Source organism: Atractosteus spatula, chromosome 2 (genome assembly GCF_055471065.1).
Source record: "Atractosteus spatula isolate fAtrSpa1 chromosome 2, fAtrSpa1.hap1, whole genome shotgun sequence".
Lineage (NCBI taxonomy): Eukaryota > Metazoa > Chordata > Actinopteri > Semionotiformes > Lepisosteidae > Atractosteus > Atractosteus spatula.
Genome location: NC_142707.1, coordinates 36,108,298 through 36,180,386, shown reverse-complemented (window position 1 = coordinate 36,180,386; position 72,089 = coordinate 36,108,298). Strand labels below are relative to the sequence as shown.

Sequence of the window (72,089 nt, the reverse complement as noted above, 5' to 3'; positions counted from 1 at the left end):
TTAATGCGACGGCATTTGCTGGAAATGGAAAGAGCTGGAGTCTGATTGAGAACAATCCGGGGTCGTTCGCAAGAGATTGGATTATGGTTGTGAGCGGTCGTGACAGTGCCCCTTAAGTCTTCTATTTCCTAGGCTAGGGGATAATGCGGGTACACAGCATACTAGATTCTTCATAATACCAGATAATCTGAAATGGTGAAAATATTCTGTTATTAATATCCAAGATTCAAATATCAAATTTTGTTTTGTTGTGGTCTCCTTTTGAATTGGGCCTGTGTAAAATATGTGTCCACTTCCTGCACAGATTTGTTTCTATTACATCCCTGCGGCAGGACCGCTCTGCTCAATATTCTAGCACTGTACAGGTTGGTGTGTAGCTTAAGGAGCCCAGTGTTCTTCGGTCTGGCAGTGAGAGATACTATGAAGTCACGTGTTGCTGCATCTTGTCACATTCCACTGAATTTGCATGGGGTTTTGAATATTTGACAGCTCTCTGCTTTAGTGCTCTGAGGTATGTCATGTCATTGTCCTGTATTTGAACTTCACGAGGAATGCGGGCAACCGAAGATAGTGTGAAAGTAGAATTGTTTATTGAATTTGTGGAAACTTGGTTTAACACAGCCACTGAATGGGGAAGATAAGACTCCAATGCCCAGTGAAAAGACAACCGAGAGCTAGCTGTAAAGGTGGAGATGGGGTGGAGGAGAGATGCAACACGAGCGATGAAGTGGAGAGAGTAACAAGTGGTACAGTATATATGGGAAACTGATGTACAGTACAGTAATTACATCAGGATTAGTTGCTGGTTGAGGCAGCTGAGCTTAATTAGTCTGGTGCCTTCATCCCTCCCAAATTTAAGAACTCCATCAATAACCACAACTGAGTCCTTGTTTTAGAAATAACCGCCATCTTAACACTTTTTTCCCTAAACGTAATTTTCCGTTCCTACTGTAGCTGTCACTACAGGAAGGTGAGCATGTGGTTTCACATGATCACAGGTTGTCTGTCACAATTGGGCATCCCTCACAATTGTTCTCGTCATTGTTAAGCTCAGGCACGAAACAGTAAGCTAGTGGAAATGTAGAATATATGTGCCATAAATGCAGTACATCATGGTCAGAAGGGATCAAATAACACATTTTCATTAGAACCTACTACTGTAGGTTCCTCAAGCTGACCTCAAGCAGAAAGGGCTAAATACTTTACACAACAACATGTCTTCAAACCAGGTTGATGTTGTCCCTTCTGTTTATAGTTGAGGGCAGCACTTGACAGGGATGTGGGTTTTCACTTTCCTTGTTTATTCTGTTGCTAAAACCATTGGCTCAGACTCTTACACAGCTGGTCGGCTTTGGTTCATGTACTGGGGTCCAAATGGTACATATTGCTCTATACTGATGACAATCTCTGGCTTGTTTCAGATATTCAGAAAACCCAGCTGTCCCACATTTAGGAAAAGAGAAAATGCTTGGAGTCCTGATCAAAATCATACCAAATCTGACTAGATAGATTCACTACATGGTGGAATCTCTATCATAAATTTGAACATACTGAATACCTTTCAGTAATTTCTGCTTACCATGATCCGATCTCAACTCTCAACATAACACACAGAAAAAAAACTCAAAACAGGAATATTTTGGAGGGGGAAAGCGATCACCAATACTTAATACTTCAAACATTACAATTAGGCTTTCATTTGAGGTTGTTTAAAATTTTGTTTGGATTCCGGTGTGCAAGATTCATGACGCCCAGTTGAGAATGTGACTCCGTGGCCCTTTATTCTCTGCTAAAAGGAGGACTTTCCTTTCACTCAGGACAATCAGTGCAAAAGTCAGCTGTTTTCTCAAGCATATATTGAAATATCATATGCTTTCACTGATTTCTAATAATAACATTTTATTAATTACTTCGCAACCCTTTACCTCTCCATAGTGGACAACAACAATTAACCATACTCTCTTATCCATACTGTCATTATGATGGCAATGGTGTGCCAGGTTTCAGGCCTAAGAGAAACTTGCTCATTCTTTGGTCCTGTGAGGTGCTATGGGATTGTATTATACCCTCTGACCCAGTGGTAAGTTAAATTTATTTTAGAGCCACTGCAAGATGCCTGGTATCTTCTCTGTACTTTTTTCTCAGGGATAAATATGCTTCTCTCCCAGTCAGATTTTATATAATATACAGATCTTGACAAATTGGATGGCAATCCTGATTGGGATGCAGTCTGGGACAACATCTTTGCTTTATATCCCACAACTCTTTGCATGGAGTGTGACAGACATTCCCAAAGATAACCAAGGGAGTTGAGCTTGGGAGAATATATTTGGCCTAAATAAGCTTTGAAAAATAGCTTTCTATTTATACAGTAGTTTTATTCTGCATGTAAAAATAAATAAAACAGATTACTTGAAGCAGTTGGAACCTCAGCAGCTTTTTTGTCTTGAATTTGGGTCATTTTCAAGCATTGTAAGTCACATCTTATCTTTTACTGGTACCTGCTGCCAGGCAAAAGTTGTGATGGACATAAGTAACACATAAAATATAATTAAATTTCAATAAAGTGGAAGATTAATCATTATACTGTAAACCATAGAAATTCAGGGCAATGGATTTACATGGATTAAAAATTGGTTAAAGGGTAAAAATGAGAAAATACTCACATGGGGGAACCCTTATACTGAAGTAATGTGATTAGTGACAGGAAACTGTATTATGTCCATTTTTTAGAAAGCAATGATCTAAACACTGGTATAGTGTCTAGTCTCAAATTAGATTTGCAGCTGATACACATACAGTACAACGAGAGTGGTTGCCTGTACTGCAGAAACACAGAAAACATACAGAAGCAGAAATGAAAATGTAAAATGACTTGAGCACAATGCAGGACTGAGAGTATATTTCACAAATATTCGAAGTATTATTGACAGGTAACAGGACGGTAAATTGGGTGAGCATTAAATTAAACAGGAAACCTCTGAAAATAATGCAGGTGTTTGTGGTGATTTGTCTTTGTCCTTATTTGGGCAAAATGGGGACACAATAAGACAGGCCAGCAGGCCAACACAACCTTAGAATAAAATCCCTGAATTACTCAAAAACAAGAGTCAATTTAACATGCAATACAAATGTTGTTGGTGTTACAATACAAGTTAAGAACAGAATATTGTTGCCTTGGAAAGAAAGACCAGAATGAGTCATGAAGTCCAAAACTACAAACGATAACCTTTATCGTAAAACAACATTAATTATAATATTGTTACAAATGGAGGGTTACGAAAATGGTGAATATCAGGAATTTATCAAGTGGTATAGTCAATAACTAAAATAAATTATCATCACCCCCAACATGTAAATAATTTCTCCAGAATATTCCTGAATGGTTGATATACAGTAATTATAGACACATTAATTCTTTGTTCTCTGGCATAGCTTTGGTGAAAAGGATAATAATTCAGATACACTTGGTTAAACAAATATTTATTAATAATGACAACACAAACTCTCACTGGTCATTTGAGATCCCCAGGCATTTCACGAGAAGAGTAGGAAGTTATCCTGGTGTTCGGGTTAAATTTCCCCCCTCAGCCTTTACCGTGGCCTCCAAATTGTCCCCATGTATGATTGGCTTGCACTTGCCTTGCGATTGGACTGGCGCCCCATCCAGGGTGTACCCTGCCTTGTGCTCGTTTGCTTGCCAGGTAGGCTCTGGCTTCACCGTGACCCTCACCAGCAAAAGTGGAAGTGAAAATGGATGGATGGATGGAGAGACAACACAAACACTACACTACACCATACATAAACATGCAACACACAGGTTTCTGTATTTACAAGTTCACAGACAAAGCATTCCAGAGGCCTAAAATCCTAATTACCTAGAAAATTCCAGACTGCTACCAAGTATTCGACTCTTAAACAATACCTTCTGAGGCCAAAATAAGATAAGCTGCCTTCTAAATGAAATGCAATACAACCTGCAGTTAAATATCTCTCTCTGCAAACCCAGATGCCAAAAAATAAATGGGTCCTATCTCCCTATTCTAAAAATACACCTCCAAGCAGGAAAGGCTATGTTTAACCAAGGTATCTTTTATTTAGAAAAAACAAGTTCCCTCAAATACAAAATAGCAAGCTCTCCTTAGCAAGGTTTAAATCCTTAGCTCCAATCGGGTTTTGTCTGGATGATCATGAAGTAGGGGCTCTCGCCTGCTGCAAGCTTGAAGTTCCAACTCCTCTTGATTCCTCTCTTGTGCTCTGACCTTCTTTCTCTTCTTTTCCTCTTCTTTTCTGTGGTCTTGATGTGATCTTATGCGGTATGTTTTTGGACTGTTCATTGACATTTAATCATTTTCCCACAACTTAATTAACTAGGTATACCAAGGTACTTAAGGATTTGCTTTCGATCACAGGATCTGAACCCCCTACATCTCAGGAAACATCCCCTCTGCTTTGAAGCTGGAAATGTTTACACTCTCAGGTGTTACACACTTAAACTCCTAGAGACACTGGAAGATTTTCATAATGGATTATTATTTCCATATCTAAGCACACTTGATTAGCAAAATATCCTACAAGGTCAGTAGCCATTACTAGCTATATTTTTTAAAACATTTTTTTTTGCAGGAGTCTTTCCATTTTTCTTTCTCCTGCCTTTTTTACTCTTTCTTGTCTATTTTGTATATGTATACTGGAAGAGCTTGTTTAGTAACAAGTCACAAAGTGCTGCTTTATAAAAGAAATTTGGTTTATTGGATGGGCTTCAGCTTGCTGCAGCTCTTAAGCAACTTCCCGACAATGTAGGGACTGATGGGTGATCGGTTTTATTTAATCTGATACCCTCTTGGATTAAATGATGTACTGGAAACTAAGCAAGCCTTGGTCCTATTAGTAGTTAGATCAAAGGGTTCAGATTGGCAACATGCACCATTGGTAACAGAAATCATTAATGAACTATTTATTTTCTTTCATCATTTTTCTCTTTCAGGTTTCAGTAGCTCAAGTTTGCCTTCCTTATCAGGTGACCTTCAGATGTGTGGAGAAAATGATTTGTGCAATAATATTGCCATGACAAGCATGTACTTGATGAGAAACAAAGGAGAAAGCCAGATACATTCCAGTGGCTCACAATGCATTCAAAATGAAGGTGAGTGAGCTGGTTTTAATTGTAAGCCCAGTGAAAAGTTAATAATCACTTAGACTTATTTGCATTTGACTCTACCATGTTACTGAAGTAGTAATAACTGCTGTATCTGACCACAGTTCATGCTGAGCTCTGTAAATATAAGGGATTTGCCGTTCCAAATTAAAGGCAGACAACCTTTTTGTTAAATGTTTGTCTCTTTTATGAACCTTTTAATAAAATCTTTTAAAATAATACAGAAGTTATTGTATTATCTAAGGCTTGTCTGACAGTTACCAAATCTAATCATGTCAAGGTCAGGTGGTCATTCTTAAGTTGGGGTGGAGTGGTGGCTAAGGATCTGCGCCTGTGGCTAGAAGGTTGCTGGTTCTAATCCTGCAGCTGGCAGAGGAACCCTACTCCTTTGGGCTCCTGAGCAAGGCCCTTAACCCCAACTGCTCCAGGGGTGCTGTACAATGGCAGACCCTGTGCTGTGACCCCAGGCTCTCTCCCTGTCTGTGTGTCTCATGGAGAGCAAGCTGGGGTATGCAAAAAGATCATTCCTAATGCAAGAAATTGTAAAGGGTTAATAAAGTGATGTTATTATTATTATAACCAATGAAGCACTAAAATATATAAGCTCTTAGCTCTTTAAGGTTTGGATTCACCTTACATTAAGACATTATATCACATAAAAGGTGAGGACATCTTCTAGTTCTTTTCACCTAGAGCAAGCAGCATTCCGCTCCAGTTTATTCTACATACCACAAATTCAGCCCTAGTGAATCACTTGGGTTTTCATCTATCTCTTTTGTCAATTCAATTAATTGAGCTATTATAAAACATAATTAGTCTAAGGTAAAGAAAATGAAAAAAATAATAATTCTGGAAAATTTTAATTAGCAGGAATATGTAGCCAGGTCTTGGTGTGCATTCATTATAGCTCATGAGGTGTTTTCAAAATTGGCTTTAGTTACATAATGCCCACAAATCATGCATGACAAGCCAGTTTAATTTAGAAAAATATACTTGTAATTAATAGAGAACACCACATGTCCATACCTAATGGGCAAAGTAATGAATCATGACACAGTACTTACTCCCCGCTGGGAACCTTTCCATGTAGGACGTGCACGGAGTCATGTTACTATAGAAATGGGCTCACTAACTTGGGAACTTAAAGCATTTGAACAGCTGAATGCCTTCTTGGGTACCAAGCATCCCTTTTCTTTTAAACATCTTCTTAGAAACTATCAGAGCTGCTGCTGCTAAACCAGACATTTTCTGTGTGTCTTTAACTTTTTCCAAATGAAGCATGAATGCTGTTCACATATTTTTCATAATAAGCAAGAGATTAATTTTATCCTTATTTCAGATGTTAACTTAAGCCCACATCCTTGACTACATGAGTAAAGACAAAGTATTAGATAACTGGAATCTGTGTTTATAGGCAAAAAAAATCATACAGATGTAACATTTTAAGCAAATAAATTCCACTTTCTCAGTTAAAGTAGACAGACGACTAATTCATTTTGTGCTCTGTAACAGAAATGTACACAAAGAAGAGTGTGTTTTTTAAACATAAAACTTCAATTTTTCATTTGATTTTCAGCCATTTTATAAATGTCATTGTATTTTTTACTGTCTGAGAAGATTAAAAGATCTAATACAGTGAACAAATTAGGAACAAGACCTCTATGTATATTATATTGCTCAGCGATCTCCGTAAAATGGTTTGCTCTCTGTTCATATAAGGCACCAGAAAATGACAAATATTTCAAGCTTTAAACATTATAATATTTTTAAAGGGATTATCTTTAATAGTCAACTTAATATTGAAGCAAAATTTAACAATTTAGTTTAGTTTGATCAAATTTCAGTTTTGTCAGATTTGTCTAAATTCTAAAACATTTTAAGGAATCCACCTTGCTTGATCTGCAGTCTATGACTAATAAAACAAATAAAAAAATATATTTTTATACTCTTATGAATATTGTTTAAAATGTATTTAATATTTACACCATACTACCAAATCCATATGGATCTATTATGTTGCTTTACTGGAAAATACAGTAGGTTGAATATTCATGCTGCACGTTCCTGTCTAATTACTTATTAGGTTTCATATTCACAGGTGGTGAATAGGGTCTTGCATTAAGACACAAGCTTCTGATGTTAATGATCTATTCAATCAGTTTTGGAAGAGTTTTAAAGAATATGTTTTTAGAGGTTTTAATATAAGAAAAAAAGTCATGGAGACTTCATGAAATGGAGGAGAACAGAATTTTGAGGCAAAAAAGTGGAGGGGGATACAAATGAAAAAAAAAACATAAGAAGGGCAGAAAAGTTAAGAATGAAAAAGAAAAAAAGAGTGCCCTTTTGCTTGCAAGCAACAATAAATGTACTGCAAATGTCCTTAGATTTTATCATAGTACATATTTTGCTGTTTAGAAAACTAGTAGTCAGAGAATTTAGTTTCTTGTTCTCTCTAATGCAATAATTTCTTCTTCACAATAGATATTTTTCCTAAGGTATGTCAGTATTTTTACTAGTAGTCATACTGCATGTAGCTAGTCTAGTTTTGTAAGGTAAGCTGCACAGGGGAGATGGAATTGGCTCAAACTCATGACACTGAAGTTCAAATGCTGTCTATTCAACAATGGTATTTGTGTATGTTACTGAGTCATTTAGGTCTTGGAGGTGGAACAGAGATTGTGTATGCTGCCTCAGTCTATTACTGTCTATGAAAGTAATATAAATTATTTGGAAAGAAAATAAAGGGACAATTCACTTCTTACCTTGCTGAAGTGCCTGGCAAATAAGATTAATATATCAAGCTATGTTGGTTAGAAATCCTTCCTGACATTCTTGTTTAGGATATTAATTATAAATTAATTAAGTTCTAGCAGGATATACATTCTTCCAGAGTTTTAGCTGAATTTATCGTTATCTGATTTGTTTGCTGTGACAGACCTCACTCTTAAGCATGCCGGCCCCAGTTTTATGATCACTTAAAAACTGGGTGAAGTAAAGTGCAGGAGGTTTAATTTGCAGAATCTTTAAAGACTCTACCTACCTTATTAGCCACTAATGCCATGAAAGCCCCTTATATACCTAATCCTTGTTAATTACAAAGTGAGAATGTGAAATTTAACCTTCCACAAATAATATAACTAATTACGTAAGTAACACCCAATGAGTTTATTTATAAATAACAGGGGCATTTTGATGGCATCTAGTGGAAAGCTCTTTGTTATTGCAGAAAGCTTAAAAGACAGGCCACACAATTTTCATTCCCATGCAGCACACTAAAACAAAACATGAAGCACAGTGTCTAACATTGCTGCCTCGCAGTATTGGGGCCCCTAGTTCAATTGCCAACCTGTGGTGCTACAGTATCTGTGTTTTGTATATTCTTGTCATGTTCACACGGGATTCATCTGGGTGCTCCAGTTCAAAGACATGCTGGTAGTGTCACGGATGTCAGAAGGGCAGGCCGTGGAATAACAAGGAGAGCAATAAAGACCCTGTGCGTAGCGAAAAAGGGGCAACACGGGGGTTAGCCCAGGCTTAGGGGGTCAGACAATGTCAGAAAGAAACCTATGCCCTCAGGCTACAGACGTGGGGTGACCTGGTGCTAGGCGGGTCTCAGGACATACTGTATGTACCCTCAATGCTGAGCGAGGAGCAGAGCAGACACAGGAAGTAAATAGGCTACACAACAAGATACACCAGAAAGACATGAATAATCACAGGGAACTAGGAACAGGACAGAAGTAGAGCACCCTCTAGGTATACTGGGCGTGACAGGTAGATTACTTGGTTTTCTGTGAAAATTGGCCCTGGTGTGAGTTTGTGCATGTTTGTGTCTGTGTTTGCATGTGCCCTGCAATGGACTTGTGTACAATCCAGGGTGTACCCCATTGCTTTCTGGGATAGATTCTTGCTCTGGCTTCCCAGTAACCCTGTATTGGTTACAGTGGTTAGAAAATGGATGGATAGATATCAAATAGAAAGCAGCTCTCAAGAGCTGGATTAAAACACCCAAGTTAAAGGGCATGGGTTGAGAGTAAATTGAAAAGTAAAGCCGTTACTGTTTTCTGAGTGGAACATAGTTTTCCCTTTCCATCACTGCATTATTTCTTTATTCTTGACTACTCTAATGTGGTTACTGTATCTTCATGTGGTACATTTGATATTCTATATATTTTTAATCTTTTATAAAGAAAAAGGCATTGGTACAGGGATAAGTTGGATATTTTATATTGCATTTACTGAAGAATTGTTTTTGTTCTCCAGGCCTGGAGCTCCTGCAAACCAGACCAGTAAGCATGAATAATAATGAATATTCTAGGTAAACAAACAGTATGGTCAGATTTCCATTCTGATTTCCAAGAGGCTTGTCAAAAGCTTTGGCCCTGTAGATGTAACCCATGTCTGGAATCAAACTAAATTTGTCTGGAATCTCAATTTCGTCTTGTTAAACACTTAAATACTTAATATTATTAAAACAGATACATCTGTGAATAGCATTATTTAAAGTTGGCTCATGTTGCAATGTAAGGGGTGGTGCAGTGAAATGTGGTCTTTAAATGGGCAGAAATATGGTAAACAGGTACAGAGACACAGCAGTGGTAAGATTGGGTGAAGCTTTAATAAGTATTATATAACAAAACAGATCAAAGCTTTGCTCTTTTTTGAGGTCTGATTAATTTATTTTTCCCTCTCTATCAAAATGGGCAGTTACGTTTACTATGTTTAATTTCTACAGAACATTTTACGTATTGTTCATATCACTTAATGAATGGATGGGATTATTATTTAACCCCTCACGCACGCATGTCTCAACAACATAATCAAAGCTAATAATACCATTCCAGGGCTGTGGAAATTGTTGTGTAGTTTTTTTTTCCTAGTGCGATTTGTACCTTGGATGTATAGCATCAATTTACTTTTGCCTACGGGGCTGCGAACCTACTAAATCCAACAGCTAAACAGTATTTACCCTCACCCTGTATTAATATTGTAGCGAATTCAGGTTCTTGGGCTTTTGCCCTCACCACTCCCGCCTCAGTTCGTCTCTTACCACATGGGCTCAAACCTGGGTCTTTGGCGTCACTCAGCAGGGGTCACTCAGCCGGCAAGGCTGAGCTAAAGTAGGCCTTCTTCAGCACGGGCGGCCAACATCCCTGTTATGCGCAGGGGAATAGAGGGCGGTGCCGTCACCACACTGCAACCGGCTCGCATGACCTGTATGTTGACCGTATTCATTACGACATCACGGTAAGATGTGTGGTTTCTGTGTGGTCTCACTACCAAAATATAGTAGATGGCATCAACAAACTGATGACTGAACATCTTAAGAGATCTAACACAGTAAATAGATGTTATAAAAACTGAACTTACAAAACACATGAGCTCTTCCCCACAAAGGAATATGATGGGCATTGGTATTTTTAGGTACTGTTGCTTAATAGGAAATAGCTATTTTATGTGCCAGGGAGTAAAGGGAAACAATAATGGGAAACTTTAACTCTTGTTGAAAGATATTATTTTTTACTGCTATAGACAAGGTTTAAGGCCTAATGAGAATAGGAAGGCAGTGAAACGTAAAAATGCATTGTTTTTTTATAGATGAGTACTGTATGTTATATTCTTATTCCTGTTATTTAGTTTTCACTTGATGTTGGCTTTTTGTGTCTCTTGATGTCTAAAATGTGCTCTGTGTAGTGGTATGTTATAATTTCACAACAGATTATTTGCTATAGAAAGTGGTAAATGTATTTAAAACGTTTTTGAAAGCTTCTCAAAGAGAATTTTCTCCTTTTTTGTTATTGCCAATTCTTTACAGACCTTGTTGTGACTAGGGACAGCTCGGCTAGGGTTAGAGACATTTGCACTTCTCAGCTTGATTGCATTACTCAGCAGGTTAGGAATAAAGCGTATTGTTAAACTATTTTATGTAACTGTCCTTGGGCCAGGAGTCAAGAAAACATTGAGGAAGACACAAGTGATAAAATGAGTAATATTAAATTATTTAGGCTAACAAACTTCACTGTGAATCATTAAGAATGCCAAATTAAAGAATACATATTTAACATTGAAAGGGCATTCTTTGTGAGGTCATTAATCTCATAGGATGGACCATAGTATGAATACAGGAACATATACAGAGAAAAGCAGACAAGAAGGGAGATAGGAAGACAGAATAGGAAGCAGAGAAAGAACATCATCATCCATTATCTTCCTCTTCCTCTGAAGCCTGTGTCCTGAGATTTAGACCCATATTCTGTGCAGGAAATCTGAATTCTGAAACACCAGGCTCCGAGCTCTATTATAGTATGTGACGCAGTGTGTCAGTGGATCAGCTCATCTTTAGCTAAAAATGCATAGTTTAATCACATTGGTGGTTAAGTGACTGAATTGCAGAATTGTTTCATTTCCTGTGGTCAGAGAGCTAAGAGTAAAACCCTGTTCTGTCTGGCAGTCCTCTGGAATTATGGCACCAAGTGTCCACCCTAGAAATAGACCTTTTGAAATAGACCTTCTTATAAATTACTGTAGTCAAAGAGACTTTATGTAATGGGAAATTATATTGTTTTTATTGCTATAATCAATACGCTTTATTTTTCTATAGACAGGCATAATTAGAGTTAGACGTTTCATTTGAACCTCAATAAACATACAGTGCTGTGATAAAACTACAAGTAATAGGTTTATTCCATGCTGAAAAAAAGAAGAAAGAGAACACAACGTTTCGGCCGTGGAGCCTTCTTCAGGTGTGAGAGAGACAGGGCAGTAGGCAAAGGTAAAGTAGCGGGAGAACAAAGGTTGGGAGGGAGGAGGAGTGAGAGGCGGGAGCAGGGGACAGAAAGAGAGGCCAATCAAGAGGTGTGAAGTCAGAATGGGTGCAGAGAGGTGTGAAATGAAACTTCCAATGAATGGAGAAAATTTAAAAGAACAGTAGTCTGTCGTTAAGGGAAGGGAGAAGGTGTGATCCTAGCTGCAGAATAATTTTAGTTTCGGTGGTCTTTCTGATGTATGAGTTTGGAAAACCGTCTTTGAGAACACAGACGGAGAGATTAGAGTGGTCGTGGCCGTCAGAGGTGAAATGAGAAACAATGGGCTTGGAGAGATCTTTAATCTTTACAGCCCTGACGTGTTCTCTGAAACGGTCTCCGAGTCTCCTTCCTGTTTCTCCAATGTAGATGGCTGGGCATTTACTGCAAGAGATACAGTAAATAAGGTTGCTGGAGGTACAAGATGCTGTCTGGGTGATCCGGAATTGTCCTGAGGGGCCTTGAATGACTGTGGTGGTGGCTGTGTATTTGCAGGTGATACAGCGAGCTCTGTTGCAAGGGAAAGTGCCTGGTGTGGATGGTTGTTGAGGGCGGTCAAGGGAGCTGTGAACAAGGAGGTTACGCAGATTAGGTGGTCGGCGATATGAGATGATAGGGCGATCAGAAAAGAGGGCCCCAATGGAAGGATCATCCTGTAGGATGGAAAAGTTGTGGTTAATGGTCCTGGGGATAGGAAGTGTGTTAGGGTGGTAAGGAAGCACCAGAGGAATGCGGTTGTTACGGCGGGAGTTCCTGATCGGGTTGATGGTCCGGGGGGTGTTTTTGGCTCGGGCAAGGGCCCTGTCAATCACACTGCTGGGGTATCCTCTGTTGATGAAAAATGAGTACATTTCGAGGGCTTGGTTCTCGAAGTCGATGTCGTCGCTGCATAATCGTCGTAACCTAAGGAACTGTGAAAAAGGAAGAGAGTTTTTAGTGTGGTTGGGGTGAAATGAGCTGTACAGGAGGTAGCTGTGTGAATCCGTGGGTTTGTAATAAACTGAAGTGGACAGTCGGGGGTAGTTGATAGACAAGTGGATGTCTAGAAACGGAAGAGTAGTGGAAGATATGTTAATCGTATATTTGAGGGACGGGTGGAAGTTGGTGAAATGGTGCAGGAAGAACTCAAGCTGATCGTTGGAGCATGTGGCGGCACCGACGCAGTCATCAATATATCGTTTGTAGAGGTCAGGGACATAGCCAGTGTAGGAAGCGAAGAAGCGTTCTTCTACCCAGCCGACAAAAATGTTGGCATAGCTGGGTCCCATTCTGGTGCCCATGGCAACTCCACTGACCTGTTGGTAAAAAAGATTATTGAAAGAGAATGCGTTCAGTGTGAGGACCAATTCTGCAAGGCGTACCAGGGTGTGGGTGGGTGGATCAAGCACTGTGCGTTTGTCCAGCATGTGCTTGAGTGCTGTAAGGCCGTCATTATGGGGAATGACGGTGTACAGAGATGTGATGTCCATGGTAAAAATGTAGCATTCGGTACCCTGAAATTGGAAATCATTAAAAAGTTGGAGCACGTGGTTGGTGTCTTTGATGTATGAGGGAAGATCTTCAACCAGCGGTCTCATGAGGCTGTCGAGAAAGGCTGAGATGTAAGTAGTTGGACAGTTACATGCTGATACGATCGGGCGTCCAGGGGTGTCCGGTTTGTGGATTTTGGGGAGGAGGTAAAATTGAGATACCTGTGGATGTTCCATGATGAGCCGGTTTGCCTCCTGGGGGAGCTCATTACTGCTGATAAGAAGAGAAATGGTGGATACCACTTCCTTTTGGTAGTCAGTGGTAGGGTCCTGTTGGAGAGGGAGGTAGGCAGAAGTGTCAGTTAGTTGTCTAGAGGCTTCAGAGATGTATAGATCCTTACGCCACACCACAACAGCGCCTCCTTTGTCCGCTGGTTTGATGACGATATCATCCCTGTTGCGGAGAGACTGGAGCGCCTGATTTTCTCCTTGGGTGAGGTTAGACCTATGTTTACTGGGTATAGAGAGTGCCTTGGGAGCTTGATTAGTGCATTGGTTGATGAAATAATCAACTGGTGGAAAACGGCCAGAGGAGGGAGTCCAACAGCTCTGTTTGGGATTAATGTTGTTAATGACATCAATAACCGGGTTGTTATCAGCTGCCTGTGAAGAGGAATTGTCGGCAAAATGTGCTCTGAGACGGATCCTGCGGTAAACTACCGGTAAACTGCGGTAAACTACCGCCTATAGCTGCTGCGACCCACTATGCCTTCCTCCAAATCTTTTTCTAGATCTCTTCGTCATACCTTCTCTTCCTCCCTGGGCCACTTGCCCTCTTCTCTCACTAAACCAGCATTCCGTCTCTTCACAGCTATCTGTTCCAAGACCAGGCTTTCTAACCACCTTCTATTCCTTTACAGATGTCGTCGACATAATATCATCCCTAAAGGATTTCGCCTTAAATTTAATACCTTTTCTTTTGACTCTGATACCACCCAGAGTAACACTCAGAGACTTCTAAAACAATTTTCTAGGAAACTAATGCTCTCTACCATTTTCTCCCTCAAAAAACAGATTATCCTTTCCGACAACAACATCAAAGAGGCTAAGGAATTTCTACGGCTTACAGCTCCACATCATCTTCCCTTCATAACTAACCTCATTAGATCTCTCAACTCTAAACTCTACCAGTTTCTCACTACAGAGAAGGACAAAAAACTCAGTCATCTTCTACAGAAGAAAACCATCAACACCCCGAACACCCTCACCAACCCTAACCTTGTTGTCACCATACCTTCTGACCTTTCCCTTTCACAGGATGAGCGATCCCTCTTCAGCAAAGGGCTCAGTTTTGTACCAGTTCCCAGGAAGCTGGACATCCCCCAGACCAATGTCGACCTTAACCGCTTTTACCGCAGGATCCGTCTCAGAGCACATTTTGCCGACAATTCCTCTTCACAGGCAGCTGATAACAACCCGGTTATTGATGTCATTAACAACATTAATCCCAAACAGAGCTGTTGGACTCCCTCCTCTGGCCGTTTTCCACCAGTTGATTATTTCATCAACCAATGCACTAATCAAGCTCCCAAGGCACTCTCTATACCCAGTAAACATAGGTCTAACCTCACCCAAGGAGAAAATCAGGCGCTCCAGTCTCTCCGCAACAGGGATGATATCGTCATCAAACCAGCGGACAAAGGAGGCGCTGTTGTGGTGTGGCGTAAGGATCTATACATCTCTGAAGCCTCTAGACAACTAACTGACACTTCTGCCTACCTCCCTCTCCAACAGGACCCTACCACTGACTACCAAAAGGAAGTGGTATCCACCATTTCTCTTCTTATCAGCAGTAATGAGCTCCCCCAGGAGGCAAACCGGCTCATCATGGAACATCCACAGGTATCTCAATTTTACCTCCTCCCCAAAATCCACAAACCGGACACCCCTGGACGCCCGATCGTATCAGCATGTAACTGTCCAACTACTTACATCTCAGCCTTTCTCGACAGCCTCATGAGACCGCTGGTTGAAGATCTTCCCTCATACATCAAAGACACCAACCACGCGCTCCAACTTTTTAATGATTTCCAATTTCAGGGTACCGAATGCTACATTTTTACCATGGACATCACATCTCTGTACACCGTCATTCCCCATAATGACGGCCTTACAGCACTCAAGCACATGCTGGACAAACGCACAGTGCTTGATCCACCCACCCACACCCTGGTACGCCTTGCAGAATTGGTCCTCACACTGAACGCATTCTCTTTCAATAATCTTTTTTACCAACAGGTCAGTGGAGTTGCCATGGGCACCAGAATGGGACCCAGCTATGCCAACATTTTTGTCGGCTGGGTAGAAGAACGCTTCTTCGCTTCCTACACTGGCTATGTCCCTGACCTCTACAAACGATATATTGATGACTGCGTCGGTGCCGCCACATGCTCCAACGATCAGCTTGAGTTCTTCCTGCACCATTTCACCAACTTCCACCCGTCCCTCAAATATACGATTAACATATCTTCCACTACTCTTCCGTTTCTAGACATCCACTTGTCTATCAACTACCCCCGACTGTCCACTTCAGTTTATTACAAACCCACGGATTCACACAGCTACCTCCTGTACAGCTCATTTCACCCCAACCACACTAAAAACTCTCTTCCTTTTTCACAGTTCCTTAGGTTACGACGATTATGCAGCGACGACATCGACTTCGAGAACCAAGCCCTCGAAATGTACTCATTTTTCATCAACAGAGGATACCCCAGCAGTGTGATTGACAGGGCCCTTGCCCGAGCCAAAAACACCCCCCGGACCATCAACCCGATCAGGAACTCCCGCCGTAACAACCGCATTCCTCTGGTGCTTCCTTACCACCCTAACACACTTCCTATCCCCAGGACCATTAACCACAACTTTTCCATCCTACAGGATGATCCTTCCATTGGGGCCCTCTTTTCTGATCGCCCTATCATCTCATATCGCCGACCACCTAATCTGCGTAACCTCCTTGTTCACAGCTCCCTTGACCGCCCTCAACAACCATCCACACCAGGCACTTTCCCTTGCAACAGAGCTCGCTGTATCACCTGCAAATACACAGCCACCACCACAGTCATTCAAGGCCCCTCAGGACAATTCCGGATCACCCAGACAGCATCTTGTACCTCCAGCAACCTTATTTACTGTATCTCTTGCAGTAAATGCCCAGCCATCTACATTGGAGAAACAGGAAGGAGACTCGGAGACCGTTTCAGAGAACACGTCAGGGCTGTAAAGATTAAAGATCTCTCCAAGCCCATTGTTTCTCATTTCACCTCTGACGGCCACGACCACTCTAATCTCTCCGTCTGTGTTCTCAAAGACGGTTTTCCAAACTCATACATCAGAAAGACCACCGAAACTAAAATTATTCTGCAGCTAGGATCACACCTTCTCCCTTCCCTTAACGACAGACTACTGTTCTTTTAAATTTTCTCCATTCATTGGAAGTTTCATTTCACACCTCTCTGCACCCATTCTGACTTCACACCTCTTGATTGGCCTCTCTTTCTGTCCCCTGCTCCCGCCTCTCACTCCTCCTCCCTCCCAACCTTTGTTCTCCCGCTACTTTACCTTTGCCTACTGCCCTGTCTCTCTCACACCTGAAGAAGGCTCCACGGCCGAAACGTTGTGTTCTCTTTCTTCTTTTTTTCAGCATGGAATAAACCTATTACTTGTTCCTTTGCAGCCTACGCATGCTGACGCAGCTACCCACCTGTGATAAAACTAGTTGTTTCAATGTATTCTCAGGATATTTCAGGTAATCAATGCTGGGTTAAGTGTGACTTTAAAAACAAACAAATACACAATCGAGTGAACAGACACGGTGGTGTACATTGAGGAGCGGTTTTTGATAGATTAAGGGGGGTTAGCAAACGAATGCAAAAGATGGTTGTCTACTGATGGGAGCCAGATGCCAAAGCACTTGGCACAAGAGACAAAGCCTCTATTTTCACAGAGAAGCTCCTCATGTCTCTTTACTAACCTATACTAATACCACACTAGTATTATTTGTTTTACTAGCACAATACTGGTAATAGTATTTCTATATCTCATTTCCTGGCTATTTCTTGTTTGACCATTGTGATATACTGTATGTTTGTGTGTAAAAGAATCACCTGTTCTATCTTTCAAAGCAGTTAAAATAAGAGAACCACACGTTACAAGACTCCTAAATTAACAAGCTTTTGCAAAAAGCAGAAACAGAAATTAAAGATCTGGCTATATTTTTACTCATACAAAGCTCCTTTGTTCCGAACAATGTAACATTTTTATTTGGCAAGTAACATGTCTCTGCTGTCAGTCTCAATTTCCTCACAATTTTGCAAACAAATTTTGAACTAAACATTCTGTCTGCATAGAAATAAAATTGATGTTTTATTTCACTCTTTCATATTTTCCTGTATTAGTCTGATATGTCAGAGATATGTGAAACGAATGTTACCATTATCAACAAAATGAGTTAAATGAAAGCATTCAACTCATAAGAAGGGTAGCTGCAACAACTGACATATCCACAAAAACGTACAATATGTTTTACAGTGCCGTATAAATGTTATTCATGTGGTTGAAAAGTATAATAAGAGCCATATGAGTCAGCTGTCTTTAATGGCGGCTCTCAAGAGCATCAGTTCACCATTTAAATAAAAGGAATGAAATGACAGATTCCTGAAGATATGGGAAACTGTGAATTAATTTAATTACATGCGTTAGAATACAGATGAAATTAAAGTAATAGACCAACTCGATGTTGAAGTCAGTGTTTAATACCTATGGAATCTGAAACCTGAGTTTATTGCTCCCGTCCTCACCATTTCAAGGTAGGCTGCATGCCCTCAGGCAATTCCACTAGCATTAGTGCTTGATTCTGCAGTCTCCACACTCAATTTTTTACTTTGCTGCGCTCCTTTCTTTTTTTTTTGTTTTATTTACCCAAAGTTCGACATTAATTAATCTGCAGTTTGAGGCTGCTTTTATTAATGTTTTATTCTGTTGCTTTTGAAAATCTGTGTGTCCCCAAGATCATAATAATGAATACCCAGAAGGTAATATTAGCAAAAACCACAGACACAACAGCCTTGAAACAATAGCTTCTTTAATGGCTGTCTACAATGGCCTAAATGTAAGGTTGATGAACCAGTTTTAGTTATGGGTCAAGTTCTAGAAATCCTAACGATAATACAACCATGATTTCAGCTGGGAAAAAAAAACTAAGGTGATGTATCACTTCAAATCTCTGCCAATGGGTTTTAGCCATTCACAGTCATTGGATATGTGCGTAATGTTTTTTATTAAGGGCAGTAAAACCACAGGGCTGGTTTTAAGAGGTCTACAGATAGAATCAGCCACAGAAAAACACTCAGATCTAGTTTGTATTTTGTACAAACCAGTCCAGTAATGATGAGTAACAGACACAGACATACAGTACATAACAGATGGGAAAAGACAGGCAGGGGTCAAGGCCAGTCCCGTTGAGCCCTTTAGTGTAACTCACAATCCAAGTGTGTTTCTACAATACTTTGTAAATCATGAGGGTAGCATTTTTTTCCCTAGAAGACTGTACATGAAACAAACAATTACTATTGTTTATTTTAACAAAGAACACAAAAACCAATAAAAGTAAATAAGAACAACAGAACATCAACATCCTATTATACTTTAATTTGTGCCATAATATTCCCACTACCAGTGGTATTGTCCTTTTTATCCCTTTGAAACATCAGTTTCATTATAAATGTTACAATGTAATGTAAATATTACATTACTATAGCCTGTAACATTTTAACACTGATCTAGAGGTGGGGTGGCATGGTGACACTGTGGTCAGCATTGCTGCCTTACAACACTGGGGCCCTGGGTTCAATTCTGGACCTGTATATTCTCCCAGTGTTTGGAAGAAATTCCAGTGGTTTTCTTCCATGTGCTCTACTTTCCTCCCACAGTCCAATGGTATAGTAATAGGTTAATAGACTTCAGAAAAAATTGCTTCTGGTCCGACACTGTGTGTTTGTGCCCTATGATAGGCTGCTGTCCCATCCAGGGTGTATTCTAGTGTGTGTCTGTTGCTTGCTGACAGAGGCTCCCCCACAACCCTGGATTGGGTAAAGCAACTAGAAAAAAGATGGAACGTCTACAGGTATTCATTATCAAGTAATAGGATGTCACAATGGTGCGAGTTAAATGTGTTATCCCCAATTACACATTGTATTTAATATAATAACGAATTATTAAGGATGAATTTGATAGAAGAAATGCTATTTGTGTTTTACTAACTGTAACTAACATTACATCTTAATGTATAACTTTTAATGTACAACTTTGTACTTCTGAATTTACACTGCAGAGCAATCGGAGAACTTCATTAATAACATATGTTGGTGCAATTTTAAGGTAAAACAAACAACAGACTTTCTATACAAACTATACAAACAGCAGCTATATCATTGTGCAGCTCCCAACTGGCAACTCTGAAGCTAAGAAGGTGTAAGACTGGCCAGTCCCTGGATGGGAGACCTCTTGGGAAAGCTAAGGTTGCTGCTGGAGGAGGTGTTAGTACCCTGTTGTGCTGGCCAAATTTCCCTCTGGCCTTTACCAATCATAGCCCCCTAATAATCCCCATCTATAATAATAATTGCTTACACTTATATAGCACTTTTCTTGACACTCCACTCAAAGCGCTTTACAGGTAATGTTTTACAGGTTACACCACCACCAATGTGCAGCAAAGGAGAACAGAGTAATGAAGCCAATTCAAAGATGGGGATTATTAGGAGGCCATGATTGGTAAGGGCCAATGGGAACTTTGGCCAGGATGCCAGGGTTACATCCCTACTCTTTTCAAGAAACACCCTGGGATTTTTAGTGACCACAATGAGTCAGGACCTCGGTTTTACATCTCATCCAAAGGACGGCACCTGTTTACAGTATAGTGTCCCCATCACTATACTGGGGCATTAGGACCCACACAGACCACAGGGTGAGCACCCCCTGCTGGCCCCACTAACACCTCTTCCAGCAGCAACCTTAGTTTTTCCCAGGAGGTCCTCCATCCAGGTACTGGCCAGCCTCACACCTGCTTAGCTTCAGTGGGTTGCTAGGTATGAGTTGCAGGGTGATATGGCTGCTGGCATAAATGAACTGGCTTCATTACTCTGTTCTCCTCCCCACTGTTAGCTGATGTGTGGTAAGTGTACTGGCACGCTTTGGCTGCCGTTACATCATACAGGTACTGTAGGTGCTACACATTGGTGGTGGGGGAGTCCCCATTACTTTATAAAGCGCTCTGAGTGGATTGAATTATTATTCTAATATACCCAATACCAGTATCATGAATAATAAAATATTAACTAAATAAATCCACAGCATTACAAGTTTCAGAGAGAAAGCAAAATTGTGAGAGAATGAAACCAATACTGTGGAGAAAGAATACTTGATATGCCAGTGGAACTTGACCAGTTTTAGCATGGGTGCCATGCAGATTCAAGTTTAATTGATATCTTAAACATTCCCACTCTCCAGCATTGCTTAATACAGAAACAGTCACTGCAAGTTTAGAATCAGAAAAATACATTTGGATTATTTATCTTGATTCTTCTGTTACTATGGAGCATAAATGAGTAGATACTGTATATAAATTATATTTTTATTTCATGTCATGTTTAGGTGCATAGTAGGCAGACATTTGTAACCATTCAAAATTTTCCCCCATTCAGTTGTGATTTAGGTAACAAAAACTTTTTGTTCCAGGTCATGGCTCTGGTTTATTCAGTCACTACGATTAAGGCTGTTTTCTTGAGGTTTTGTGTTTTTCAATTAAAATTACTGTTTTCAGCTACTTGATGCTAAGTGTAGTTTCACTGTAAGAAAATGTCTTGTAAATATGTATCTTTTCAACTCGAAAACCTATAAGAAATGAGACGCAATCAAAATATTGTTATTGCTTTCTAGTCAATTGAGATGGTGTGATATAATTCATAGGCACCACAGTTTTTTCATTTGTAGCACATATTATAAGCCTTTAGCTATCTTAGTGAAAGCAAACTTTAATCACAATGAGCATACCAGAAGTGGGATATGTAATGGATGCCTGTCTGAAATGCTGGGGATAAAGATCTAATCTGAGTATTTAAAGCATCAATATCTTCAAAATAGTTAAAATACACCCATTCAATTCACATTAAAAATCTTGTGTTGCATCCATGGACTTTCATTTTCCATTCCAGTCAGTGATTTTGAACCCTCTCAAGGCTGTTGTCTTATGGAGTAAAAGTCTTTACATGAAAATGCTCCAACAGTACTCAAGCAGAGCTCCCCATATATTTGAACAATCCATTTCATGTTGTATTTTGAAGCTTCTGCTTTCTTAAAGGGCTGGAAATTGGATATATTTTGCTAGGTTTTCTTAAACATTGTGAGTTTTAAGACAGCTGTTGAGTCTTTGTGGTTTCCACCCTTGTTATACTTGGCAGATTTGGTGAGGCAGGCCTTTCTCTAAACTCAAGGGCCTGTGAGTGGAGGGTTCATCTACAGGTGTGGATCCAGCAGCTCCTCTTCCAGGAATCAAGTTGGACCTCAGCTGGACCACAGCTGGACGACTTTCAGCATTCTTGATGATGAGCCAGTCATGGAATATAGTTCTACTGTGGGCAGGTTAAATCAGTGAACAATCAATATACAGTACTATTGAAAGTCCCAGCTTTCGAGAGGTATGTTAAGACTTTCATCTCCAAAGTCAAGCTGGCATATTTTATGAAATGTAGGGTCCAATCTTTTCCAAAAACTTGATGAGCCAAGAATTTTGCGGCAAACACTGTGGCCTCCAGCAGTGAAGAAGGCTCACACAGGAATTCTGCTCAGTGCATTCTATTGAGAAAGACACACATGCTTCAGCACAACACACCTGGCACAGCTCCAAGGCAGTTAAAGGCCGCCCTGTAGTTTTCCTGCTGTGGGAGAGAGCTGGATTGCCCTTTTTTTACCTTGTAAACTCAGGAAGGGTCTTAACAACACACAAAAGAGAAGGGAGGCTCAGGGGAAAGCCATATGTAAACAGAACAGTTGCACAAATCACCTTTTTCAGATATTTATAATGAAACATACTGGTTGCAAATTACCCTGAAGGAGTCAAATCGCTTAAGATTTTAGATCAGACAGCAACCACAGGAGCCAATATAAAATGAGGCTTTGAACTTGTAAAGTGTAGAAAATAAAAGAATAAAATCATTAAGTAGCCTATACCCTTCACCACTCTAATATAGTCCGAAAAGCACAAAATTATTTTCACATTTAAATGTATTTTATTTTACAGTTTTCATAAGTAGCCTGACGGATTTCAGTAGAAATAACCCAAACAAGCCCAGTTTCCATGCATGGTTATTTGTAATGAAATGAGGCATGTGTACATTTGGAAGAAAAGCTAATGAGTTTGAGAAAGTGCTGCTATGGCAACAAAAGAAATCCACACAGGGGAAGAGAGCAAATTGAGATTATTGTATCAGAAATGCCTCCTTTTCTTCCAGGAGCATGACAATTAAGAGAAATGTGGGTATGATATTGACATTTGACATGCATAGCCTAAAACAGGTTAGCCATTTTTGCAGAAATAAAAGAAAATGTGGTTTCCCCCCATAGAAAATATTTGCACCAGTGAACCACTCCAGAAATTCCTTACTTGTTAGGTTTTCTTTTGTTCAACTTAAACAGTTCAAAGTACAGTGGCCATAATAGCTTTCTTACAAAAAATAGACCGCTACATGTTGGATTTTGTAATACATAATTTTAATGCTCTTGCTTATTTTCCTTTTTAAGATGGTTTGGTATTATTATTATTATTATTATTATTATTATTATTATTATTATTAAGATTGTCATAGCATTACTGCTCATTATCTGAAGAAACAAAAATAAGTGAAAAACCAGTAAAAATAGTTTCTGGAACCTTACGTACCTGGAATATATTCTATCTCTGTTTAAGACAGCTTCCACGTACAGTATGTGCTCAAGACTCAGTCTGAAGTGGACACAGGTAACATTAAGCTTTTACTTTGGAAAACATTCTAACATCCAATCAACATGCATAACTCTATTAATTAATATTTGTAATTTGTAGTAAAATTGGGGTTTGTAAGGTTATTTTGTAGCTTTCACAATTTCATACTGTAAACTTACTTTTATGTTTAATAGTGGAGGGGTGATAATATGTCCTTTTGAAGAAATAAACTTTTAAGTTCAGTGATTCAAGGAGATCAAAGTAGTGCAGAAAAAGAAAGCACTGGAATATATCCAAAGGCTTAAACTTTATAAACCAAATAAAAATATTACATGAACCCATTTGACTGTAAGATTTTGCAATAGAAAAATTACATGGAAATGATAATACTACTCAAACCATACAAACTACTCCAAGCTGGGAAGTCAGGGGCTTTAGATGGTTAGGTTTCCTTTCTTTTTTCAGAGATCATTCCCCTTCATTTTTCATTTCAAAGCTGATTGCTTAAACCAAACTAATTATATAAGCAGGTATTAACCATTGATGATGTGTTACATGATGGACAAAAGCTGTCACGGAAATAACAGAGAATAAGAATAGATTATATGAAACAGGCAAAATCAAGCACTATTTAAGAGAATCAGAACTTCAATATTGTATCTAGTTTTAGGGCAGCTGTGAGGAATACAGTTACAGCCCTACTCTTGTAGCTGAGAGTTTCTATTGTATGTCTCAATGACTATGTATCCTTAATCATGGCACTGTACATTAAAAACAACAAAGGCCAAACACGAAGACATCTCGCAGCCCTGCAGTTTCTCTTTTCTGTGCAAGGGCTCCACTCTGTGGGGACTTTTTGGCAAAAAAAACAACAGCGCAACAAGTGCTGAGCTTTCAATTGCTCTCATAATAAATCTTTCTATAGAGGGAAAGTTGGTGTTTGCAATTAAAAGGAAAAAAAAACTGTAGGTGATTAGAAATGTCAGCACTTATGTCTTCCAGTGATGGTGGAAGACATAAATGCTGTGATTAAGTATTAATCATGATACCATTCTTTGAAAACGTAAGTAATTCGATGTAATACTACCTACTGTAGCAATACTTCCTGTCATTGCATGGACCTGCACGTACATCTGCGCCTGTGCCCTCTCAGAAACTGAACCATGTTACCTTACCTTCGCTTTCGACAGATTAAATACGGCTAAAATACCATCTAGTGGTCATATGCTGAATGTCATTAATCTTGAACAATCAGCCATTTCAGGTACAACATACTGTAAGTATTGCAGTTCAGAGAAAGAGAAGCATAAAGAATCCAAAAATATATTAATTAATAATAATTAATTCCTAAGTGTATGCTAAATTCCAGTTAATATGGAATCTCTCTATATATACACAAAATAAATCATAAGAAATTATAGTTCAGGTGGGTAGCTGCGTCAGCATGCGTAGGCTGCAAAGGAACAAGTAATAGGTTTATTCCATGCTGAAAAAAAGAAGAAAGAGAACACAACATTTCGGCCGTGGAGCCTTCTTCAGGTGTGAGAGAGACAGGGCAGTAGGCAAAGGTAAAGTAGCGGGAGAACAAAGGTTGGGAGGGAGGAGGAGTGAGAGGAGGGAGCAGGGGACAGAAAGAGAGGCCAATCAAGAGGTGTGAAGTCAGAATGGGTACCTTGTACCTCCAGCAACCTTATTTACTGTATCTCTTGTAGTAAATGCCCAGCCATCTACATTGGAGAAACAGGAAGGAGACTCGGAGACCGCTTCAGAGAACACATCAGGGCTGTGAAGATTAAAGATCTCTCCAAGCCCATTGTTTCTCATTTCACCTCTGACGGCCACGACCACTCTAATCTCTCCGTCTGTGTTCTCAAAGACGGTTTTCCGAACTCATACATCAGAAAGACCACCGAAACCAAAATGATTCTGCAGCTAGGATCACACATTCTCCCTTCTCTTAACGACAGACTACTGTTCTTTTAAATTTTCTCCATTCATTGGAAGTTTCTCTCTCACACCTGAAGAAGGCTCCACGGCCGAAACGTTGTGCTCTCTTTCTTCTTTTTTTCAGCATGGAATAAACCTAGTACTTGTTCCATAAGAAATTATATCTACTTTACATACTATTGTGTTAAATATTATGCAGGTTATTATACACATTATGTTACAACAGTGTACAGTTTTGTTCCCGAAATGTCTTTTCTTCTATTTGTTATGCCAACTGAGCTCTTAATTAGTTATATCTTAACTTACTAAATGTTATTTTAACCATTTTCCATATTCAGGTTATAGTTTCAGTAACAATGTTCACATGGGTGGAAAACTTTATCAATTAAGCAAGTATTAGTTCAAAAAACGAGAACACTGATCCTCAGGGATATTCAGATTTTTATTCCAAATGGTTACTAAATTACGTAATTGAACATTCTACCTGTTTAATGGTTCATCATTACAGCTGCTTGTTTTAGGCTTTTAGAAACTGGGAATTTAAAGGCTATTTACTGTATAAAAATCGACTGAATTTGAACTTCCAAGAGGGTTGGAGACACAGATTATATCTAATTGATTATCAATTAATGAGGCACAAAAACACAGTCACAAACTCCACTAATAAGCCTTCTTGGTAATGTACAGAATCATTCAGTAAATTTTACTTCAATACTAAAACTAAATAATAGAGCTCTGAAACTCCATTTGGCACAGACTGCATACTAGTTTTTAACCCTTATCCTACTATCTAAGAGCTGAATTGATTTTAAAAATAGTCAATTAAAGGTCCAGTAAGTATAATTAAATAACAGCCGAGCTGGAACCGAAACATATAGACACAATCGCATGTCAGGACAAGTATTGTTAAAAATTAAAAGAAAATTTAGTTTTGTAAAGCCTGAAATAGGGATAACGTAAAGAAACAGCAGTACGCTTTGTTCAAATACGTACATGAGTGCTCCACATTATGTAAGAAATGTATCAACAATAGATGCAAAATATACACTGATACACATGACAAGCACAAATAGAAAAACTGGTAAACAACTACTGGATCAGTGAAATTAATTGGCTGTTGACATACTGTATATATCTACCAAACTTCTCTAACACAAGTTCATTTGAATAAGACATGGTAATGGTCCAGTGCATCACACTGATATCAGAATGACGCAGAAGGATTTGAGGGGCAAGCACTATCATGTCGAAAGCTTAGAAGATTATATTGACATGGATTTTTCCTGAACAATGGGTGGAGCACACATCTGAAAACATGGTCTATACAAAGTAACAATATAACAGTATGTAAAACTGCTTTCAATAACAAGCTGATTCCAAGCTTTAGTACTGAATGTCCCTCACACAATTGTAATACAGCTGCCAAGTTTGTTACCTTACACAAACCACATTTCCTCTTCATTGTTCACACTACATCACATCACTTTCAATAAATGCTAATCTAATTCAGGGTAGCTGTGGCCTGGAGCCTATAGCTTGTGTTTGTTTATAACAAAATAAGACACAGAACCAGGAATCACCAGAAAACTAAGCCCCTCCCATTATTCTAGGGGCTGATATTTCTGTAATCTGTAGTTATGCAACCTTTTGATTTTCAGTCATGGCGCTACCTGTGTAGGGCTCCCTGATGCTTATAATTGGTTTGATGCATTTCCCACTATGCTGAAGTGTTGGCATCCATAGCTGTTACCGTGCTGACGTATTTCCACCGGTGATCCCAGAAGTTGTCATTGGGACATGATATGCTATATACACAAGATCACACACAGTCTGCTAGGCTTAGACACTTTGATACGCTGTAGCAATTGCCTCATACACACACACATATACAGTATTTAAAGTATTGTTCTAGCTGTTAGCTTGGCTTAATTGATTTATGTTATTCTCTGGGTCTTTTTAGTTCACTAATTATTTTATGATGAGTAGGTGTGGACAGGATTCTATAGAGATGGCTAAGAGTTATGACCTGAAATAGGTCAGTCAGGAAGATATGTAACTGATGTACACAGTCCATAGTCCATTTTGAAGTGGCAAATCACCAAATTGCAGCTCATGCCTCTTGCGGCTTGAGCAATGTATATGACTTATACTGTACATTCTTCTTTGTTTTCTCATCAAGTTGGAGTTTGTAAAGTGCATGTAAACCCAGATAATGTTTTCTTTTTTAGGTGCAAGATTGTGGTAATTCACCTTCCTACTAAACATTTTGACTGCATATTTTTTTTGGTTTAAGCAGCCTTTCATTTCCTTGTATCACAAGAATAACTTTCTAAGGCTGTCTCTTTGTATTTCCTGGCAAGGCACAGTAGCAGCTCCTATCACACCTGCAGTCCTGTTGCTTTCTGGGATAGGCTCCAGTTCCATCGCTACCTCGCTGGATAGTTAGGTAGTTACAAAATGGATGGATGGATAGATATGTCTCAACATGTTCTCTATACTGCAGAGAAGAATATAATTGCTAGAAAATGAAAATACACATATATAATGTACTCCAAAAAACACATAACCTATCTGAGAAAATCTCATGTTTATATTTCTGGTAACATTTTATGCCATAATACACTTATTTCCAAATCTGAGATTCAGATTTTAGAGTGTTTTTTTCAATAGTTAATTGATTCAAAGACCTTATTCAATTCTCTCCTGTAGGAAGTAAGGGTATCAGTTTCAACAACAACATCAAACTTACTCAAATCAAATAAATAAAGCCAAATTTAAGCATACTCGGCGTCATTCATTATATATTACATTTTTAGTGGCTTGTTACGTGTAAATAAAGGGATGGGAAATACTAAAATAATGCAGTTATTGCAATTTGTTTAAGAGGTAGAATTATTTTGGGTAAATTTTTATTCTGTAACAAGACACATTATGTAAACACAAATGTTGAGAAACGATCTCATACGTGTCTCAACCGAAGCAAAATGCCAATCAAAATGTCACTGTTTTCACACTGCAATTTTCCCACGCAATGTACAATGGTTATTGTCTCAGAGCAAAATGAATCATGTTATTTCATTTTCAATGACTACATTAACTTCTGCGTAGACAACACCATCCCCACCAAAGACGTACACTGCTTTTCCAATAACAAACCCTGGATCACCAGCAACCTGAAGGCTTTTCTGAATGACAAGAAGAAAGCCTTTAGGAGGGGGGGATAAGGAAGAGGTCAAGCATGTACAGAGGGGACTAAAGCAGAAGTTAAGAGAGAGCAAGGACGCCTACAGGAGGAAGGTAGAGGGCAAGCTGCAAAGGAATAAGGTGAGGGACGTATGGAGCAGCATGAGAGAGATCACTGGCTTCAAACAGGCTGGGGGTGCAATGGAGGGGAACCTGGAGATGGCCAACGAGTTGAACCAGTTTTTTAACAGGTTTGATTCAGGGCCCTCTGTGGCTCAACACCCATCCCCCCACAGCCACACGCTCCCTAACCCTTCACAGCTGCGACACCTCCACCATCCCCCCACAATCTAGCCGCCTACAGCTACAACTCCCAACAGCTACTCACCCTCCCCATCCCCCACAGCTGCCACTCTCGAACACCTCTGCCATTAACACTTGCAGCACTGAAAGCGCTATGAGCACCATCCCCCAGGCCAGGCTGACCATCACGGCTGACCAGGTGAAGAGGGAGCTGAAGAGGCTGCACCAGGGTAAGGCCACAGGACCAGATGACGTCTGTTCTGAGGGCTTGTGCTGATCAGCTGAGCGGAGTGCTCCAGCGACTGTTCAACCTTAGCCTGCGCTTGGAGAAAGTCCCTGTGCTCTGGAAGACATCATGCCTGGTCCCGGTACCAAAGAAAGGGCACACCTCTGTCCTCAATGACTACAGACCAGTTGCACTGACTTCTCACATCATGGAGACAGTGGAGAGGCTGGTCTTATCCCACCTGAGACCCCTGGTTAGCTCATCACTGGACACCCTACAGTTCGCCTACCAGCCCAGTGTTGGTGTGGAGGATGCAATCATCTACATGCTGCAAAGGGCCTACTCACACCTGGACAAGGCCGGCAACACCGCAAGGATTATGTTTTTCGACTTCTCCAGTGCCTTCAATACCATCCAGCCCTTACTTCTAAGGAGGAAGCTGGAGGAGATGCAAGTCGATGCCTCCATGATCTCGTAGCTCACTGACTAACCTGACAGGCAGACCACAGTCTGTGAGACTTCAGAACTGTGTGTCTGAACAGGTAGTAAGTAACACAGGGGCTCCTCAGGAGACTGTTCTTTCTCCGTTCCTCTTCACCCTCTATACCTCGGACCTCGGACCCCCCTACAAGATGGCGGCGCGCATGGACGCAGCGGCTTCATTAGCTCTCAAACAATGGTGCTTTTTGTTTGTTATTCTTATGTTTTTTTGTCACATTATTTACGATTACTTGATTACATGTTATTTATGTTATGTTATTACATGTTACTGTTATTGCTATTGTGTTACTGTCTATTGTCTTATCTTCTGTCCTATTTATATACTGCACCTGAGTGACTAATGAGAAACACTTTTCATTATACTATGCACCTGTGTAAGTTTAATGACAATAAAGTTGAATTGAATTGAATTGAATTTAAATACAATTCAAAGTCATGCCACCTGCAGAAGTTCTCAGATGACTCTGCAATTGTGGAATGTATCAAGGGTGGGCAGAAGGAAGAGTACAGAGGACTGGTCAGCAGCTTTGTGGAGTGGTGTGGGGAGAACCACCTGCAATTGAATGTAACAAAGACGAAGGAACTGGTGGTAGATTTCAGGAGGATAAAGGTCAAATCTACTCCTGTCTACATCCCTGGGAGTGGCGTGGAGATGGTGGACTCGTACAAGTACCTGGGAGTGCACATCGACGATAGACTGGAATGGTCTAAGAACATCGAGGCCATTTACAAGAAGGGTCAGAGCTGACTTTACTTCTTGAGGAGTCTCAGGTCCTTCAATGTGTGTAGTAAGATGCTACATATGTTCTATCAGCCGGTGGTGGCGAGCGCCATTTTCTACACGGTGGTACGCTGGGGCTCTGGGATTAGAGCAGGGGATTCTAACAGGCTGAACAAGCTCATCAGGAGAGCCAGCTCTGTCACTGGGTCTGACCTGGACCCCCTGGAGGTAGTGGCTGAGAGGAGAATGGTGTCCAAACTAGAGGCCATCATGGACAACGTCTCCCATCCCCTCTATGACATGCTTGTAGAAATGAAGAGCACGTTCAGCAATAGACTGATCCATCCACGGTGCGACAGGGAGCGCTACAGGAGGTCATTCTTGCCTTCTGTCATAAGACTGTACAATGCATCCACCTTGCGTCTGGGCAGAGGCAACATTGACAGTGACCTGTTTCTGGACTGAACAGTAAACTGATACATCTGTTCTTTTTCTTTTCCCGTTTACACAGTTTTTGTGCAATATATGCCAGGGACCTGTGCAATACATTTATATTTATATTCATATTGTGCAATACGACTTGTGTACTGTTCTGTTCTGGTTTGTTCTTTGTGTGTTCTGGACTGTGAGTAACTCTTCTTAGTGCACTTCTCACTGTACTGATTGTGTTGTATGTATTGTATTATTATTATTGCATCATTCGTTACAATGTGGCTGTGGTGTCTGTGTTAAGCTGCTGTTGCACTGCAATTTCCCTCACAGGATCAATAAAGTATCTATCTATTTCTCATGAACATTACAATGTGTGACCGCAAGTGGCTTAGTAAAATCATTTCAGTTCAATACAGAAACTCTTTTGTTAAAAGGACATTAAAACTCCTTATACACACCATCCATCCATTTTCTAACACCTTCATCAAATTCATGGTTACTGGGGAGCAGGAGCCTATCCTGGCAGGCAACTGGTGCAAGACAATATACACCCTGGGCAGGACGCCAGTCCATCACAAGACACAGTCACAAATACGTACACATTCACATTAGGGTAATTTTCCCAGAAGCCAATTAACCTACCAAAATGTCTTTGAACTGTGGGAGGAAACTAGATCACCTGGAGGAAATACACATGAACATGGGCAGAACATACAGTTCTGTTCCACCTCTTATATACACACCATACATAATAAAACATACTGTAAATATATATTTTTCTTATGTAAGCCCGTTTCCACCAGGGAGTAAAAAAAAAAACACGCTATGGTATCTCAGAATTCCGACTTAGTAACTCAGAATTGCGACTTAGTATCTCAGAATTGTGACTTAGCAACTCAGAATTGCGACTTAGCAACTCAGAATTGCGTAGACCTGGGTTCGAGCCAATGCAGTGAGGCACGAACTAGGGTGGGAGCGGCGAGGGCACAAGCCCTAGAACCCGAATCCTTTACAATAACAAAAGGACAGACAATGAAATATGGGTTATTTCGAAGTCGCAAATGTGAGATATAAAGTCGGAATTCTGAGTTACTAAGTCGGAATTCTGAGTTGCTGTCGCAATTCTGAGTTGCTAAGTCGCAATTCTGAGTTGCTAAGTCGGAATTCTGAGATACTAAGTCGGAATTCTGAGTTGCTAAGTCGCAATTCTGAGATACTTAGTCGGAATTCTGAGTTGCTAAGTCGCAATTCTGAGTTGCTAAGTCGCAATTCTGAGATACTAAGTCGCAATTCTGACTTACTAAGTCGCAATTCTGAGATACCATAGTGCGTTTTTTTTTTACTCCCTGGCGGAAACGGGCTTCCATATTTTCTAAATTGTAGTGTAAGCAGTCACTCATATTTAGTATTTTTATCATCAATTAACAGAAACTCAGTCTATGAATTCAAGGCAAACAACATTTTTTGAATTTTAGTCAATCTCAAACATTAGTGTTTGTTTGACCATGATAGCATATGATGTTAGTGAATAACATATGAGTGATAACACACTATGGAGTGCTTTTGTAAATTTCCATCAGCTAAAGCCGGTGCAGTCAGATATAACAAAATAACATACTGTAAGGCTCGGGGACATTAATATTTGCAGTGTGTAACACTCAGATGCAATAGCTAGACTAGAAGAAGATTAAAAAATAATGTGACACAGTAAATACAATAGGAGAGGTTTTACTGATAGAAAATCAGATCCCTTTTCTGTGTACATAATACGTATAAAAACTATAACTCTGCCAATCCAGTATGAGCCATAAAGAAAACAAAGGAAAAAACAGGATAAAGGGTAATCCTGTTACAAAGCAAACTGGATATGTTAACTCATTCACAGCAGTAGAGTAGAGAAGTGTTAGAGACTCTTCTGCCTTTCTGTCTACTGACCAGGGCCATGGGCCCTCATGTGCCAAACTAGGTGATCCCTTTTGATTGTGTCACAAATGTGATCATTGACAAAGATGTCAGCTGCCTCTTATTATTTAATAATTAATTCTTGAAAGAAAAAAAACTTTTGAGAGATGTATTTTTTCAAAGTAATGGATTTTTAATCTGTCCTTCAGTAGTGTAACATGTTTTATAACCACATTATGTATATTATTATATATTCACAGGAGATGTATAGATAGATAGATAATACTTTATTAATCCCGTAGGGAAATTGATGGGTTATGTATGGGTTATGTGAAAGGTGGAATGATACTGAGGCACATGTTGTAAACAATTATGTACTATTTCCTATACTTTGATATTCTGTTTTTCATTTACAGTACATATAGCTTGGCCTGAAAACCATCAAAATATAAACAACTACTGTATAAGGTCTGGCAATTATTGTTGTGCATCTGGCTTGTAATGGACTGACATAGTTTTCAGGACATACAGTAGTCAGGCTCCAAACATGAGGCAGTTGCTTTAGAAAGAGCTCACAGGAAAAACACCTGCCTTGGAATTAATACACCTTATCGGTATAGAATTTTTAACTCTGAAAAAATGTTTTATCTTAGTCACTAAGCTTAAAAAAACTGTTTGACAATATAATTATTCTTGGCAGCTGACCTATATATCGTTTTTCACAGAATTACCGTTCATTCCATTTAAAAGTACTTCCTTCGGTCTTGTGGATGATTTTATAATACAAAAAGCTGGTTAACCAGTTTGTGAAAAGGATTCTGATAAATTAACACTTTCATTAAATTGTGGTGTTAAAATGTTTTGTCCTACTATATATATATGTTACTGATTAACAGTATTACATGTATACAGTATTTCATGTATGTCAGCCATAAGGATTATACTTACAGTATGCTGCAAACTCCTCTTGCCATAAAGCCCCCTTTGAAAACACATTTAAAGCCACACACACACTAGGAACTATCACACACATCTTAACAGATCATTTCCATCAGTTCTTGTCAGCTCAGCCCAAATCCCCCAGATCATATTTTTGCAAGTAAAATTATTTTCTATTCACACTTCTGTCAAGAGCTTCCTACTACATATTCAGCAAAACAAGTTTCAGATCTTTCATGTGCAAGACATTTGGGGTTCAGTGTGGCTGTGTGCTTAGCGTTATTACAATATTGGAAAAAACAACCATTATTGTTGTTAGCACTGTAGCCTAACAGTTACACTTTAACTGTCATTAGTAATTAGCACTCTAATTAAGTAATGTACTCATAATTAGTTACTATTGCCACCTGGGAGTACTTTATGATATTCCTGATTAATGACTATTCTAATTATATTTAGTATCTTCTTAATCCTAAAAAATGACTGGAGTTACCTTCTCTACATTAAAATTCCCCAGTTAATCAGAAGCATGGTTGTAGTTTTGACTTTGTGCTTCTTTATAATATCATATACTGTGTGGTACAACATTCTCATTTCTAGTATCTTGAGAACATGCAACTTTCTTATCACTTACTGTATATAGATATGGAAGTTTTATTATGCATTTTTATAATGGAAAAGGCTATTTGTATAATCTCAAGTGCTTTTTTCTGTTTTGCTTTCTGAATTACTAGGTATATTCTTTAAACAGTATATTTTGGACTTTCACCTTCATGAAGATTTCAGTTTCTTTTTCCAGTTTTATTATTGACACATACATATGTTTGAAAGTTAATGATTCATTTTGTCTTTTTACTGCTTCATATAGGACTCTGCTTTTAAAAAAAATCCTTATCTGACCTTCTTCTTATAGGGATAGTGAACCCATGACATAGAGTACACGCTTTTATGAGAATATGAGAAATGGTTGATACAGACTCAGTTTTATAACACCAATCATGTAACACAATAAAATGGTGTTTTAAAGTTTTATCAGTTAATGCTCTGTGTTAGCAATTAAAGCAACAATTATAATTACCAAGCCATTTGATAGCCGCACAACTATAATAATACCACACCAACACTGTTCTGTGCTGAAGGGTGAGAATGTATACACACTTTATGGTACCAAAGTTAGATTACTAGAAACAAGAATATTATTAGCTCCTTCTTCTATCTTACTTAATGGGAGCACATGAAAAGAAAACTGTGATGTTAATGTTTGTTTAAAGTGGAAACAGTTCACAGCTTATACAAGCTAATAAGCAGGATATGGGTGGAAGGAAATATGTCGGATGAATGGAGCGTTGCCCTCATTTGCCCCATTCGCAAAAAGGGGTCAAAACTAGACTGCTCGAATTACTACGGGATCTCCCTGCTGAAAGTTGTGTATAAGGTTTTCTAGAAAGTACTAGACAGTTGTTTAGAAGCCCATGCTACGCAAGTCCTTGGAGACTACCAGTGTGAGTTTCGATGTAATCGGTCAATGACGGATCATGTATTCACTATCAGATGCATTTTAAAGAAGTGCTTTGAATATAACACTGATGTCCATCAACTATTCATAGATTACAAGCGTTGTGTTGATAGAGCATACTTGTACCAGATGCTAGGACAGCTAGGAGTTGATCAGGCTAGTAAAGATGACCGTGACCAAAACAAGTGGTAAGGTGAAGGTGCAGAACCAGGTATCACGCAAGTTTCAGGTGAGACGAAGCCTTAGACAAGGAGATACACTCTCGTCCTTACTATTTAACTTAGTTCTAGAACTAGTGATACGGAACATAGATATCAACAGAGGAGGAACATTACTGAATAGATTGGGGCAGTATTTAGCCTATGCGGATGACGTCGATTTGTTGGGTAGGAACGTCCGAAACCTTAAAGAAAACTTTATTCAGCTGGAAGAAGCATCAACCAGGGTTGGGTTGACCATCAATATGGCGAATACCAAATACATGGTGATGACCAGGAAGGGCACCATCACCGGCGATGCTCGAAATCCGGGGCTACCAGTTCGAGAAAGTCGGTACTTTTAAATACCTGGGTTCGCTGATCTCTGAGGAAAAACTAAATCAGTCTGGAAATTAGAGGGAGAATCAATGCAGGAAATCGATGCTACTTTAGCGTGCAGGACCTGATGAAGACCAGACTTTTGTCGTGGAGGGTAAAGATATATCTGACCATTATCTGCCCTGTGGTAACCTACAAAGTGAAATAATTCGAACATGTTCAATATGTCCTTGAATTCTAAACCATTTGTTGAATCTGAAATAAATTATTTGTATATTTCCCTTTTGTTTTACTTTTGGTTAAACTGTAATTGATTTTTTTATTTAGGAAAAATATTAGTTCAAGTTCAAAAGTTATTTGCCATTTGCAACAAGTACATTGGAATTCTTATTCGTGTTTGTTCCCTTAGTCTACCAACAGGTGAAGACAATATAAAAAATAGTAAGAAAGTAGTGCAAAAAGACAGTATCATCCAATATACAATATAACACAGAGTGGAATATACAACAAAGTATTGAAAAACAACATACAATATTAAACAATAGTAAATATTTGACAATAGTAAACAATAGTGTGCAGTAGACAGTGCAGAAAATACAACATTCAACAGTCTGTCATAACAGATCATAGTCAATCAGGTAGTGACTTTGCAATAAGCTATTAGTTATTTGTGACACTCACCCCTTGGGTATAAAAATTATTTCTGAACCTGGCTGTCTGTGTTTTGATGATAATTGTAAACTTGCTCTCAGTTCTGTTGTATCTAATTGTCTCAATTTATATATTATAGATTTGTGGATACTTTGTCTTCTAGACAATTTATATAAAGTACATAGTACATGAGTGAAAGTAAGGTGTAACATGAATGTGTGTAGTGAGAGGGGAAATGACTTTCATAGCCACAGGTTAAAGAACAAAGTTAAGGTGAGCTAATATATTATGTTACAAAAAACTAAACCAACCTGTTTTAAAATTGTGAAGAGCATGTGGGAGGAGTCGCCTTTAGAGTGCTCTGCCAGAAACCTAGGAAACAGACTTCAGTCAAGAGTTACGTTTTCATGTAGATAATGTCTTGCTAACAATTTTGACTGTCTGATAAGCATTTAAAGATCTGAAGGCACAGTGAAGACAGACACAAGTACCTTTTTTACATTGTTGGTCACGGGTGGGTGAAGCCCTGCTCAGAGTTTATCAGATTCCTGTTACGCATAAGCAGGTAAGGCTTTTGTATTCTTTCTGATTATCATTCAGACAAAAACAATGTTTTCAGAAGCTGAGAAGTTTTGATGCAATGGAAAATGTAAAGTATGTTATATATTTATTATCAATATAGCATATATATATATTTAAATGCTCACTTTTATTGTTGATGATTTAATTATAATTTCATTAAGTGACAGAAATTAGGATACTAATAATGCAGATGTAAACTGACAACTGCAGTAATTAGCCTTCACTTTTACGGAACAATTTTCTAGACAATTTACTGATATGCTACTAAGAGAATCAGTGTATATTACTTATATATGAGAGAAAGAAAATGGAGCAGTGTATAGACTTTCTTAGAAAGTGTTTACTTTGCTAGCTAGGTCTTGTCATTCTGTTACACAGCTTTATCACGGCAATGCCATCTGTTTCCTCCTAATTATCTTGTAGACCTAGAACACAGTTATACTGAGGGCAGGTACTTTCCCAGTGCCGGTTCATCCTGCAGGACTTCAAAGTGGTCAGGCTCAAACAATTTCAGAGCTCACTATTCAAAAATAGTTAAAAAAAGTGTTTTAGTTGTAATAGATGCTGAATAGAGTTTAGGTAATAGTCAGACATATGTTTCTGTGAATCAGAAGAAGTGGTTAGAAAATGGGTGGATGGATAATACTTTCAACTGATCAATCCACAAATCCGCCTTGAACCGGAGCCTTTCCCAGCAGGCAACGGGCACAAGGCAGGGTAGAAAGTGCTGTCATGCAATATTATTAATACTGACTAATCAGCTGTGAACTTGTTTATTGGTAGTTAATAATAGCTTAAAATATTTTGTCCTTTCAATTCTTCAGGTCTTCCAACTGAAAAGTAGTCTTTTTTTTGGTCTTATTTTGTTCTAATGTTTTTGTTTTACATAGGAGTTTTTCTTGGAACTTTACCTCATTTTATTAAAAGGGGTGTTATTTTAAAAATGTATTATGTACTAGTAGAGTCTCATTTAGAATATTTTGAACTTACTGAAATTGGTTCCTGCATTACAGAAAAGATATTGGTGCTCTGGAAACAGATAAGTGCAACTAGGTACTGTACAGTATATTCTGGATTTTAATCACAAGGGGAAAGAACTGAGTCTTAAACAGAGAGACAAGTATTCAAAATTCTTAAAGGCATTGAGACACACTTCGTCAGAATGAATAGTGAAACACAAACTAGACGACACAAGTGAAAACTACGTGGAATTGCATTTAAATGGGAACTACTTCTTTACCCAAAGGATTGTAAGAATATGGAAAAAGTTACTTTGCCATGTTTTTAAACACAGAAACCCAAGGTTCCTTAAAAAAAACAACTGGATGAGATAGATCAATAAGCTATTAAATACAAAATGGTCATTTGTAAACATTCATATGTTCTTATGATAAGTTTGAAGTTAGTCCTAACAATTGAATTGTTCCTAATCGAACAGAATCCATATGGTCTATTCAGTTAGCAAGTTTACTTTAGGTTACCAGGTTAGGTTAGAGACCTGTAAAAATGTATTGTATATACTGTAAATAAACAAAAGCATTGCATTATAATGGTTAACATTTGCAATTTACAGTATGTCTTTTTTTTGTTTCTGATTAAATTAGGTATCCATCCATCATTTACTATATAAGAAATCTTATTCCCATTCTACCTAGACTTATTTCTGGTAAGGGCTGCAACAGTGGAGTCACAAGCAGAAAACAAGACAACACCCGACTCCAGTCATAACTTAGCTATTAAAAACTCTAATATACTACACAATGTCACAATGACTTTATGTTTAATATCATTCACATACTGTCACATTCTGTATAACAGCTGTAGTACAGTATATATCTCTAGGTCTCACATGTTTCAAAATTATTTCTGACCTGGGCTCAATATTTGAGAAAAAGTGTTGAAAAAATGTTTCATTGAGAGCAGTAAGTTTGAAGCAAGTGTGATTTTATGTTTTAGTTCTACAGTGGAATGTTTGATGACATCTTAAACCCTAAAACTCTTCATAGAATGCCATTAAGGCATCTAAGCAAGATAAAACTTTTGATTTAATGAATAATTAGATTTATTAATAAATAATAGATTTTAATCATTAGATTTTTTATGACAAATTGAAACATTTTGCCTTTAGAAATAACATAATGCCAGTCCATGACTTACCTGCCTTAACATAATTGAATTAAATTAACCCTGGCAAGCAAACTCACACATCAGACAACAACGAAGATCATACATTTGTGATATGTATCCTCAAAATACAATTAACAAAGAAATATTCCTCAGCTAGCTTCATAATGCCAAACAGGAAAATAAAACCCGACTTATTTCCTTGATGCTAGATTAAAAGATGAAATGCCAAAAGATCACATGTTCATCTTTAGCTTTACTCTTCCTATTTTAACTCCACAGACTTGAGAAGCAATAATGCCTCCCCCTGGAGTCTGTCTGAACATTATGAGGGATCGTCAGAGGCAAGAAGATCAAGGATCTCTTAACAATCCAGAGAAGTTCTGTGGCCAAGACTTTGAACAGCTGCGTACCTACTGTCTGATAAAGAGAGTGAGATTTGTGGATGAGACTTTCCCACCAAGCAGAGATTCTATTGGCTTTGGTCTGTTACAACCAGATGAGATGGCAAGAGTTGTATGGAAAAGACCAAGGGTAAGTCCAGGGATTAAAAAAAAAAATTCTGGTTCTCCTTACAGCTGACATAAACAGCATTTATTTAGAAGTCACAAATTGACATGGAATGAAAAGCTTTTCCACTTCAATACTATTTACATAAAATGATAAGTCAAGCAATGGCTAGCATTGTCCCTTGTCTCAGTTCCATTTGCATGGAGCTTGAATACTCTACCCTTGTTTGTGTGGGTTTCCTCTGGATGCTCCAGTTTTCTCCCACAGTCCAAAAACATACTGTACTAGTAGTTAATTGGCTTCTGGGGAAATTACCCTGGTATGAGTGTGTGCCCTGTGATGGCCTGGCACCCCACCCTGAGTGTATCTCACTATGTGCCAATAACTTGCGAGGGTAGGCTTTATCCAAAACCCTGTTTTGGATAAAACAGTTAGAACATGGATGGCTGGATATGTCTCAACATGTGCTCTATACAGCAGAGAGGAATATTGCTTTTTTCACTAAGGACCTAAGTCAGCTCTTTCCTGAAGGAAGCCAGGGTATCAGTTTCAACAACATGGCTGGGAAACTTGTTACATACTCCCACATCTCTTTAAGCCAGCGGCCATATTACCCTGCAACTCACATCTGGTGACCCCATGAAGCTAAGAAGAAGTGAGCCTGGTTAGTACCTGGATGGGAGACCTCCGGGGAAAGCTAAGGTTGCTGCTGGAAGAGGTGTCAGTGGGGCCAGCAGGGGGCGCTCACCCTGCAGTCTATGTGGGTTCTAATGCCCCAGTATAGTGACAGATTCACTATACTGTAAAAAAAGACACCGTCCATTGGATGAGATGTAAATCTGACTCTGTGGTCATTCAAAATCCCAGGCCATTTTTCGAAGAGAGTAGCGGTGTCACCCCGGTGTCCTGGCCAAATATCCCATTGACCTTAGCCAATCATAGCCTCCTAATAATCCCTACAATCTATGAATTGGCTTCATCACTCTGTCCTCCTGCCCCACGGATAGCAGATTGTGGTGAGCGTACTGGTGCACTATGGCTGCTGACGCATCATCCAGGTGAATGCTACACATCGGTGGTGGTGGTGGAAAGCACTTTGAGTGGAGTGTCCAGAAAAGTGCTATAAACTGTAAGTGTAAGCACTTATTATTAATTATAGGGTACAAATTATACTTTGAATGTATGCCTATTGAAAGGGTCTATATTATGTTACTGGAGGAATATGTATAAAGAAGCTGAAAGGGTATTTCAATGCTCTTTTCCACATTTGTCTGTATAATTATATGAATTGAGCAGTAACACCTTTAATACTTTTAAATAATCATTCACAATACAATCTCTCTGTTTATGTCTTATTGTTATTAACACTTAGACTATAAATCTTTCAATTATTTGAGAAATACGAAAACATCAGAACAAATGGTAACTAATAAACTGAAGACATTATAAAGACATTATAAAGCTATTTCTTAAATGGTTTCGGTGAATCAGCCACCATAATATGATTAGGTAGTTTAGCAAACATTCACACCTCCTTATGCAACAAAATTACCTGGATCTGGAAGGTACAGGATTTTCCAGCTATAGTGTTTGGTTTTTTTAAATATATTTTCACCAACTACAGTCTTGTTCTGTGACACCATGGATATTGTAGCCTTGTCACCTATCTAATTTTTAATAAATAACTTATTATTGCTAATATGTATTTCAAAATATCCTGAATTTGGAAAATGATTCATGTTAGATATTTGTGCTAAGGCTTTGGATGACAGACCAGTAAAGGTTTATGGAATTAATCATTACTTTAAATGTCTGTTTTCTTCATTTGCTGACCCAGTAGATTATTAAATATAATTGCAAATTACAGCAGCTAAATGATTAAATAGACATTTAAATGGGAACAATAACCATTCTTTAGTGTGAAATCATTTATTGTTGTTCTGTTATACATAGCTATATTTCTAAATGTTTGTATCTTCAATCAGCAATCATTGTTTTTTTTATTTTGAAAGAAAACATTTCTAACACATATCATACATTTCCTTTGAAAGTTTTTCAGTTGAGATGTTGTGCTGAATTTAAAAGCAAATTAACCACAGATATTTAAATATTCTCTCACATATTGAATAATTCTAGATTAGTGCAAGACTTTATATCACTGGCACATATTAGGCAATAAGACAATTTTATCTTAATTTTAGTACAGTCCAGTCTCCATCTTTTGAGGGAAATGTTCAACATCCATGTCTGAGTTTTGTAAGAGATGGGCAGGTTGAACAAAAGAATAGTTCTAAAATAGTGTCATTATTTTGTTTGCCTCAATAAACAAAATATTACTTTCTGATGAAAAGTAAGCATCTCATCACAGGTAGTAGTAGTGAGTGCTGAAACTGCAAAATGTAAGTATCAAATTTAGTTTTAAAACATATTTAATAACTTTCATTAACCTTTTCATATTAGTTTACTCTCTGTTTGTAATAGATTATATGCATCATACGCATACAATTGTCATGATTAAAATGATTCACTGCTCATAGTAAGGACTTTTAAAGTGTCTTTGTGCTGTTATTGAAAGTCATGAGTGTGGTATAAACCACATTTACCACTGGCTCCACCCACACTGCCTATCCCAGTGTTGCTTTCCCTTGTCCTGTGTTTACCTAAGGAAAGATGCAGAAAATGAAAGAAAAATAACCATAAAAGTTGCATTTGATGACAGTTTATTCAAACCATAAACTATAATTCAACTAGTGTGTCTATTATCAGAGTTAGGAAAGTGATCCTGACAAAAGAAATAATTTTGTGAATTAATTCAGAAAAAAGAGCTTTCTGACTTGCAAGTACTGCAGTTTGCTTTGTCCTTCTCAGCTGTACAGAAAAATAATTGCCACGAGTAAGCACTGAGAATATCCAGGTCATTCACTCAAAATAATAAAAAAAAACAATGTACTGTATATACACCCTCTAAAGGTACAGTATAGTTTTATCAGAGAAATACAGTATTATGTTACCAAACATAACCTTACAAAAGGTGAAAGGGAAGGGGAAGGAGTCAACTACACAAGCTAACTGAGAAATTCTGATGTGCTGGTCTTTCCTGAAAACCAAAGCATTTAAAAGATCTGGTTAATAAAATTATTCAAAGTATACTGTATAAAGATTCTGTTAATCACTAAATAAGATATTAGCTGGCTGGTGTTTGAGGGAACTGTAATATGAGCTAACCTACCACTAGAAGCACCACTTTATCATTTGTAATTATAGTAGACACACTGTGAGATTAATTAATGAGATTAGTGGAAGAGGTCAATTACACATTTTCACAGGGGGTTCACAGTAATTAGTGGACCTCAGGGATATAAAGGGCTGGATGGGTTTTGAAAGCAGTCAGCAGGAGGAAGGCTTTTCAAGAGTGTTGTTTGCTGCAAATCTGGCAAGGTTTCTGCACTAAATCCCCCTCTGCTGTCCAGTATAGGCCTTTGTGAGTTTTAACCTGCTTAGATTCATTGGTCACCACAGGGTCTATCGCAAACATACTGTATAGTATCAAACACAAAAATGTTTTTGGTACTTGGAATTGTATGATGGCAAAGATAAATGCAAAATATTAATAAAAAGTTGCATCTTTACAATTTTGTCAAAGTTCATCCTAAAATGCACAGGTTATAAGAGAGTAATATGTCAAAGTTTCCCTTCAATGATTATGATTTTCGTGTTCATTTTAGAATCTTCACAGTGATCCTCAGCTATATGTGAATGACGTCTCCAGGTTTGATCTTTGCCAAGGAAAAGTGGGTATGTGTTTTTGTTTTCCCAAAATTCACTCTGAATTGCATGCATGCTTTCCATATTCACCTTGAGTTGACTGATAAGTTGACCCATTTAAGTCCTACATTCCATATAAGTGATATTTTCTTTATTGTAAATTTTTAATGCAATAACTCTGGTTATATGCACTTTCTTATCCTGCTTCTACAGAAATAATACATATCAACACAACACCCTTCTTGCATGAATTCTCTGGAACCCTTTGGTCAAGGAAAGCTGAAAAGTAATTACTTCATACAAACCACCTTTCATATTAATATTTTCTGATAAAAAATATACTAACATTTTAAAGTAAACATTGAGCTCAAGATATCAGTGTCAGCTCAAGATATATTTTATTGCAATTTTTTTAGTATTCCATAAACACTACACCCACACTAACATAATTCAATGAATAGCAACAATTACATTTGTAGTTTGCACTTTTAGTCTAGCTTTCCTACTCCCAGGTAGTGTGACCATTATACTAGCATTGCACTGAAGGGTTTAATGTTCCTAAAATGAAGATAAAAATTAGTCTTTACATTAATATTAAATGTACATCAATTTGTTTTAATTCCACTCCAATTTCCATGCATATGGTGTCAAAAAACAAAAATAATTTCCAAACCTTTGATCTCTAAAATTTTTAAAACCTATAAATTATTGTATATGGTATTTTTATTGAAAGATCAGTTTTGTAGAAACCTATGTATGGAGCTATGGCATATCATCCCTTGGAGGAAAATATTTTAATATTCCTAAGGAAGGGAAGACTGTGTTAAAGTTATTGAAAATGTATTTTCAAGTCAAGTCAAAAATCTGTCTGTACAAGTTTAATCAAATAACATTCATCTGACATGGTTCCCATTAAGCTGGTTTAAAAAAAGGAAATTCATAGAAAATAACAATTATTGGTCAAAAAACGTTAACAATTCAAGTTCCTAAACTTGAATTGTATTCAATCTGTAGGTATTAATATTTTGAGAGCACAGTGGTAAAAAGATACAATCAAAATACACACTACCTATACAGCGGATTCTCAAGATGTAAAACAATAAGCAAAAATATATTTGACAAAATATTGAGTTCATGATTAGGAATACTTCTGCAATAACACATTTAATTATTTTCTTTTCAGTTTTTTGATGACATTGCTAATAAAAATCTTTGTCAAAGGGGACGTTTCAAAAAAAGCAAATGCAAACTAATGTGCTTTGCACCATCATCAAAAGCACTAAGAAATGTTTTGATGACCACTGTGCTGAATCCCTGTGCATACCTGTAGCATGGATGCAAAATCAGGGTGTGCCTTGCAAACAATATTTTACCCAGCCTTTGATTTTGAAGATTGGGTACATTTTGTTTTAAAACTGTTTCTAAGTCTTTTTTTCTTACAGGCATTCAATCCAACTTAGTGCTACTAAGTTGCCTGAGGCTTTACTTTGTATTGTTAGGAATTTCTCTGTGTAATGCTCACATTTTCATGTATTAAAAAAAACTCATGTTTGCAAAGAGATTCTAAGAACTTGACAGTCAAGAATATTGCCCACCCAGTAATTAAACACCACTTAGTAAAATGAAACAATATGTGCTTCTAGCAATTACATTACTAGAGGAATGTGTTAATAGTGAAAAACAAAACTTACATAAGCAGCAGTTAACAGATATTTGAGTGGGGTGTGGTGTAAAACTGTGTTAGATGCACAGGATCAAGTGTACTGTTGGTCAATTCCATGCTGAAGAGAAGAATGTCTAAACGGCCAAAACTTTGTCTCCTCTGTCTACTTTTCAGCATAGATTAAACCGTTACTTGATCCTGTCCAAAAATACTGCTATGCTCAAAATTAAGTGACTTTGCTTGACAGTTTAAATATGTATTGAGGTATGTAAAATCTACAGGAGTGTTAAGAAATGCCATTGAAACTTGTGACAGCATGATTCTCCCCTCTTTTCCCAACAGATTACACTTTACATAGGGTGTCTACCCTGTCTGTAACTATCCTAGTCATTTCAAACAGTGAAAAGTGCAATAACATGGATGGAATTTCACTCACAAAGAGTTAATGTGTACTGACAAAACTGACAATGTATCTTTACTTTTCTCATGTTTTAGGTAACTGCTGGTTCCTGGCTTCACTGGGTGCATTGACATTTCAGCAGCATATAAGGAAACAAGTTTTGCCTTGTGACCAAGGATTTCAAAAGGATTATGCTGGAATTTTTCATTTCAGGGTAAGGAACTGAAATACAATATAACTCTGACAGCTACTAGGGAAGGTTTAATTGCATTGTATCATAGTTATGAATCATATTTGTTTGTGTTGTACCTAATGTAAAAATCACAATTTGTCATCTGTTCCCTAAAGGAACCATTAACTAGATTGTTTGTTTCTTAGTAAGAAAATTAATTTTGAAAATCTTGTTCCTTTTCCAATTGTACTAATCTGTTTGTTTTTCATACTTCTTTCTGGGTTAGATAATATGATTTTCAAATAACAGCCCATCCAGAACAAACAACACAAACACACTGATTAAGTGTTTAAACAAGTAGGAAATAACAGGATAGCAAAATAGACATCTACTTAGCCTCATTGCACAGAAAGATACTTGTAAATTTTAGCTTTAATCATGGTCTTATGAATCTCTCACAAAATTACTATTAGGCCTTGTTTATGAATTCAGTAACAGCTTGTATTCTGTAATTGATGAATGTGTGCTTTTTTACAATCTGCATTCTTAAGTATATCTGTGTGTATTGAATGAAATTACTTTTGTAATTTTATAATGTATTATTTTACATTTTAAGAAATGCAATTTTAATCAGATGATAACATTTTCTTAACCTCTTCAAGTTCAAAGTCGAATGTTTTACTATTAAAAGTGTGCTTTTAATTAGTTAATGAGTGTGCAGTCATTATGTTGCAGGAACATATGCTTACTTAACAATACACCACATCCAGTAGCCAGAAATGAGTAAAAAAGCTCATCATTACCATTATGCTGGGATAAAAATAAGGACCATGGTAAATTAACCTAAATTTAAATTGGCTTTTATTCTCTTCTGAAGCTTTCTATACATTGTTTGCATTTTCATTGTTCTTTTGTTGTTGTGCATCTTCATTCTATTCTGTCTTTATGTCACTGTTACAAAGCCAACTACTCAACATATCTTCTGTTCACCCCAAGGGCCTGAGTAAACTATTATATAATGCACTTCACGTTGGTATTTTAGTTTGCCTTAGTAGAAGCAAAAGGAAAATTGGCACATATTGTGCATCTATTCAACTATTTACAAACAGGAGGATATAAAAAAGGCTAATTCCAAACATTAATGCTTGGGAAAACTAATGCTGTTATGAATTAAACAATTTTCTACATTAATACTAAACTACATGTAAGGCTTGATTCATGCTGTTTGATTCACCTAAGTATGTGTTTTTACTTGCAATGAAATTTGCCTCGGGATGTTTTGGGCATTAGACCAATTATCCCTTCTCTAACCATCTGAAAAAGGACTTTTGTCACATAATTCTGAAACAAATGCATTCTTCATCATATAACCCTTTTGAACATCATAAGATCTTTCTTTTCTTTTTTATTTGTACAGGGCAATCCAGCCTCTGATACTCTAATAACTAAATAGTTTGATCTCTAGATGAGGTCACAGACCCACCACTTATTTTGTACTTAAGTCTAGAAAGGTATCAGCATCTTACTATATTTCCATCATCATCATCATTTTCATCATTCAAAATGTAATTCTACAGCAACAACAAAAGCCTATACTTCTGCTTTCCAAAACAATATTTTAGTATAGTGTATTACATAAGGTAACACCCTGAAAATATGCCAGTCTGTGATGTCTGTTTTTCGTTGTATTTTTTTTACAGTTCTGGCGATTTGGGAAGTGGGTGGATGTTGTGATAGACGACAAGCTGCCAACCCTTGACGACAACCTAATTTTTGTCAGACCTAAAACCCAAAATGAATTTTGGCCTGCCCTGCTGGAGAAGGCCTATGCCAAGTAAGTCTGTCCAATGTCTACATCTACTTGAACCAGAATATAATTCTAAAAAATATAATCCACCAACAATAAAAGAAAAGAAACTCATACTGTCAGTGCTCACAAAACTGATGATTTTGAGAAGTGACAACCAGAACCATAGGAGAAATATGATATATGTTGAGTACAGAAGAGCTGTTCCATCACCATTTCAAATAATAATAATAAGAAGAAGAAGAAGAAGAAGAAGAAGAATTCCTTACACTTATATAGCACTTTTCTGGACACTACACTCAAAACACTTTACACGTAATGGGGACTACCCTCCACCACCACCAATCTGAAATATCCACCTGGATGATGTGCCAGCAGCCATAGTGTGCCAGTACACTCACCACACCTCATCTATCAGTGGAAAGCCAATTGATGAAGCCAATTCATAAACGGAGATTATTAAGAGACCATGATTGAGAACAGCCAAATGGAAAATTTGGCCAGGACACCAGGGTAACACCCCTACTCTTTTTGAGAAGCACAGGGAGCCAGGAACTCAGTTTTACATCTCATCTAAAAGACAGCACCTTTTTACATTAGGATCCACACAGACCACAGTGAGCGCCTCCGGCTGGCCCCACTGATACCACTTCCAGCAGCAATCTTGGCTTTCCAGGAGGTCTCCCATAAGTGTACTGACCAGGCTCACACCTGCTGAGGTTCAGTGGGTTGCTACAGTAGTTGTGAGTTGCAGGGTGATACGGCTGCTGGCACTTATGGCAAAAATTGTTATACAGTACACTAAAACATGCCTGAAATGCTTTGTATATTTGCCTTCCTTCTTCCATCATTTTCAAATGTGGAGGAAATAAGATGAAATAATTCACAATCTACTTCCAGTTGAATTACAGACAAATAAAAGATCACACACTTAGATGTGAAGCTTGTGTTTAAATCAGTTTAAATCAGAATGGATATTTTGGAGACTCAAAAGACATTTCAAAAGAAAGTGAAAGAAGGGGGCTTTGACACTTTGTGCTGCTGCCTCACATGTGTTGGGCTGTAGCTAGGTTAGCTGCTGTGTATGAAATGTTCTTGTGAGTACATGAGACCTGCGAAAGATTACCCAGCAGTCTGGGGTGTAGTCCCTTGTTTCCAGGACAGACTTCAGATTTCCAGAAACCTCACTAGGGAACTGCCTTCTGAGGATGGATGAGCAGGCAGGAAGAGAAGCAATGTTTCAACACTCTTTGTTGAAATGACCCAGCTGAAGAATTATTCATTGTTAGCTTTGAGTGTATTTATCCTTTGCCCTTGTATTCTTGTGGAAAGTATGCCCAATGTTTCCATCAGAGTTGCAGTTTTTTTACTATGTTTGCCCGTGCTCTTTCTCAGGGTGTGTGGCTCCTATGCTGACATGAGCTCCGGAAGTGTGTCAGAGGCTCTGATGGACTTCACTGGAGGAGTGCATGTTTGCTTCAATCTGAAGGAACCCCAGCCAGACCTATGGGAAACCATTGAAAGAGCTGCAAAAGTCAACTCTCTCATAGGATGTGGAACCCCTCCAGTGGTAAGAATTAGATTTATAACACTGTACAAAGCTGAAGAGGTAGCCAGCTATATATGATGGGCCACAATTGTTTTTTTTCTATGTTCTCATCAAGACAATATGGGGAAGCAATACAAAACAATGCTTGGGTTCATAGCATAAAGTGTGGAATTTAAATCCAGTGAAGTTACACTTAGGTACTAGAATGCACTAGTAAGACCTCATCTTGAATATTGTGTTAAGTTTTGTCAAGAAACCACCAAAAATATGATTTCCTAAGAAAGAGTACAAAGAAGAGAAATGAAAATGATTACTGGTATCAGGGAACTGTTGCATACAGTATGTTCAGTTTGAGAGACCTACATTCTTTTCAGTCTCAAACAGAGATGATTAAGAGAACCGATCCACGTATATAAAAAGGGTTATAGACAGGTTCAACCTGCATCATACTTACACTAGTAATGAAACAAGGACACAGGGTCACAGCTGTGAAGGGGAATTAATTAATTAAAAGACAGAAACATGTATTTATACAAAAGGGCTGTGGATATCTGGAACAGGTTTCTGTCAGGTTGGATAAAACTTTAGATTCACTTTGCAATCAAACTACCAAACAAGCACTAATAATTACTAATAATTTGGGATATAGAGACTAGCAGATATAAAAAATATGGGCGTATATCTTTAACAGAAATCATTTTTTTTTCCTTTTAGAAAACTTCAGGAAAAAATAATGTATTGCCCAGTGGATTAGTGGAAGGCCATGCCTATACAGTCACTGGTGTTGTGGAGGTAAGTCCAGTTAAAAATCTATCCCAAAACATGGAACAACACTCCATATCTATAGAATATAGACTATAAACACATCCGTATTATTACTGCCTTCTTGCATCTTAAACAATACTGGAACTATCAAATGTGTTTGAGAGTGAACTTATTGAAGGTTTAGTAGATGTTTCATTTCAGTTAATAGACAGTTGATGACAGATTAATTAAGTTTATCAAGTACACTTAAGAAATCAATGAATAATAGTGTACAGATGTGGAAATAAGCAATGACACTCTCCAGTTTTCAAAACGCATTCACTAATGAGAGTGCATATACATCTTAATTGTTAACTATTTGAAGGTTTTTCCAAGTTAATTAAACATTTATTCAGTTTGGCAAATGGTACTTAGCATTTATCGTATTTCATAACATTTAAAAGGGAAGAATTATTCCTATAAATCTATGGTGATGAAAAAAAATAGCTGTTTCTATTCATCATTTACATCTTAGGTCACTTAATACTATATAAAACATGCCCAATGATAACCTATGGGAGACAAAGGGTTTTAATACTTAATGGGGTTTATAACAGAATTTTGGGAAGAAGGATGAGTCCTGAATTCACACACATCCAATCGCCTGCATATATACGTCTCACACCCAGATCTTCCCTGGGTGTATCTGTCTCGCATTCCCCTGCCTCCCCACTGACACCCTTGCAGATGTGATGGGGGGGAGTTAGATCAGTCTTTCCACCCAGCTAGGCTGCCATTCCTTCAGTCGGGCATGTTAAACTAAACACTCTAAAAATCGTGTCCCTCTATCATCCATTAATTACAATCTAACCAAGCTGCTGAAATGTCTGTGATGGTACAGGATTTTTGTTAGTTGTTTTTTTTTTTAAATGTGAGAGAAGAAATTCTAGAAAGTGCCCCAACACCACCCCAGATGTCCTGCTGGGGAATTTGGTGGAACGGTCCGAATAAATAAATACTCTTTCTCCACAGGTGCTGAGCAATGGAGTACCAGCGAAGTTACTTCGGCTGTGGAATCCGTGGGGAAGAGAGGAATGGATAGGAGACTGGAGTGATGAGTAAGCTCTCTGAGGAACCATAATTAGTTGGGGGTTTTTTTTGGGGGGGGGTGGGGGACATAAAAAATTCTATTGCATAATTCAGAAGATCAAATCGAAAGGAAACATCAGCATTTTTAATTGTGCATGAGTAAACATTTTTAAAAATTGATTCCTATATTACATGCCATGTGAACAGTTTTTGGAGAGGGTAACAGAATGTTCGGAGTTTTCTGCATTTATTTTTTCCATTTACTCCAGTAGTGAGTATTACAGTAGTATTCAGTAGTAAAGATTAGTAAAGACTAAGCCAACTGACATGAATACAAAGTGATTCATTCCAAGTTTATTTTTTTCTTTCAAGAATAAAGGGATGATTTTTGAATGGGTACTGTTTTTAAAGTTGTTCCTGAGAAGTGAAACAAGCTAAGAACAGCACAATCTCCAAAGACCTCTCTATGTGCGGGACAATACAGAACTCAGACTGACTCTTGGTCATTTCTGAGTTTCTGGTGTTCAAGTCTGAATTGGGCAGTTACCCGCACATACACAAAATATGTATGTGTTTTGTCAGATTACCCATAAAGCTATAGTATGTAAATTATATTCGGATTTTTTTTTGTTCTTTTCTGACAGATCCCCAAAATGGCAAACAGTGGGTGCTAAAGAAATTAAAGAGTTGCTACACGACAGTGACGATGGAGAATTTTGGTAAAACAAATTCTATTTAAAATTTCAACAAGCCTTTTTATGAAACTGTAGAATTAATCATTCAATATCAAAAACCTTTTTTACATACAGTATATAAATTTCTTAAAATGTTATTGTAACAGGTTCCTTATGTGAGCAAGAAAATAAAGCACAAAACCACACTGCGTACAGCAGCCATATGTTAGAGTATAATAAACATAATGAATATATTTCAGGTGGGTAGCTGCATCGGCATCCGTAGGCTGCAAAAGAACAAGTAATAGGTTTATTCCATGCTGAAAAAGAGAAGAAAGAAAACACGTTTCGGGCCTGGAGCCTTCTTCAGGTGTCACCTCCACAACTAAAGAAGGCTCCAGGCCCGAAACGTGTTTTCTTTCTTCTCTTTTCAGCATGGAATAAACCAATTACTTGTTCACAATGAATATATGACTGCAATGGAATCTAATTAGTGACGATCAGTGCTTTAGTTTAATATGTGTATATCAAAACATGTATTGATAAACAATAGATGTGGGAGCTCACCTCTTCATATTCATTTCAACATGTCAAATTTAAAAACGTAGGTCATGTGTGGTTGACAAAGAGAAGGTGTCATGCTAGCTCCCAGAGAGCTAAAGGACACGCTGCAATCAAAGCATGTAATCATGGCACCTGGCAAAGCCTCAGTTAGACCTGTCAGTCAGATAGTTGCCGTGGCTACATGCAGAGAAAAGAGATCTGTCCCACCTGTGCATGATTTATAACTATACCTGTCTCATGGGGAACAGCTTCCTTAAGATTAGAATTTCATCCTCTAAACCTTGGAGTTCCCAGTTTTGTTATCTTTCGGATTCTGGCCTTGCTTCGTTTCGACCTCACCTTTCAGGTTTTCCTTGTACTTTGTCCTGTGGCTCTCTGGGCAAACAAACTTGTTTGCATGTTTTTGACTTTGTTTAGGATTGTGCTTTTCTGCTTGTTTGCTTGTCACGACATGCTGTCTGCTTTCTCATCATGCCAGTCTGCCTGTTTGCCTGCTCATTTTCCTACTTCTCTGCCTCCATTTTGACTCTTCTCTCAGCCCTGCTTAACTCAGGTACAAGCAGTGTCTTTACAGAAGGTTCGTGGGTGCCAAAGTGGCAAAATAGTTGTCTCCAAGGTATTAATGACGTAGAGAAACTTGGCACTTTTTAAAAAGAGATAAGATATTGTCCTGAGCAAGAGATAATTCCATGTAACTTTTAAAACCTTCAGACAGATGGCTGGCTGCCTGCCTGGAGGACAGGCAATAAATAGTCTGTCATTCACAGGCTTAAGGTTTCAGTTAATGAACTGTTCTGATCTGTTATTCTTCATTTTAACCAACCAAAATTTATCATTGTAATTCTCTTTCAATTTTTTTTTCAAGAAAATTTGTAATGAGATCCTTAGCTACCAAATGGGTCAGATGGGCCTAATAGTATTCCCTTATTTGTAATCTTTTATGTTCTAAAATTGTTTCCTTATCTTAAAACATGTAATATTCTGTTTATGTAATTAGAAAATCCTGTTTACAAAGGACAGAAGACTTCTTTATTTTTTTCCTAGCCAAACTCACAAAAGAATGAGTCACATCAAAGAATGTCAGGTTTGCTTTCAGCAATAAGCATTATAACCCATTTACAATAAGTTTCAGTTGTTTTTTTTCCATAATGACATCTGTGTGTTATGGATTTGTTAACCTTGCCATTTCAGTTGTAATCTGGTTTTCAAAGTTGTAAGGAGAAAGTTTTGAATGCACAATTTCATATTTTTCTAAACAAATGTGTTACATTCTAGTTTTTTTTTTCAGGATGTCGATAGAGGACTTCAAGAGCCATTTCACAGAAGTAGACATCTGTAATTTATCCCCTGAATTTCTGGATTCAGGAAATAAGTGTGTCTGGGACTCTTCTGTCCATGAAGGAAGATGGGTTCAGGGAGCCACAGCTGGTGGCTGCTTGAACTACAGTGGTAGGCTTGAGTTGTAATACGCTTATTCCATTTCCTTTCCTTTCAAGAGTCCTTTACTGGCATGATAGAAGAACTAAATATTGAATATTGTTTGTCTTAAGAAGACTATGGGGGAGGGGTAGGAGGTCCTGATTCATCCATTAATCCATTCATCCTTCTGTCTATCCCTTTCCTAATTGTTTTATCCAATACAGCATCGCAGAGGAGCCAAAGCCTATCCTGCAAGGCGATACACACCCTGCACTAAATGCCAATCCATCACAGGGTGCTCACACAGACACAAACATGCTCACAATCACACCAGTGATGACAATTAACCTACCAGCAAGAATTTTTACTGTGGGAGGAAACCAGAGCACCCAGAGAAAACCCACATGAACATGGGGAGAACATTAACTCCACACAGATAGCACTGCAGGTCCAGAATTGAACCCAGGGCCCCAGCACTATGAGACAGTAATGCGAACCACTGTGTGCCACCGTGGTCTCGATTCTGTATTCAAAATCATCAAAAGTCTTAACAGACCTCTTCAGAATCAACAGTGAATAGCAGACCAGAGGACAGAAGAGGCAACTACAGGGAAATACATTTAAAACTGAGAACTGGAGACCCTTGTTGAGGCTCTTACCCTGTTTTTATTTTTCAAAGAATGGATGAGTGAGCTCATAGGATCACCTAGCTACTAGCAGCTAATTGAGCTAGAAAGGGTGAATTTCAACCTCTCGTTACCTTTCCAAGGAAATCCAAGAACTGACTCCACAAGGAGAGGTTCTTCATATGAGGAGGACATACATGCTCCACAAAGAATTCCCTCCACTGAACTTGGAGCCCGGGAGCTGTGCTAATCTCCTCTTCACCATGGCCCTGATTATGTGAAAAAGTTTCTTTTCACATCTCTGGGGTAAAACACAGAGTACCTTTGGGCTCTGGACTTAGAAAAGAATGACTGTGGCTTCAGTTCCCTACTCCTACTGGAGCACCCTTGAGCAATTGCTTCGGTCTGCTGAGCAGTATAAATGGGTGACAGCAGTACTAGAAATAGTGCTCGTGTCCCATCCAGTGAGGATCCATACACTCTCAGTCTGCTTTACAAATATATACAACAAGCTCCAGTCATGAGGCTGAGTTGAGCTATGAGGCCTCTCAACTCAAGAACAGACTTTACCTCTCACTTATATCGCCTCCGGCTTGATTGACATCTTCGTATTTTAATTACTTTCGAAGCACCTAGAAGCACATTCTGCTGTGGAGCAAAATATTTGAAATCCTCCTATAAATCTCTTTAGTTTTCAACAGAGATTACAACATTCCTCAATAATTGCAAAACCCTGTCAAATTGTCAAATTGTCGAGCTCAGTAATGAAACAAGAACCAGGGTCTAGGTGAAAATTTGAGGTACACTGAAAGACTAGGGAGAATGTTTCTAATTCTGTGCGTGATGCACTAACAGCATTCAGACCTTTAAAGCAAGGACTGAATGAGCACACAAAATATATTTCAATTACAGTTTAACTTTGAAGAGAAAGGTTAAAAAATAATGCAAAAAAGTGACTGCATTGCTTATAATACAGTACACTCACCCTGTTTCTGCAATGAAATGGATTTAAAAAAAATTAAAATCATAGAACTTACAGTCATTCAGACTACAGATTTAATTATTATTTAATTCAAGCTTAAACTAAGTTTGCTTCTTATTTTACATTTCATATTCACCTATTCCACATCTCACCTTTCTTTAAACCTATTTAATGGCTGCAGAAATATCTCTCGGTCTCACCCTTGGCCTCCTTTAACCTGTATTGATTCAGGTGTGACCACACATTGAATGACTCACTGGATTTTTTTCTGTATTGGATGTACAGTAATTTACCCCATTGATATTGCAATGTTCTGCACTGTATCGACAATTGTAGAGAACAAACTCTGAAAACCCAAATGTTTGCTTGCAGATACATTCTGGATGAATCCACAGTACCGAGTGACACTAACTGACTCTTTAGTACAAGAGAACGGCCACACCTCGGGCTCTTGCAACATCCTGGTGTCACTCATGCAGAAACCTCGGGAAAGGTTCAGACACCTTTCTCCTAATGCATCCATAGGTTATGTCATTTTTCAGGTGAGGTGGGTTTTTTATTTCTTGCTCTCTGAGGATCTAGTCTCTGTTCATTTCTAATTTGGTCTATTTAGACAGCCTTTTCAGAATTTGGGAGACTTTGATTTTATATGAAAAAACAAAAACTGCACAAGCAATAGCTTGTTCTTATAAATTTAAAAACTACTAAATGTATTATTTACTATACATAGTTACATATTTAAATGCCATTTATTAACATTTTATGTATTGAACCTTTTACATACTATACATGTAGAGATCATTCTCTTTGCACTACCACATTAACTACCAGTTAAGAACCATACTTAAATTTAAAATTAACGTGCCCTTTAATTTCTTTTTTGTAGGTACCACCTTCAGTAAGTATTTTGCTATTCACCTTTTCTTACAGATTTGACTTATTTTATTCCTTGAAGAAATACAAATTGTAATGTGTATTTGTGCATGCTATTTCTTCTTTTTCCAAAGTACAAGGAGCAGAGGGGAAAGTTCCCAGCAGCGTTCTTCAATAGCCAAAGCCCCATTGCAAAAACAAAGGCATTCATAAACTCCAGAGAAGTGACAGAGTTCTTCCAGCTCAAACCTGGGGACTATTTAATTGTCCCTTCCACATATAAACCAGATGAAACTGCTAACTTTATTTTATCAATTTTTTCCAAGACAAAGAACTACACAAAGTAAGACTTTTAATGGATTGTATTGTCAGCAATTATATTAATATTACTGTATATATTAATATCCCCTATAATATAATTTTTACTTCATTTACAATTTTTGTAAACTGCATTCTAAGTCACTCTGAAAGCAAACATTTACATAGGGTTTTTTTAAATAGCTAATGAGTATTTTAGTAAATGACATAACATTCCTATTGATTAATTTATCACATGAGCCCTTTGAAATTGCCTAGGATTTAAATTCTATAGACAAAGTTATTGTTGTGCCTTTAAGGTAACCAAAATATGTTTACAATAAAAATATGGTGTTCAATAATTTTCTCTTGTATCTTGATTAAGTCTACTCAATAAAAAGGAGTTTGCTACAACTGCATATTTACTAAGGCACGTTAAAAAACACAGTAGACTATGATATGACTGAAAAATGCGATATATATTTTTCTTTTCAGAGATAGTAGTACCAATGTTCTGGAGTCCAACATCCCCAACCTGGAGATGCCCAAGGTGTGTATGCAATTTAATTGTGTAGAATACTGAAAAAAAGCTGGAGTTCACTAGTGTTTGTAGTTTACTACTGAATAAACATATTCCATCATGTGTTGTTTATATATATTTGATATAATTTTTACAAAACTTCCAGGGATCACATGAGTCTTTCATCATTTCAAATTGTGGTTTTTGCTTCACTACCAGAAGCATTTGTGGCTCTGATAGCCACAGTTGCTTCAATAATTTTGTTTTCACTATGCAATACTGACCTCTTTCAGTCTTTAATGTCTTTGTGACTGTCCAGCTTGGCCATGACACAATGGGATATTTAAAATAGATAGACCTCGGAAAACAGGCACAAACAGACAGATGTAATGTTGTGTATTTTGGGTTAGTTGGCTTATTGTAGACTAAGCAGCATTATGGATTGAGTAGCCTTATGGTTTAGTTCTGTACTGTATTAATGGCTACCCACAAAAGTGAAAAATAAAGCACTGCTTATGTTGTACTCTAGCTGCAATTCTTGATTTCTCCAGAAAGAGCCAAGGATATAAAAATATACAACACTACGGTACAAATCAAATGCTCTTTTATTTACAGTGGGGGAAATGAAAGACCAAGCAAAACACCAATACAAAAGCATAATCTCCTTTTTTGAACTGCTAGACTAACTTCTAATTAGGTTCTCTATCACAGCTGGGAAGCTAAGCTGCTTACCAGTTTTCCAGAACAGGTGTCTTTCAGATTCATCACAAAAATTCATGTCAAGAATATATAGTATGGATAGTATATAGATACCCACAGACCAGACAAGACAGTAGTATTAGTTACCCTCCTTGTTAAAGTCTACCACGTGAGCCATGACAATATCTAATACTACCTAGCTAATACACAGAACACATTATACAAATGATGCACAAGGGACACACTACACACTCATGACCTGCACAAAACCCCATGGAGTCCAGTTACCAAAACCAGGGGTCTAAATGAAAAATCCAGCATTATTCTCTCCAGACCAGCTCTGTTCGGTGACCTGGTGTGCCTCCTTCTGCCACACCAGAGAAAGGGATGAAATTCATTGTAGTCTTTGGGAGGTCTTAGACATCCTCCTTAGTACCAAACAATGTGATCCCTTATGTTCTTCCCATACCTGTTTTCCCCGAGTTCAATGTGGGATGGGGGGAGAAAGATGATGCCTCTACTGCTTTCTGTACAGTCCCTGGTGTCTGAGTCCTCTCCTGGGGCCAGTGGTGTAATCCTAGCCTTCCTGGCCGGGGCTCAGGACTCAAAAATGAATGTGTTCTTATGATGTTTTTGGTGAAGGCAGAGTTAATGACTCGGGGCTTGTTAACAAAATGACTGTATGCAGCTGGCGAGGTGTCTTGAAGATTTGTCTCTTCTTTGTTTTCTTCCAGGACCCATTGCCCCAGGTACGGACCTCACTGGCTCAGCGCCACCACACACCTCAAAGTGCAAATTCCTTACAGTGTGGTAGTTGTGTGGCCTCTAAGCAAACAGTGTGCCCCTCAATCCTTGTTGATTAGCACCTTTGCTGCCATTTGTGCTTGAAGACATTGATAGAGGGAGTATACGGACACCAAAAACACTGACCGCTGTATGCAAACTTGAAGTTAATATGGTTACTGATACCTGTTGCCTAACACTCTTTTATCACTCAGTTTCTCCAAACCTTCAGTCACTTTGCAAGATTCTTCTAAAAACACTTTAAAATTTTCAAACTTATGGACTGCTTTGTCCCTTGGTTAGTTGCTTCCTTCTCCATTCCCTCTGGTCCTCCAGACAGCAGATCTAACTGGCACTTGGAAGCCTTTGCTTCCTGGTCTTAAAACAGTCACGTGACCAACTGTCTGCCAACAGCTGGTCAGGTGACTGAGGGCAGCAGAATGGCTCTTACAGGATCTACTGTGGAAAAGACAGGTTTGCCTGTAAAGTATTATATTGTATAACGAAGCAAGAAAAGAATACCAGAGTATTTTATGAATTCTGGGATGCCTTGGGATCTGTCCAGCATGTTTTAAAGGTATTCAGTTATCACTTATCTTAACCCTGTGTTCCTTGCTTCAGAATAGCTGTCAGAGACTGCCACACCTGAGCAGAGCTAGGTGACATACAGTAGCAGAGTCCAGTTGGAAATTGACTTTATACCGTACATACAGTAGCAAGAGGGGCAGTGATAGAGAACCTCTCAAGAACTACTTACAGCATTCTTAAAGTGAGTTGGTTCATTGATCATGGTGGAGGTAGAAATCTTACAAACAACAATGTTTTGAATCTTCTGGCTTCTTTTTATTTTAGTGCTATACAGTTCTAAATTGTTTTATAGTACTAATCTCAATGCATAAAGCTTTAATGGTTTGGAAGCCACGAGTACTGTAGCTGCCGAAGGTAGTTTGAAATCCATCATGTTCATTAGTACATCTTTTGGAAATTGGACATGTTCACTATAACATAAAGGGTGACATAATCCACAAATATTAGCATTCAAGAATTCTGTTCCTTTGATTCAGCAGAGTATCCAGTTAAGTGTAAAGTAAATATGCAATTTAAGCATTGAAGTCTCGACAGATGTAAGGTTACAATGTCAAGGCTGTCTCCTTGTTAACTGATTTGCTACTCTTCTGTCATGAAGTGCAAAACTATTCATTTCTTTTATTTTTAAAATATAACTTTATATTTCCTAATATATATAACTAAGAAATCCTGTCACTTAAAATGTCATTTTCAGTAAGGACCTGTCTTAAAAAATATTTCCATAGAACAACTTTTTTAGTTCCATGGGATAAAATGTGATTAGATTTTTGGACATTATAGTTGTTGGTCATTACTGATGTTCCTTTAATTTTTTTTTTATCTATAGCAGCCCATTTATAACTATGAAGACAATCCCCACAAGAAAGTTTTTCTGCAATATTCTGATCAGGTAAGAAAATCTATCAATTTTCTAACCATATCCAGTACAAGGTTTCAGGGGTGCTGGCAACAGACCAAGGCAGGATACACCCTGTACAGCAAGCCAGTCTACTGTAGGACAGAATCACAGACACAAGCACATACACACAGTCAGAGCCAATTTTCCCAAAAGCCTATACTAAGCATACCTTTTTCCCCATACCTAGCAGTATGCCTTAGAACTGTTGGAGGAAATGCACACAAACAAGGGAAGAATATACATACTCTACACAGAAAGCATCAGAGGACTTTAATCCAGGGCCCCTATGATGCAAGCCTACAGTACAGTGCTAACTGTGCCACCATGCTGTCTGTAAAAAGATCCTGCTGTAACAATTGAAGTATGACACTCATTTTTGGAGGACAACCAGTTCTGGGCAGATTCACAGTTCTTCCATATTTTCTCACCTTTTTAATGATGGACTTCACTGTGCTTCGAGGTATATTCAATGCCTTGGAAATTTTCTTATATCCTTGCCCTGACTGGTACAGTATTTTTCAAGAACCTTGTCTCGGATCTCCTTGGAATGTTCCTTGGTCTTCATAGTGTAGTGATTCCTTGGAAATGTACTGACTAAGCTCCCAGACACAGGTGTATTTATTCTGAAATCATGTAAAACACCTCAACTGCACACAGGTGAAGTAACCAACTCTCTTCCCCAAGTCACATAATTATGGAGTCAAGTAATTATGTGACTTGGGGAAGAGAGTTGGTTACTTCAGAGGTAATTAAGGTGTGTCAAAGAAAGGGGGTGAATACTTATGCATTCAATTATTTTCTGTTTTTTTTATTTGTAGTTAATTTAGTAAAATGTCTGGATTTTTTTTCACTTTGACATCATAGAGTACTTTGTGTTGATGAGTGGCAAAATTTCTCAATTAAATACATCATGGTTCCATGCTGTAACACAATAAAATGTGAAAAAGTCCAAGGGGGCTGTAGACTTTTTATGGGCACTGTAGTTAGATAACCTATTTGCACATCTTAAAACTGTACACAATGAAGCACTCCTGATGCACTCCAGGAGTGAAATATGGTACTCCTGGTACCATGGTACCATAAATAGGACTGTGTGGAACACATTTCCATACACTACCACAGTACCCATCAGACAATATCAACATGATCTGGGCCTGTGATGACTTGTAAACATTCTCTGGTGGACAATGATTTTGTCATTGTCCTCTGTAATGTTACTGTTCATCGGTTCCCCTTGGTCCCATTTAAATGTATATCAAGTACCATAACTCCATGTTATTTTGTTTTAGATTGTTTTATGTGAAGCCTGTTTTCTCATCCTTTCAATCAATATCACAACATTGACACCAAATGTGTTACAATGTACTTGTTTGAATAGTCCAGCTAAGTAAAATAGCGTCATATACTGTACATTCCAGAAACTGTAATACACTAAACGTAAGGCCAAAGGCATACTGTTAAGTTCCATCATTTTCCACATCAAGTTAATGAAGAATGTGTTGCCACTGCTGAAAGGCAATTCTCTAATGATATATACATCATTTTTATGATAGAAAGAATGGAGAACATACAGGTACCTAAAAATGAACCTAGCATCAAACAGATAAAGAAATGTGAAATATGACTAAAGATATGGAACACTGAGAAAGTTATGCAACTGTGCAAGAACAAAATGCTTCTCTTTTTTATAGCAGTTGTGAAGTATAACTACATATTTCTTTACAACCTGGTTACTTGCTTCAAAGCCCTTAAGCAACAAAACACCACGCGAAATGTATTACACTATAATAAAGTCACATTTTAAACTAAGGAAGAGTAAATGATCTGAAGAAACAACATTATACAGTATTATGTTATTATGTCCTTTTTTGTTTAATCTGTTGCTTTGTCTGCCTGATAATATGTGCCCCTGTTTGTTGTTCTTTGACACAGTATGAAGAAGTTGATGCTGAACATTTGCAGGCACTTCTCAATGAGAACATTCTCAAGGGTAAGCTAGGATATGTTCTGGGTGTGACTGAGCTCAGATACATTATTCCTCAAGATTTCTTTTTGGCAAATAACACAATTATTTTATTCATTAGGGATGCTGCATGAGAGCATTCAAATTCTGTTTTTGATTAATTCTTAGGTCTCCTTGATACCAAGATCTTCTGTCAGATATTTATATATGTTTCCTTTTCCTATCACGGTCTACAATTTCCATGCTTTGATATTTGCTGTATTCTTATTTTTCACACATATTCAATGCATTTACTTGCTTTAACAAATTTAGACTGCCTTAATCAGCTGATTCAACTGATAATTAATCTAATTATGTTTGGCCTGTGTTGGAGTCATGTTGCTGTTTGTATGACTGTTTTTGTATAGCACTTTTCTTGTCATTGCATATGATTCACATTGACAACTAAATATATATTGATCTACAGTCAAGGCAAACAAGGAACCACTCTGTGCATTCTTCTGTTTCCATGGAGAGAATTTATTTTCCCTGGAACACCCACTTTTCTATTATAGTTAGTTGACAGTTTTGTCACTCCTTGACAATGTACATAGTAATGAATACAGTGGACTTGAATATAGGGTTGTGTTTATATAGTTAATTTTTTTAATATGTTATTGGTGGTGATGTTAACTATTTGCCTAAATGTAAGACAATATACTTAAGTAAAGTTTGCTACTTATATGTCACAAGCATTTATACCACCTTTCTCATGTTTTTTTTTTATGTGATGGCATGCAGATCTGATTGAAAATCTCTGCTGAGAGCCCTACAAGAGTGTTGTTTTTTTTTAAGGGACCTGCATTCATGCAGAGTTCGTGTGAATATATCATTTTCAATTGAAAGAGCTACAATATATTAATGGTTCACAATGTTTAAAAATAGTCATAAGAGCATAAGAAAGTTTACAAACAAGAAGAAGCCATGAAGCTCATCTAACATATTTAGTTTTTAGTAATTTATCCAAGATTCTCATCCAGACATTTAGTGAAAGTAGTGTCATGACCGGACAGGTTATCCCAGTTTCCCATAGTCTTATGTTATACAAATGCACAATACACCCTAATTATACCAGAGGTGTGTATGGATGACTAACTGGATGTTTTTAAACCCATGGCACAGACAATAACAGAAGATCACTCTGCCTTATTATATCTGAATGCCTTTTATTAATTATATCCATTGGATTATGAGGTTGGAAGGTCTTCTGAGTCTTATTCAAGTTGAGATTGCAATTATATAATTTAACCAAGTATTGTTTAAGGTCTGCAGCTGTTGACTTTTAGAAATGTGCTACTTCCCATGGGTTCCCATGAAAGTCCTTCTGTAAAAAAAACTTTCTGTTGTCTTTTAGGAAAAACATTTCAAAGTGGAGGGTTCAGCTTGGATGCTTGCAAAAGCATCATAGCAATAATGGATGTATCCTTTTATAGTTGTGAAGTTTAGGAGCCAAACTTTGCTGTGAGATTCAGTTTATTACCGTAAACGCTTTCTAAAGATTCAGTTTATTACTGTAAATGTTTTCTAAATCAGACATTATATGTATTACCTCTTCCTGCATTTTCTTCTCTTCCTACTTTCTTCTGTGTCTGTGCATGTACAGTATATTCTCCTGCCAACTATTACAACAAAACCATGTCAATAATATCTGTTTTGTGAAACTGGTTATACACTTGTCACAATTGTGATAAACAGTGCCTCACAGATCCTTCAAGGTTCTACACAGAATCTAAATAATACCACAGAGATAAAACAACACTACAACAGTGTTTTTGTAGTTTGTTTCTCAGCACACTACAACAAGAACTACTTTGACAATATTGTGTACATAAAGAAATCGCTTTTACATTACCATCATGCCTCAAATACTGCAACTGTTTTGTTGTGGTCCTTTAAAGAAACGAATGCTAGATTAATATTTATTAAAACAGTAATGCCACATATTTTCTCAAATGAAATAGAATGCAATGCAATGATAATATTATTTTTGATATAGGTTGGACAATTTGTTAAATTAAGTTTACATTAGTTCAAGTCTCTATTAAACAGAGCTTTACAGCACTCAGATGTATTACGCCATCACTATGGTGTATACAGTGTATTATAGTCCAGAGAGGTGCTCTCTGTTTTGTTGAATTGGCTGTTCTAAATTATTTTCATTTTAGTTATTTAAATAATATGATTAAGTATTTTGTTTTACAGAATGTAACGAGTGTGAAATACAGGGTATTTAGACATGCAAAGCCATTGCATAAGTGTACTCTTTTAATACAACTAGCTGTTCTTTAACGCATTTTACAGCTTTCAACTACTGGAAAGTTAAATGCTGTAGAATTTGTACGTTTGTGGAAAAAGGTCCTTGCCTACCAGGTAGGAAGAATTTTGCTGCAGTACTTCCACCATTTTTTTAATGAACTGCTTTTACACTACACTTATCCTCCCACAGAATTACAGAGCACTTCATCCACCACAGACATTCAGCTCTCATTCATTGCAGGTCTCAGTTTAGGCAAAATGTTATTCGTATATATATAATCCATAAGTCACTGCTTACTTCACCATGTATTTTTGGTAAACCTTCTTGTTAAGCATTCACTAATTAATGTATTCAGATAGCATACAACACTTAATAACTACACCTTATACTTACACATAATTAATAATAGTTTAAATGTACATGTGTATATTTGCAGCATATGTAATTATGTGTGCTTTAAAATGTGCAATTGTGTATTTGCATATATTTTTAAATAATTAAACTTTAATTACGTTGACACCACACATAATCAGCATTATATGCAAGGAAATTAGCAACATTAAGTAATTATGTAAGTACTTTTTAATTATTTTTCAAAATGGCCTACTAACATTATTTTCTCAGGAAATCTTCTACCAAAAAGATGTGTCCCACACAGGACATCTGTCTTTGCCTGAGCTACAAAATGCCATAGAGAGCATAGGTAACTGAGTTACTTTTTCTGTTATTTCCCATACATTTTAATTTACAACATTGAACTCTCTATCATGCTTGTCGGCCGCTGCAGTTTGGCAGCTGAGCTAAGTCATACTTGTGTTAAAAATGCCATGTTCTTTCCTCAGGGATCAAAGTCAATGATGAGCTGCTGAACCTCATGGCGCTGCGTTACGGGGACTCTTCCGGTCGCCTCACTCTCGAGAGTTACATGTGTCTCATGCTGCGCCTGGAGTGCATGGCCAGTACGTCTGAATTAATCTCAGTGAAAGTTTGACTCATGCTCACTCGTCGCATCTTCACATCATTGTGTTTTCCAGTCACACAAGCACAGGAGTACAGAAGTTTATTAGTGCCACAGAGAAAAAAACTGAACTCGTTATTTTTGCGTTTATACGAGAAAAGTATCTCATTTATATGAGAAAATCACAATAGTTACTTTGTAAAAAATGTTGCCTACTATATTAATACTGTATATTGCATTGTACTGTATATGCAATAACATTGTCCCAGTAGAATATCGTCACACTCCTCTTTTTTGGAGAATAAATAACCTAAAGGAGCACATGTTCTGACTTTTGTATACATGGCATGCCAATTCGCTTCATGTGCAGCTTCACAAGAAGTGCAAACGGGTATTTGACATTAACCTCTGAGTCGAACTAACTCTAGTTGTCCTAATTTCTCTGACATTGTTGGCCGTAGTTTTGGGGAAATACACACTCCTGTGATTGTGATGCTTTCAGAATTATCATTTAAATACTGCATTCTGTCAAAGCAACATGAAACATGTAAACTGACATGCAAGAAATAACATGTAACATTTTCCATTGCCATTTCACCTTTAAATAAAAACATTTACTGCCATAAAGGGTATACTGTATGTATGATCTTGAAGATGTCATATCAGTATTATTTGAATGTTTAGCTTGATCACTTAAGTGTGGTCTAACAATCATTTGCCATTTAGATAATGCACACAAATATTAGTGTTGTACGTCCAGTGAATATGAAAGGAATGATGTAAGGAGTGGAAAAATATGGTATTTTTCTATTTTTTACAGAAATATTTCAGAATCTATCTGATGGAAAAGGCATGTATCTGCGGCCATCTGAGGTAATGGAAAAGGTTTTTCATATGCTCATACGGCCATATGAAAATAGTTATTATTCAGCTGTTCAAAAATGGCTGAATATGTTAACAGGTTGTATGTACTGTATGTGTCTTGTGAGGGATAAACCTTGTAAACCTCTTGAAAATGAAAGGGAAATAAAGCTTGTTGTACTAAACAGGATTCAGGACAATGTTCTCTACTGAATAATATTATTGTAGCAGAACGAGAAGTATTTTGGGTACTAGAAACTCTCAAGATTAATACATCCTCACATGTTTAACTAATTGTATTCTTGGAAATGAGAAGTGTTTTTCAGAAACCATTGACTCAACTCTTCCAACAGTCCCTTAAGACAGGAATAGTATCCAGGGACTGGTAATTTCTCATGTAGTATTCAACCATAAAAATACTACATGGTCAAAACCAATAAGTTTTACTACTTGTAAGGTATTAGAAATGATTATAACATCTAGGCTAGAGAATCACCAATATGGCAATAATATTCTAGGAAACAGCATGGATTTTGAAGTCGGTCTTGCCTGATCTTATTAGACTTCTTTAAACAAGCAACAACAGTGAAAGTTTCACATAAGACATATGATAAAGTGTGTTTAGATTTTCTGAAGCATTATGAAAAAGTTCCTCATAAAATATTAATTAAAAAAATAACTGGTAGCAGACATTCAAAGAAATGTGAGTGTTATTGAAAATTGTTTATTAAATTGAAAACAGAGTACCGATAAGGGGTGAACACTTACTGTAAACTGGGGTGATGTACAGTAACTAGTAGAGTACCTCAGGGATCTGTAAAAGAACCACTGCTCTTCTTAATTTACATCAATAATCCAGATTACATAATACTTAGTAAACTGGTCAAATTTGCAGATTATGCCAATTTAGGAGGATTAGCAGACACCTAACTACAGTAGAAGTGGGTATATAGTTATAAGCATAAAATCTGAATAACTGTATAGCACATTAGTAAAGGCCTCATCTAGAATGTTTGTGTTCAATTTTGGTCACCACCTCTTAGAAGAGATTTGCTGCTCTGGAATCTGTTCAGAGAGAAGCTCCTGGATACATTCCAGGGCTTAAAGGAAAGTTCTACACTGACAGACTGAAGAAACTGAACCTTTTAAGCCTTGAACAGAACAAGAATACAAGGGAACCTTATACCAGTATTCAAATGTAAAAAGGCAGTTGCAAAATCAACCCAGGGGATTTCTTCAGAATGAACAGTGAACATGTACCAGAGAGCACAAGTGGTAAGCAAATGGAAGTACATTTAAAGCCATGAACAGGAGGCACTTTTCTACATTGTGAGAGTATGGAGCAAGGTACCCACCCATATTGTTGAAGCCAATACCCCGTTTCCTTCACAGAAGAGGCTGGATTAGATGCTCGGCTCAATTACCTATCAACCAGGCTAGACAAGCCAAAAGGCCTCCTCTCATTTGTAACCATTCATATGTTCCTAAGCATTCAAAATCAAATGAATGGACAAGTCATCCCAAACGATATAAGGATCAACAGTGAATTGTGAACCAATTGAAAACAGAACAAAATTTGAAACAATGTAGACATGCATTTCAAACGAAGAACAAGAGACACCTTTGTAAACAAAAGACTGTGGGGTATGAATTTAAGCCATTTTATTGAAGTTGATACCCTGACTTCTTTCAAGAAATAACCGGATATGATCTTTTGATCAAATAACTACAAGAGCTCAAAAAAAAATAAATGGACTAAATGGCCTCCTCTTATTTGTAATCTTTCTTATGTTCTAATTGTGCTTCATCTAGACTCAAAATTGCCCTCCTTCATAAAACCTAAACTTAGTAAGAGTGAAACACAGGAGTATATAATTACTAACTTTGACTTTGTTTGTGTGACACAGAATTATACGTTCATTTAGATAGTTCTGCTTTTTAACACTGTTGAACTGTGAGAGCTAAATGATCTTCAAATTCAAATTCCCAAACAATTGCAATTTCTTTTTCTAAAAAGACGTTGTAATCCTGACACGCATTTCCTGCTAGACAGAAGCATCTTGCATTTGTGACTAAAAATGAACATTTTTCTTCAGTATTAAACAAGGTATAATGGCAGTGATAAGAGTATCTTTAAGTTAACAAAATGTTTCAAATGTACATTGTCTGCTGTACAGGAGTTTAAGTATAAAGTGTGAACTAATTGTTTTCTCTTTCAGTGGCTGTTTCTCACCATGTATTCATGAAACTTCAAGAGCAGGCAAAAGTTAGACATATTCCAGTGATTTTGGTAAGGTAAAAACAAACAAAAAGCAATGTGAAATATTTGTAGTGTACACCTGTGTACATTTGAATATGCTGCTCTACTAGGCCACAGCCTGTCAGAGTTGTCGTTTATATTCTCTCCTTCGAGTATTTACTTTTATTTTCTCAAATACAAAACAAATTTAAACATCACCCCCTGCCCTCCCTCTCGGTGGTTCTCATCTCAAAGTTTCAAGGACCCAAGCACCCATAAAATATGATCGGTTATGATGGATCCCCCATGCAAGGGAATTTGACTTGAAGTCAAATACAACTTTTTAAAGAAGTTCAGTCAGCCATAGCTGTCTGAAACAAGTTCGTAATGTGCTTGTATAAAATTATCTTCTTAGACGTGATGATTTTTTGCATGGTATCCGTGAGAGTCTTAGAAAGCTTGCTACAGAAAAAAAACAACTAATTTTGCCCTTCATTTGAGATTGAACATGTACAGAATTATTTTAAAAAAATATTTTATTTCTTAAAAGACATTTAACTTAAAATACATGTCGTAGCACTGCTCCCATATAACTCCTGGCTCCTGGGTTCAATTCTTGCTGTGGCACCTTATGTGTAGGTTTCATCTGAGTGTTTCAATTTCCTTCCAAAGTCAGTCTTGCTATTTAGGTTGATTTGCACCTATTAAGTGTCAGCATAAACTCTGCTATGGACTGGCATCCTGTCCAGGGTGTATCCTGTCTTGAGGCTTTTGTCTGTAAGGTTAGGTTGAGACTGTGATGTGATTCAACCCAGGAATGTTGGGTTAAGTGATTAGAAATAGCTGTAGGAAACATGTCTACACCTAGAGCAGTGGCTCTTAACCTGGGGTGCACATACCCCCTGTGGGTCTGAGATTTCAGATTTTTTTAGAAGGTAAATCATCAAAAACACAGTAACTTCAATTATTTTTGGTTTGGGGTGCAAGAACATCTTATCTTTAAGAACTAAGATAAGATCACTTTATTGGCCATATACAATTTCTGGTATTAGGAATTTGTCTTTTCGCATACCCCAACTTGCTCTCCATGAGACACACAGACAGGGAGAGAAGCTTGGGGTCAGAGCACAGGGTCAGCCATTTATATGGCACCCCTGGAGCAGTTGGGGTTAAGGGCCCCTTGCTCAGGGGCCCAGTGGAGTAGAATTCCTTTGCCAGCCTCGGGATACAAACCGGCAACCTTCCATCCACTGGTGCAGATCCTTAGCCACAGAGCCACTGCACCGCCCTATGAAGCATATGCCGTAGTCGGCAGGATAAGAGGGCAGACTGCAGCAAGGTGAAGAACCACTGATATGGAGTGTCTTGTATGCTGTAAATGTCCTCACATATGCTGAGCAAAGTATACTGTACTGCCCCCCTGTGTTTTAAAAATAATATAGCAACAAGCAAATGTTATATAAATTCATTCTTGTTACAGATAATGAATCATAAAACACATACATTAAAAAACAAAGTAAAATGTGTTTTTTTTTTAAAACAAGAAAGTTATCACAGAAAAACTAGTTTTGTTGAACTTCAGTTTAAAACTAAGATAACCTTTTAGTCTTAATAAATGAATATTTATTAGAGTTGTTTTTTTCTTAGTCTTACTCCTCACTGACCCTGTTTGTTAAATAACTTTTTGCAGTTTGTTTACAGTTTCAGTCTTGCTTAAAACTAAATGAAATTCTACATAAATTATGACTGTATTTATGTCTCCTACATTTAAAGACCCGTTAAAGCCTGGGAAAAAATAAAACAAAACAATAATATTTGAGGTTTAATCACTTTAATGAACGTGTAGGGTTACTTATGCCCTAACCAAAGAATTCACAGTTTTAGTTTCTCAGTGAGTACAACCCTGAATCGATTTAATTTGTTTATTTCAAATTGAACAACCTTTAAGGTGGAAATACAACATTTTACACCTGTTAAAGTCAAAGAGACTTCTAAAAAGCACAAAAGTAGCAATTAACTTTGGCCAGAAGTTTCATTTTTAAATTCTGTGTATTTTAAATGAGAGGGGTGCTGATTTCTAACCATCAATAACTGTTAATTTACAGGTTTGATTTATCAACACTGACATTGTTCAGTGTATGTTTTGCAAGAAAATTAGTAAATAAGAAGCAGTAGTTTACCACCCTGGTGTCTACTTGGCATTTAATACCATGTATGCATCCTTGAAATCATGCCTTCTTAACATTTAAAGGTGTTTTTTTTTGTTTCTTTCAGTGTCTCCTTCTGATTTCTAACACAAGACAGAAAATAACTTTTTTTACCAATCATGTGAATTTACACAGCACAACAAAAAGGACTGATTGACTCATTACATTCATTGTTAGTAATAAACTAAATACAAATATTTTCAGAGAGACTTTTAATTTTGTCATGTGTTAACAGGGTGGCAGTTTGATATATATTAATGCACCTCTGTCCAGTCTTGTAGTTAGGTAGCTCTGTGCTGGCATGTTTGAAATGAAACAATTTTGGTTTTGTATCTCTTCTGTCTGTGAGCAAAAATTAAAACAAAAGTATTTGTTCATGATCTTGGCTTGCTTTGATTCTGTTCTATAGTAATTTTATTGAATAGGTTCTTTCAATCTTACATTTGTGTAGTATTTCAAAGACAACTAATTTGACTTGTACTTGCAAGGTTCTTATTGAATTGATTATGCGGTAGGTAGTGACTTTTAAGTTAAACAATAATGCTGTGATTGGTACATTTAAAAGCTTTCTAAATAAAACATCTTTAACAACACAAAATGAAAACTGCAAAGTATTGACTTAATGAGGATGGCCCTTTAAACTAATTTCTCTTGCCTTAAATACGATGTATCTTGATTTAATTGGTTCTTCTAATCTTGCCTAGCACACCGAATACAGAGGCAGTTATGTTCAAGTTCGCTTTTGAACCAACAGATGGCAGCAATGCATAAAGGCTTTTCGACATTACATCCTAAAATAGGCAATTTGGTTTGTCTGGTTCGTTTGGTTGTTAGCAAGTTAATAATCCAAGAATTGCATCAGACTGTTACTTAACCAATCCTGCGAAGTCAGCTTGACCAGTTCAGATAGCGTTTCCCACTGTCCCCTCTGCAATGATATTTTTACTGTTTTGTGCCCCGAATGCTCCTGATCATAATTTCCACATTATTTTTCCAGGTCCTTGTGTTGTTTCTGATCTTGAAGAATTCCGTGGATTAGACTTGCTTTTTTGATTGATTTTGACTATATGAATCAAAATGAGCTTCAAAAGCCGATAACACTTTTTTAACAAAACACATCTTTTTTAGATAAGCGAGTGAACAAAATTCTAGAAGTTGACCTGGCCATAATTCAGGACAACGGTAGCTTTTCTGACCACAGAGGATGGTTGCACTGTTAAGATAACCAAACCTTTTTCTAAAAGCAACCATTTATAAAATTCTGTTACTCTCTTGTGTATAAGTGTTACTTGGAGAGATGTGCATCCATTTCATTTCCTTTGGTATAACATTGAGAACTGGGCTGAGGAAATGTTATTCTTGAGAAAGTAAGAGAGTGACATGATCATCATCGTACTCTTTATTCAGAATGAGGCCTGCTTCTACTTATTTGGGGGTTCACTTGCTCTCAAAAGATTAGTTAGCTGTCCTTTCCTTTTATCTGTTCATGTCCAGCATTAATTAAAACAGATAAGAATAACATAATAGCAATATGTGAGATCTACATGTGAAACAACTTCAGTACAAAAGTTTAGATGTCTAGGGATTTTTACAAATGATGTTCTATGTGCAACTGACATACTCATTCCTTGTATGTGATTAAATAATGAGCATTAAGACGTTAGCATCAGCATGGAGGAAAGAACCACCTTTAGTTGTCCCTCCTGTTATGGAGGAAGACATGCTTAGCTTTTCCAGTTGGCCTCAAGGAGTAATAGGAACCCATTTCAATCTCATGAGACAAAACAGACACTGCTTGAGATACTGTTTTCAAAAACATGACATTACAACACTGAATTATCAGAATTTTGACTACGGGAATCAAAATAAGCATCAAAAGCTGATAAAATGTTTAACGAATCATGTCTTTTA

The 72,089-nt window shown here is 37.6% G+C and overlaps 1 protein-coding gene across 1 annotated transcript; it reads left to right on the top strand.

Moving 5' to 3' along the window:
- The first annotated feature begins 36,679 nt into the window (after positions 1-36,679).
- On the top strand, positions 36,680-70,553 carry LOC148839630 (calpain-9-like). The gene is made up of 24 exons (XM_088931797.1): positions 36,680-36,891; positions 39,315-39,566; positions 43,268-43,337; positions 45,466-45,584; positions 47,243-47,376; positions 48,745-48,919; positions 49,613-49,690; positions 50,675-50,760; positions 51,376-51,450; positions 53,258-53,418; positions 55,369-55,538; positions 55,883-55,894; positions 56,004-56,212; positions 56,662-56,716; positions 58,120-58,134; positions 59,583-59,645; positions 61,587-61,644; positions 63,011-63,075; positions 63,958-64,026; positions 64,538-64,616; positions 64,756-64,872; positions 65,692-65,744; positions 67,952-68,022; positions 70,246-70,553. The coding sequence occupies exons 2-23, from the start codon at positions 39,330-39,332 to the stop codon at positions 67,976-67,978; spliced, it is 2,127 nt and encodes a 708-aa protein (XP_088787923.1). The 5' UTR covers positions 36,680-36,891; positions 39,315-39,329; the 3' UTR covers positions 67,979-68,022; positions 70,246-70,553.
- The last annotated feature ends 1,536 nt before the right edge of the window (positions 70,554-72,089 follow it).

What these genes read in the sequence shown, in the direction of transcription:
- LOC148839630 (XM_088931797.1), top strand. Translation starts at nt 39,330, where the DNA reads ATGCCTCCCCCTGGAGTCTGTCTGAACATTATGAGGGATCGTCAGAGG. An exon ending in CAATGAGAACATTCTCAAGG is followed by an intron (nt 61,645 to 63,010) that starts GTAAGCTAGGAT and finishes GTTGTCTTTTAG; the next exon opens with GAAAAACATTTCAAAGTGGA. An exon ending in GCGCCTGGAGTGCATGGCCA is followed by an intron (nt 64,873 to 65,691) that starts GTACGTCTGAAT and finishes TATTTTTTACAG; the next exon opens with AAATATTTCAGAATCTATCT.